The sequence below is a fragment of the Callorhinchus milii genome, unplaced genomic scaffold (genome assembly GCF_018977255.1).
Source record: "Callorhinchus milii isolate IMCB2004 unplaced genomic scaffold, IMCB_Cmil_1.0 Scaffold11, whole genome shotgun sequence".
Classification (NCBI taxonomy): Eukaryota; Metazoa; Chordata; class Chondrichthyes; order Chimaeriformes; family Callorhinchidae; genus Callorhinchus; species Callorhinchus milii.
This window is the reverse complement of record NW_024704752.1, coordinates 9137823-9209911: the sequence shown is the minus strand read 5'-3', so window position 1 is coordinate 9209911 and position 72089 is coordinate 9137823. Positions and strand designations below refer to the sequence as shown.

At 39.4% G+C, this 72089-nt stretch overlaps 2 protein-coding genes and 1 non-coding gene across 3 annotated transcripts; 1 reads left to right on the top strand and 2 right to left on the bottom strand.

Annotated features, from left to right (window-relative positions):
• The first annotated feature begins 30535 nt into the window (after positions 1 to 30535).
• vwa5b2 (von Willebrand factor A domain containing 5B2) lies at positions 30536 to 49216 on the top strand. The gene is made up of 18 exons (XM_007889369.2): positions 30536 to 30634; positions 32366 to 32497; positions 33454 to 33578; positions 33833 to 34009; positions 34551 to 34661; positions 35480 to 35682; positions 37082 to 37196; positions 37933 to 38118; positions 39884 to 40091; positions 40375 to 40661; positions 41437 to 41689; positions 42461 to 42796; positions 43052 to 43189; positions 44437 to 44565; positions 45845 to 45922; positions 46934 to 47003; positions 47634 to 47757; positions 48409 to 49216. Exons 1-18 carry the CDS (start codon positions 30604 to 30606, stop codon positions 49171 to 49173), a joined length of 3468 nt encoding a protein of 1155 aa, XP_007887560.2. The 5' UTR covers positions 30536 to 30603; the 3' UTR covers positions 49174 to 49216.
• An 853-nt stretch (positions 49217 to 50069) lies between these two features.
• alg3 (ALG3 alpha-1,3- mannosyltransferase) lies at positions 50070 to 59975 on the bottom strand. The gene is made up of 8 exons (XM_007900098.2): positions 59589 to 59975; positions 58171 to 58318; positions 57627 to 57787; positions 56709 to 56829; positions 54284 to 54489; positions 53421 to 53497; positions 52988 to 53132; positions 50070 to 52648 (listed from the first exon to the last, which is right to left on the bottom strand). Exons 1-8 carry the CDS (start codon positions 59717 to 59719, stop codon positions 52471 to 52473), a joined length of 1167 nt encoding a protein of 388 aa, XP_007898289.2. The 5' UTR covers positions 59720 to 59975; the 3' UTR covers positions 50070 to 52470.
• A 2697-nt stretch (positions 59976 to 62672) lies between these two features.
• trnat-ugu lies at positions 62673 to 62744 on the bottom strand. The gene has a single exon. It is a non-coding gene; the product is annotated as a tRNA-Thr (tRNA).
• Between the last annotated feature and the right edge of the window lie 9345 nt (positions 62745 to 72089).

Genomic DNA, 72089 nt, shown 5'->3' with positions numbered 1-72089 from the left:
GTAACCAAAAGAGAATATTTCATGAGGTAGAACTGCATATTTTATCGGGATTGAACACTATGTGTTGACGTGTGTAGGAGTGAGATTTCTGTGGTATTCAAATAACCTGCATATATACTCAAAGTTGAGTAAATCATATTGATCAGATTATGTCCACGTTCCACTTAATGTAGGAATGTGAATCCACAGTGCTGTGACTCAGAAGCCATTCTTCAATATGTGAGACGTGTCAGTAAATGTCAGCAGATTCATTGATTGTTGAATCTTGACATTCAAGTTTGCTCCAACACATTACTTATTTGAATACATTGCAGGAGGGGCTCACCGACTCATGGCAATTTCAGCACCGGAAGAAGTCGTTAAACGGGCCTTTTGATTTCCTCATGACATTAAATAGTTGGGTGGATTTTCTTCTTTGCTGTTCCGTCTAAAACCTACATGCAATATATCTCCACATGATCACAAATGTAGAGTTAGGAACCAATGAACAGAGTTGCCGTCTAGCTCTTTCAGGCTGTTCTGCCAGTTTATCAGATTACAGGAGGCCTTTTAATCCCATGTGCCTGATTTTTGTCTCAATCCCTTCATACTTGTAACTTCCCAGGGTAATGTGTAGCAAGACTTAATAATCCTTACATTTGATATAGTGCCTTTTATGCCAGGAGGATGTCTCACAAGATACACTGTAGAGTCTAGTGCCTGTGTATTTGGTAAGCAAATTTATTTTGTATCATGGGGTGTTTGCTGTTATCATTCATATTTATCAGAGGCTGTAGAAATCTTGCAGTGTAAGTGTATGCAGTAAAGATGTCAGTCTTTTGTACTAAGCCCACTTGAATGATTAAAAATAGCTGAGGTACACTTATAGATTCTACTAAATGTCACTTGTGACCAAAGCATTTTGAGCTATATATAGGTGAATTACTGGTGTGGTTAATTTGAGATGATGAATAAAGAATATCATACAAAGCAGCTTCTTCAATGATCTATTTGGAAATAAAAACCCGGTCTGCTCAACTACATCACCTATAATAATTCTCCTTGCATTTGATATAGTGCCTTATCACATTGTTGAGACATCTCAAAGAGCTTCACAGGATATATTGTAAATTGTCGTGACTGCATATTCTGTGGGCGAAACGTGGCAGCCAATTGTGCAAAGCAGTGACCTACAAACATTCATTGATTGAGTGACCAAATTATTAATATGTTTTTTGGAGGCATTATTAACCCCCGGAAAGCGATCCACCAATTGACTAACAACTGGGTTCCTACTTACTGCTATATGAAGCAGAAAATCATAGAGTTGAATCTGCTCAGGACTGAGTTATTTCAACTTAACATGGCAATAGTTGGGAGTTTACAATTTGCTAGAGTGTTTTCTGGGCTAAGAAGAGGGAAAGGATTTGAAATGGAAAACTGCTGCTGGTGATTTTCTCATGGCCACATCACAAGACACAACACTGCAGACTATTTCAAAATGTCCTACCGGAGCCAAGGATTTTATCCACTAATCTCTGGTATTGAAGTGAACACTGTGATGATAGCTTTACAGCTTCAAACTGGTTCAAATGGTAAAGTACAATTCAAGACTAATACAGTTGTATTATATGCAACACAAAAAAGAACACAGGGCACATTTTACATTTGATAACTCATTTTAAAAATGAATCATCATTTAGCTTGTAGTAGTAGCAATATGATTCAAATGTCGATAGTACACCAGACAGTGAAATAACCTGCTGAAAATATAATTAAAATAACCAACTTAAGATTGTTACAACCAATTTTTATCATTTTATTTTCTTTACTTTATTTTTTCTATTTTTCTCACCTCCTCTTTTGAAATTTTACAGTTCCATGAGGATCAGCAGATCATCTGCCTCTATATCCTCAATAGTGAACATTAAGACTCCTTACATAATTCTTTCTCCAGGACTACTGGCATCCTGCCTGACTGCCTGTCTGACATCAAGTCCTGTACGAGGGACAACTTTCTCCATCTCGTCCTCATTTTCATGGCCATCCATGGCCTTGCCCCTCCTACCTCTCTGGCCTGCTGACTTCCTACAAACCTGCCTGCTCCCTCCGTTCGGTGGGCTCTGGCCTGCTCCATGTCTCCCGCCTGACCCGCCCTAGCATCGGTGGCTGGGTTTTCAGCCTCTCTGCTCCCACACTCTGGAACTCCATCCCATGGTCCCTTCGCCTCGCTTCCTCCCTCGCCTCCTTTAAGGCCGGTCCAAGATCCTTCTCTTCGATCGTGCCTTCAGTCGCCTCCCACCTCTCTGCCTTCCCTCACCCTTACACCACCCCTCCCCCATGCTCGGGCCCCAACACCTGACTGTTCAGCGCTTTGGGACATCCTCCCGACGTGAAAGGTGCTCTGTAAATGTGATATTGTTGTTATTGTTTCACAGGGCCTTAAGATTTTGCATTGCTTTCAGTTTTCTCTACCTCCTATAATCCAGTATATTGAATTGACAAACGATTCAACAATAGAGGCATCATAGCCAAATTGAATTGGTTCTTGAAAACCGTATTTAGATTGAGGGTCTATGTTGTTATAGCATTATACTCACTACCCAGAGAAAACAATAAAGAGTGGAAATCCTCCCTGATTACTTATCTCCATTATCCAGAAGTTGCTAAATCCCAGTGTCCTACCCCTATCAATCACTGTGGAGTCCTGTAGCTCAGTGGTTAGAGCACTCGCTTTGCAATTCCAGGCAGAGGGCGAAACCTTGAGCAAGTTTCCTTACTCCACACAGAGCCTAATAATAATCCCTCCAAAACCAAAAACAATAATAAATTGGTCATTTTCAATCTACGACTGTTTGTGGGACATTGCTGTGCGCAATTGGCTGCTGCTTTCGCCCACAAATATGCAGTCAATTCACTTTACAGTGTGTTCTGTGAAGCGCTTTGGGACATCCTCCCGACGTGAAAAGCGCTATATCAAATGCAAGGATTATTATTATTATTATTATTACTACAGATCAGTTAACAGTTCAGGGATTAAACTTTTGATCTTCAAGTTTGTATGGCTCAGTCCCATACCCGACAGCGTATTGATCCTCTAAGCCATCAAGAAATATTTTAACTTTACATGGCAACTAAATTACTGAGCTTATTGTGGAGCCCAGAGTAGCATTAGGATTGTTGAGACAATGGCACAGTTTTCGTGAATAGGTTTCAGAAAAGACCAAAGAGCCTCTGGTCCCAGGTCTCCTGAACAACCCAGAGTCACATTTGACTAGTAATGTTTTGATCAGGTAAGTCTTGTTCAGGTTTCTTTGCTATTCATACTATGAATATGGTTCATACAATAAAATACTCTGAGATGCTAATATGAAATGTTCTACTAACAATGCTTTGTGGCAATTATTATAAGGGGATTGATAGCATTCATAGCATATCCTTAAAGCTGAACATCAAGACTCCTCACAGTGTATTCAATCTTTCACTGGGTTTAAGATTTTGCAGCTCCCTCAGTTTTCTCTATCTCCTATAATTTGCAGACTTCTAAACCCCAGGATGGGTATCACCAAAACATTACTTCTTGATTTAACTCATCCTCCCTCCTACTCAGTTCAGTCTCAGTGGGTATGTAATTGGACAGTGTGAACCTTTACATCCAATGGTAGTGGATTGTATACTGAAAAAACACTCCATCCCTTGAGAACAAGACTGCATAGACGCAAGTGACCTGTGTACGAGACAAAATAAAACGAAGTTGGCGGCATGTCTGAAAGCAAGAAACAATCTTTGCATTCATTAAAGCTCCACCACACACAGACGACCTTGTGCTATTAATACAGTAACTTACACAGTTATTGCAAAGTTTCATGGGGGAGGGGAGGAGATTTATACTGAGCCACACAAAATTTAAACAGAAGCTTTCACCAGTGATCCTAGGCTATCTGAGTTTCATATCCCGTCATGGGACTTGAACCTACAACCTTCTGATTCAGAGCCGACAATGCTACAACTGAACCAAGTTGACCCACAATAAGGTGCGATTGGAGACTGTTCCACTTAATGGGCACAGGCATTATCTGCTGTGAAGTAGTCACAGAAACAGAATGAAACACTACTTCTCATCATCCAGCAACATTTCTTATGTGAAAATGACAAAACCAAATATTTTGCAAAATGCACAGCCTGATTGAAAATACGTCAATGCATTATACTATAACTTTGGATTTTATGCATTAGCACATCAAACAGTCTCAGAAACGTTAGTATAGTTACACATATTATGTGGGAAAACAAGGCAGTTAATCTGTGCCAGCAACATCCCACAAACAGAAAGAACGACAGTCTCCAAGTTGTCAACCTCCAAGTTGACATACAAAACAAAATGTGTCCTTCTCTACCTCCCTTTAGAGTGGGGTTTGGCATCTCCCAACTCCTTCCCTCCTCCAACAGTAGCACAGCATAGACTCAGAGGAACGTTGTATGAGCCTGGAGTTTCTCAATGTGCTACTATCAAGAAAATTCCTCCTTTCGTTAAGCTTTTCATAGTTATTCATTTTTCCACAGTTTTAACTAAGCTTCTTCTGAATGGCTTCCAGACTCCAATAAAAACCCAAGTCAAATAGTCACTAAATCTGGGCTTTATTTTGTGGTCATACTTCTGCCATCCTCAGGTAGAAGTGCGTAAACATCCTCTTCCGTGTCGGTGAGCTCACAATGAGGTCTATTGAATATTCCTAGCCTAGAACTGCCAACATAAACAAGTTTAGTTCCTTTTGAAACTGTCCACACTAACTGTATCCATTAACTGCTCTAAATGTTCACCACTGTCTGCATAAAATTAATTAAAGTCAGTTCACCTAAACACAGCCAGAGTTACTGTATCTGATCATTATCCAGTGAGATATCCCTAATCCATGGATCCAAGAAGCACAAATAAATAGTGCATTATTAATAATATGTAATCCAACTTTGCTATTATTATAAGGTTTGTTCCATATTTCCCCACTGAAGATATCTACTATATCCTAATTTCTCTGTTCAATTTAACATTATTTTTGTTCAAGTATTTATACAGTTGTTTTTCAATTGTCATGTACTCAGCTTCAACAATCATTTGTGGTAAAGCATGTTCATGTTGTGCAATTAATAAAATATTCCAATCCATTTTTTTTTCTCCAGATGATTATCCTCAATCAATGCCCTCCTGATGCTGACTCGCCCGATAATTAGGAATAATGTGGATTGCTGAGTGGTTTAGAAGCAGTACCATTAAGGGTAATCGGAAATGGGAACAGGAAGGAAATGGCTTGATATTTTGTTGAGATTATAAAAATCTCTTACATTTGATACAGCACCTTTCACATCGAGATGACTCAAAGCGCTTCGTAGTATTTACTTTAAAGTTAGTAATTGCATTTTGCAGGTGAACTCAGCAGCCAATTTACACCCAGGAATATCCCACCAACAGCTATGAAGTGAGTGACCAATTTTAGATAGAATATTATTGGCCAGGAAACCAGAAGAATCTCCCTTCTCTTTTTGAATATTGCCATGAGATCTTTAAAGTCCACCTGAGTGGGATTGCAGATCAACGTATTATCCCAAAGTTTAGAGTTTCATTAAAGGTTAAAATAGTATCTAGTTTCCAAGCCAATAGAAAACAAAAAAAGGGAAATCTACACGTACACTTGTAATAATCCTTGCATTTGATACAGCACTTTTCACGTGTTTTTTGTTTCAAAGCGCTTCACAGAATAGACTGTAAAGTGAATTGACTGTATATTTGTGGACGAAACGCGGCAGCCAATTGCGCACAGCAGTGTCCCACAAACAGTCGTAGATTGAAGTGACCAATTTATTATTATTTCTTTTTCTTGAGGGATTATATATCAGGTGTGTGGAGTAAGGAAAGTTGCCCAAGGTTTCGCCCTGCCGGGAATCAAATGAAGTCTCGCTTGAGAGGCGAGTGCTCTAACCACTGAGCTACAGGACTCTACAGGACATTATAGAATGACTACATACTTGTATTCATTCTGCTCTAAACAGGAATGCTTCTGAGAATTCCCACAGTTTCTTGTCAGTCCATATTAAGAAATCAGGCTGAATCCTTAGAGGAATTGATCAGAGTGATATTTTAAAAGATCAAATGCTGTCCCGGTTGTGATCCTTTAAGGCTAATTCTGCTCATGTATTCAACATCACTCACACCAACTCAGATTGTTCCTTTACCATATTCAAAATGGATGTTCGGTGGACGTTGTTCTACTTAAACTGGTTGCCATGTTCACTTACAAATACAAAGTCATGACACTTTACAGTAAATCCCATGAAGTGCTTTGAGTTGCGCTCCTGACATAAACAGAGCCATACAAATGTAAGGTTATTTATTATTTTATATAAAATCATCTGGGTTTTGAATTCCTTTTGTCACTAGAATTTGCCAAAAAGTTGCTGTCAAACCAATGCTGTGTGCTCCTGATAGTGTAGTCAGTGCCGAGTTAGCTTATCTCACCTTAGTCAGGCCTCCCTCATCTGCTGCACGTGATCGATATCAGTCAGTGCCCTTCGGCAAACAGACAGCTCTAGTAGACGAGCATGAACAGCAACAGAGTGGGCTGAATGTTTTCTCTCTGGGCTATAAATGTTCTAGAAATACTGTAATAATAGCAAAACCCAAGTCCAATTGACACCAGCAATCTTAGGGTGAGAAAAGACAAACTTCATTAAGACTGATTGATCTCATTTTTATTTGCATTGCTAGACCGACTGCCAAAGTATTGAAAGATATCAAGTAATATGGCCAAATTAAGTATTTAAAAGAAATGATCATAATACAACAGAAACAGAGAAGAGCATTTGATGGAATGTTCTTACAGACTACTCAGATGTAGCCCCCCAAAATTATATCGTTTTTCATTGTCTTGTGATGCATTTAAATATCTAACTGAAAAGACGAGAGCAAGGCAGAAAAGGATATAATTTCTCCAGAAGGAAGTAAAAACTCTTTTCTATTCGCAATAATCTCTAAGGGTTCAAAATAATTTGTACCAATTTTTGTTTTTTCTTCTTCAAAGGTTCGTTCTGCCTCATTCACACACACCTCAACTCAAGACAAAAACACACAAAAAGGGAGGCATGTTCTTCCATAGCTCACTGCAATGATGGCAGGTGGAAGGGTAGCAGTGCACAAATGCAAAGCGAGGAGAGTCCAGCCAACAGTCTGCTTTCATACCTCAAAAGATAAATGTTTTCAAATCCAGAGTTTTATTTGCTGGAGCCTTTTGATCAGTTCTTTTGGCTTTTAGCACCAAGGTATTGAGGCCTGCTGCGCCTTTATCTGAAGTTGTCATCTAAGAGATAAAAAAGAATGAGTAAAACAATGATTTCAGAGCTTGGGGGATCATTAAGTGCTAATGAAATCTGCCTCACCTTGCATTTCCATTGTAGCAAGGTGCTTATTAATTTTCATTCGATTCTCATTCTTCAATTCAGCCTGTAAATGATCAGAAGAGAATCACAGCCCTCTTCACTTCCATTAAAAAAAGAACAATGATTAACTAATGGCATTTATATTATAAAGCCGTATCGAGATAAACATGCATGTGTACATGCGTTTGTGAGAGAGAATGTGTGTATATAATAAATATATATTATATATATATGTGTGTGGAGTGTTTCCACCAACCTGCTCCACAGCTATCTTCCTGATTGCCTGCTCTGCTTTCATTTGCTCGAGTGACCTAAAGTACCTGCAAGACGAGACCAAACAATGACTAGAGTGATATTGGGAAAGATAGAGGAGCTGGTAGTGCCCGCTTGCCCTCTTAAATCAGGGAATCCAGTGGGATGACAAATGACACTCCACCTTGACAAGCTCACCTTGGAACAATGGGACCACACAACATAACGTAGAAGTTTCTCTTCCACCCACGTGTGAAAGGACTACAGTATTCTTCTGGGAACTGTGAAGAGAAGAAACAAGCTTTATCGTTTGTAGGGTAGAAGGGATTAATGATAGAGTTCAATGGGGACGTGTAATATGTCTGGGTTGGACCAAAGATAAATTTTACTACCATTGCGCCAAGTGTTCTAACTGGTTTATTCCAGCAATCTCCATTACTTAATGAACAATTTAATAAATGACCATCCCCATTTATCTGCCGTTTGAGGTCTCAATGCCTCCTGAGCTTATATCACATTCTGATCTCCACCTTCCCCTTTGTAACCCATACACCCCCACCAGGCAAGCTCACCTCTCACAGGACCACAGATTAGTGAGTGGAACATAAATGCAAGAAGGGTCTTCTACATATGGAAGTCAGTTACTGATTTTAGCGGGTACTGCGTAGATCAGAGATGCCAGCTATCCCTTTCTGCCTCACTGAGTAAATCTACTGCTCGGTCTGGCACATGTTTTTCAGACAAAAGTTCAGTTCAGTGAAAATAGGACTTTTTAAAAATAAATCTCACAATAGTTCTAAATATACTGCTCATTTGGAACTGAAACTTGATCTAAAAGATCTCAGATTTAATCCAAAATTGCTGATTTAGTTTTTTTGAAACAAGGCAGTTGTGGGGTGCTACAATCAACCTCAAAGCTCCTTGGACTAAGGAGGGGAAGATCAGTCAAGCTTTGTGATCTTTAAAACTGGACCATGCTGTGATCCTTGCTGGGAATTGTGCAAATGTGGATGCTGGGTGAAGGCAGAATGGGTTTGACAGATTTCCCCTCCATGTTAACACTCACGCTCTGAGCTGAAGTGAAAAATAACTATTTAAGAGATGTACCAGAGGCAACCTGACTGTTTGGAACCTCAACATAAGTCAATGCTTCAGGGGGAAAAAACAATCAGGAAAACAAGGCTATCAGATGTTTCCTCAAAGGGACAGTGGAAATCGGAACAAAATTGAGTCCAGCTATCACTGTTTTGCTGACTGATTGCTTATCCCTCTTTGGGCTTTCTGTGTCAGTTCCTTATAAAATTCATTAGGTCATATTGGTGGGAGCAACAAAGAGGAAATGGAAAGAGAGAAATCGAGATCATAAAAGAAGCAGAAGAGAGATATGATGAAAGGGCAACAACATTTTATGCATGGCATGTTATGGGAGGAACCTATCATCATGGGAGATTCTGTTTGGGAGAAAATGATTGCAGGTTTGGGGAGGTGGAGGGGGGTGAATTTGACAAACAATATAACAAGGGTTGAAGCAGAGAAAGGTAAGAGACTTGTATCAAAGCATTGCTGTGCTTTGTGTCTTGTTTACAGTGTCTGTGCCACTTGTTTTCTATAACCCTTCCTGCATGTTTTACCTCCTCAGCCATGGTCTCTCCAAGCGCTACAAGTTCAATATGAGCTCCAAACAGGAAGAGCACTGGGAAAAGGAAAAATGTAACGGGCACCATAACAGTATAGCTGGAGACAATTATTAAGGAAAGCTCATCTTGTAAAGCAGTGGGAAATGTATTACTATGTTTCTGATTCATTGCCCTAAATCCATAATGTTATTTATTATAACTTTCAGGGATATGTCTCACAGACCCTGCCCTAAATGTGTTGGCTAAAATTCTGGAAAGTGTTACATGCAGCACTTTTGGCAATGCTAATTATAATGGGAAAATCCCATTAGCCAAAGTATTGCGAGTCACGCCAACCGGAATTTCAGCCCATGTTAGTTCATAAAGGATTCCTCTTTGGTGCTAATAGGCCAATTGCAGGAATAACCCCTTGTATTGTCCAGGTTTAAGCAGAAAGGATACGTGACACTCTTCTCCACTGACATAGACTTATGGTGGTTCAGAACCAAGTATGTGATGCAAGAACCCAACAGCGTCAGCTTATAAAGGGTGAGGAAGAGGACAAAGAGGAAGAAGAAGCGGTAATTCCTCCTCCCCACGCAGTTGTTCACCCACTTACAGTGATGGTCAAAATCCTGTAAAGGAAAAACACATATTTTCATAACCATTTACCTCTAATTCTCATTAAGATTATATTGCCAAATATCTCAGCACGCTTAAACCTAATGTTGAACCAGGAGACTGTGAGTTCAAATCCTTGTGAGTCCTCACAGCTCTTTATTCTTTCAAAGTTGATAAAATGAGTGCTGAATCTACCATACCTATCACACATGTGTGACAATTATTTAGACATACTATGCGATAAAGTTTGTTCTATCATATGTACAACATGTGGTATCCTCAGCTTTGACTGCTCCGCGTCCATCGTAATTAACACAGAGAGAGTCCTGTTGAGGAGCGAGGGCAGACATGTAATAATAATCATCCTTGGATTTGAGAAATGCCTGATCATATCATTGAGACATCTCAAAGCGCTTCACAGGATTTTCTTGTAAAATGTAGTAATTGTGTATTTGTAGGCTAACATAGCAGCCGGTTTCTGCACAATAATTTACACACACACAAAAACACACATGCAACGAATGACCAATTTCAATTGGGGGATTGCTGGCCAGGATACCGGGAGAAACTCCCTTTTTATGAAATATAAATGGAGAGAAGCATAAAGGAAAAGAATGTGATTAGTATCTGAAGGTGAATGTTAGATTAACATTAACATTTTAGGTGCGAACTTTTATTGTGGTTCTCTTTTACACACTGATCGACCTCCAATGTTCTCCTGCCATTTCTGGCTTTAAAGCCTCTTACCTCAATGCAGACATTGCACACTCGGCAGTGTGAGCATCGGGGAGGCCGATAAAACTGGCACGCACGGCACCACTTCAGGTGAAACAGTATCCCATTGACTTTTACAATCTTCGGGTCAAGGTTATCATGCATCGCCTCCTGAGAGCCTGCCGTTGGACAGAGGGCAGTAAGAATCACAATGGTTTTGAAGACATAAACGTTAAGTAAAGGTAATAATACATGGAAGGGTTGACTGACATCCAGGTTCACCAGCCCTCACAGGCCAAGGTCATTGGTTGGCTGGAGAATCCCATCAAGGGTTGTTTGTATCAAGGCTTGTAGAACAATGAACAATAAGATGTAGAACTCTTGTTGATGAGTGCACCATTTAACCTTAGTACGTGTGCACATTGATTATAATTAATGGCTAGTTAAAAGCCTAAATACTAAATATTGTAGCAAGACATAAAAAGTGTGTATGTAAATCCAGAGACTCCTGTTACAGCCTGCAGACAATTTAACTGCTGCCCCCAGTGTCTCTTGGTCAGACTTGCTGCTCCATGTGTCTCCAACTTTCTCTTCCTGGGCTGTCTGGCTGTGGGACGGTGCCTGATCAGGGATCAAATTTTCTCCTTTTCTTGCATTGCAGCAATAATAATAATAATAATAAAAAACGGAAGGGAAGAGGATTGCTGTAAGTGAAGAAACCTGACACTATGCTCCTGGCAAAATCAGAATCACATCCCATTACTCCGTAGTGTAGACTGTACCCAACATTCCTGAGGGAGACCTTCCATAAAGACACTGCTTGGGACTGTGACCGTCGACACCAAGGCAATGAGCAATACTATTGCAAAACAATACTTTAAGAATTTTAGTAAGAGGCCAATGTCCTCGGTTGAATCAAGATTATTAGCCTTCATGGCCAAATAGCTGGAGGTTCTGTATCATTGTCATGGGATTTTACGATAGTGGCTAAGAGGAAATAGCTTTACACTCTGCAGCAAATGCAATGAAGCTGTTTCATTGTATTTGCTGCCTTAGCTTCTTGGAGCGATGCTACTGATCGGATGAATGTTCATCTCTGTCTGCTGACTAGAACCATCATGTGCGAATAGTTAGGAGGAGCCCCACCCTAGTTTCCAATGTGTTCAATGGATTAAACTGCTCTGAATCAGCAATAAAATTAAAATCTAATTCATAGAAGTCATGGTGCGGGTCTGCGAGAAATGGAAAATGCCACATTGATACATTAGAAGAAGCTTTACTTTACATCTACCCCATGCTGCACCCTGACCTGTTAGTGGTTGATGGGGCAAGTGTGGCAATACACTCCTTACTGTGCCACACACAGTTTACGTCCCTTAATGCTCCCTTTTAAGGATCTATATTAACAAGACATTGTTTAGAAAATGAGGTTCAATTACTTCAAATATCTGTCAATAAGCGAGTCTGTTAAAATCGGATTCAGTGTAATTCCTCGTGGTTTCTCCCTGATCTACTGAAGGCTTTGACGTGTGCTAAGATATTGTTCCATTGGTGCAGAGTGTCCTCTGCTACCACATTTGCCATTCTTCATGTTCAGTGATAGACAGTGAGTATCAGGAGACTGAATGACAGTCAAAGCCAAGCACTATTCAGCCCTCATCTGACATCCACACACACACACACACATACACCCACATCTTCCAGCAGACATCAGAGGGGAGAAATTTCACCTGGGTCTAAATGTACACTATTTTCTTAGTATTTCAGAATATGCGAACTTTGGCAAATTCTTAATTGTAACTTAATTTTGAAGCTACTTTTCTGTGGGTCTTCTAATGATTTTTTTCTCTCATGAGCAGGAGACCTAACTGATCCAATCCCAGAATCGCTGAAAACCAATTGTTGCCCAACAAGGAATAGACCAGAATAGACCAGAAACCAAACTCGTCACCGTCCTGGACTGTAAATTAAATTTGATATACATATTCTATTTCCACTGAAGTGAGTCTCATTCAAGCAAAATAACTTGGGTTTGATTCCTGGGCACGTAATCCATGACTATTTGTGGGACACTGCTGTGCACAATTGGCTGCCGTGTTTCGCCAACAAAATATACAATCAATTCACTTTACAGCATATTCTGAGAAGCGCTTTGAGACGTCTCGAAGACATGATAAGGCCCTATATCAAAATGTAAGGATTATTATTAGTATTATCATGTTCACTTCTGCCTTTCCCACAAAAATTCAGCAACATCGTGTTATTGGAGCTTTACCTCTGTGGAGAATGCCTGGGTCCATGAAGCTGGTGATGAGGAAAGTAGTGAAGCAGAGGATGAACAGGATTCCAGCTACTATCGGGAATGCTATAGAAACATTGACAGCTAGGAAAGCACACCTGAGAGAGGAGGTGACATAGGAAAATGTGCATTTTTGTTTACAGTAACCAGAATCTGTGCAGCTGGGCGCAAAAGCTCATGCTGCAGTATGTTTACTCTCCCATCATGATATAGAATCATAGAATTATACAGCACACAAGGAGGCCATTCAGCCCATCGTATCTTTGGAAGAGCTGTTCAAATTAGTCCCACTCCTCCGCATAGCCCTGCTAATTCGTCCTCCCCAAATATCTATCTATTTCTCTCTTGAAAGTTGTTATTGGATTGGCTTCCACCAACTTTCAGGCAACACATTCCAGATCCGAACAACTTGTATCTAATGGTATTTTGTATAATCCCATTGTATTTGCCTTTTATACATTGCCTGGTAGATTATTCCAAACATGGACTACTCTGAGTAAAAATAACTCATATAAAAACTAATATCTTTCACTAAATTGCATTGTTTCATCTGTTCCTTCATTCTTGTCTTATTTTGAAGTTATTAGTCTGGTTTTATCCTTCCCATAGCAATACATATTTTATATTCTCAATGTTTTATATTCTTAATCATTGACTTTCTCGTTATTAACACCTTAATCTTTCTTCATAACGTATTCCCTTTACACCACTTATAACCAATGCTTACATTTGATTGATGGACACATTATATCCCTCAGTATTTCCTTCCTCCTACCATCTACAGGCTTTTGAAACCTAATCTACCGTTTTTCAATAAAGTGGCATGAATTTATCTGAGCATTTGATTCCTTACGGAAAAGCAAAAAACAAGCAGCTGCAGCCTAGAATCATGCAGGTGGTAAAACATGCCATCAGACTCTTGCAGAAGGAGGCACTCTGCCATTTTCCTTCATCCATTTCCCATTTGTAATAGTGCTTTTGAAGCCATAGATGACAGTGACAGCCAACTCTCTCGTTCTCTCACATTCACTGTTTTGCACCCATGGAACCCACAAGGATTCAAGTAACTATGTCTATGTCACTGCAGAATTACAATCACCTATTGTCACAGGGGGAATATCACAATCACCCCCTACCATGGAAACATGTCACAATCATTAATTACCATGGAAATGTGTAACAATCATGTGTTACTGTGGGGATGCTCTAAAAGCAATTGAGTCTGAATTAATAATTCCTTCAGCTGGATCAATATCTGGTTGGGATTGAGGATAGGTACAAACTGGAGTGAACACACACTCAATAGGGTACAATGCACTGGGCTTGTGTATGGGGGAAAAGAGCTGTATGTTGTCTGAGAAGGGAAAGAGCCCAGGTTTGATGGATGCCAACATATAGGAATAAGTTCTGTCTGAGAAAAGGGATCAGGAATAAATCTGTCAATACTTTGTAGCTGTTTAATAATAATAATCCATTCATTTGATATAGCACCTTATCACATCTACGAGACGTCTCGAAGCACTTCACAAATGATATTGAATTTATTCCCTGTAGATGTTGCTATCTTTATGATGGCCATAAGATGGCAATGTTATACAGTTACTTGAACCAAAAAGCAGAAATACATGCAGGCCAGGGAACCTGTAGTGCCTCACTTTAAAGACTCGTTTGGGTTTGTAAAATGCATACGAGGTATTTAGACAATAAATGGGGCGTAGGTATCCACATTACCAACCAGATGCAAGCACTGTACTGGTGAACATTCACTTGATTTGTACATCATGTTAAAAAAAAGGAACAACAACAACAACTTGCATTTATAAAGCGCCTTTCACACAGGGCAGCGTCTCAAATCGCTTGAATGAGAAAAAGCCATTCAGCTCTGAAAGCCATTCCTTGGAGAGGCACACAACATCCATCTTACCTACCCTGGAAGAAGAGTATGGTAGACAGACACCTTGAACCTCCAATGATAATCCAGTAAAAACTCCTGTGTATTTATTACAAGTACACACCAGTTACGATAAGACAAGTTTTCGTCATTGGGAACACTCCCTCCCCATCCCCGGAATCTTCTCCACCAACACCTTTTTTTGAGCTGGATCATGTTTAGGAACTTGCCCAGTTTGTATAACCAATTGTTAGGAGACCATGGAACATGAGAATATTGCAACACCCCCTGAGTAATGTATAACTGAAGTCTTGCCTGAACATGCAGCTCTGGAGGAGTGCCTGTAGCTAGATTCTTTTCTCCTCAGGACTCACTGAAAGCAAACAGGCAGTTCAACTTGAAGGATCTTCTTCATTCTTTATGCATCACAGAGACTGAATAAACTGCGTTCGACGTAACGGAGTGAATGAAATAAGGCTAAATCGGTAGGATTCTTCTGATTTTTCTCTGATATTGCTGTTTCTTGTTGTTTACGTTGAATTGAAGAAGGGAAAGGTTTTATTCAGGAAATTCAAACAGCTAAAACTTTGCTGGAAGTCTTATGAAACTTCCTGGAAGAAAATAAATAGTCTTCTGATACCAGCTTGGATTTTGTTTCTTTTTCTGTTTGTGATTTGTGAAAACAATTTTTTGAGCTCTGAATACTGTCTGCATTCCGAGCTCGTGGGCACAATTGTTCATAGGAACATATATAGGAACATAGAAACCGGAGTAGGCCATTCAGTCCCTGGAGTAATAGTAGTTTGTTCTGCCATTCTGTTACAGTATATTCTGTGAAGTGTTTTGCGATATCTTGAAGATGTGATGAGGTGCGAGGTCACATGCAAGGATCATTATGATTATTATTAGGTTATGGCTGATCTACACCTCAACATCAATTATCCATCTTTGCTTCATATCCTTTGTTATGAAGGGGGGCTAACAATTAGCTGCAGCACTGCTGAGCTAGGAGGGGGAAATGCCATGATTCCTGCTCCTGATTGCTATCTGGTGGGAAATGCAAGAGTAATTCATGTATACCTCAACTCTGGATGAAAAGCAATACATTGGAGGCAATAGCATATTACCAGTACAATGAAAAGAATAAACTCACAATATCTATGATTGATAAATGCAATCATTCATTGCCCCAAGTTTGAGCCTCTATCAACTTTGTTGAATTATTGATGCTTTAAAGAAACATAACTGTGCTTTGGTAATACATGAATCCTGGAAGATCCCAAGTGTGATCCTGGTCTGTGTTCAGTTTACAAACGAACCGTGCAATCCGAGCTAAAAGAAGCTTGGAGCTCCAACCCAGATATCAAGAGAACAGACATGTCACATTACTGGAGGTAATGTTCAGCCTCAGTGATGACCACTTGCCCCTCTCTCTTGTTCAAATACCTATGGACACCCATTATCTATGTTCACAGATAATGAATGGTAAAGCTTGGGTGAGGTGTCTTGACCCAGCACAATTCAGGGCTGGAGGCGAAGTGGAGGAGAACAAAATAATTCTTTGACACAGACTAAAAAAAAGCCACTAGTATGTCTGAGCCACCACACCTTTGCCTGAGGCTAAGCATAATCAAAGGGGCGATATCTGTGGTTATTTTAGCTGGGTTATAATGATTCATTTCAACACCCAGTAGTAACTCAACAGATTTCAAATTACTCTAATTTAAAGGGTGAACTGTCTTGTGCTGCTGAAGCTGCAGATTAGATAGTCGCTGACGGGTGGAACCATATTCGTCCACAAAAAACAGTCACTCTACATTACATCCTGTGAAGTGCTTTGAGACACCCTCCCAATGTGAAAAGCACAATAGCACATGTAGGAATTATTATTATTTGATACTTTTGTCCTCATGAGTTTAACAATTCCTGGTAACACAAACAGCTTGCCCTTGCACAGTGGCTTGCACGTAGGATACATGTTTCAAAGAGCTTAAAGGATATAATAGTAAGCAGAAAAATGTGACTATGAGAGAGAAAAAAAATACAGATTGCAATAAACTTTTGAATAAACTTTCAGAGTGAGGAATGTCACTCGGAACTCCAACCGAGTTCCTAACACTTGCAATGTAATGGTCCTGGAAAAACCAATGAGGGAAATCAAAATATGAATTCTTCTTTAAGTTCAGCAAATGTCTGCGTGTGAGCCAACAGACATGTAAGCACAAAAAAGCAAGCTGGAGTAAAAGAATGTTATCAGTGACTTGGAGGTATGATCATGGTATCAACAGGAACAATCTCGTTTTAAAGTCAAGCACTTTAAAAGGATCATGCTGTGCTCCGAGATCATGCCTTCACTTGCCATGATTTAGGAAGCAGCATTCTAACCAAGAAGGAGCTGTAAAAATGACCAGTAGCCCTGTGAAGGAGGCATATGAAGAGCTGCTAATATGAAGGGGAAAGGTGTTAAGAGGAAAGGGATAAGTGAAGATTGCCATTAAGTTTTGATGATTTGGGTATTTTTATTATTAGTGAATATTGATCCTGTTGCTCAGACCAGTTTCTGACTCTCTGAGTTTGGTACTGATTAGGGGAGGTTTAACTCTGTATCTGATCGCGGATCTACTGATACTGACACTGAGCGTCCAAAATGGGAATTGGCAATTTTCTCAGCATGAACATCACTTATCTTAAAAAGAACAATACTCTGCGAAAATATATAAATTTGAAACACGCTCCGGAAGCTCACAACGAACATGACATGCAATACAGTAAGGTTTCTTTTCAATTCATTCATGTTCCTTGTCCCTGTTCTGCACTGCTGTTGGCAGTGTTATTATGTGAGCATCTCAGAAAGGTCAGTGTGCCTGAGCACCCAATGTGCATGCAAATGTCATCAACGTATGCAATAGCTCGTGAACACAATGTAACCTGACTGAACCTTCTGAGTAATCATTTGACTGTATTATATTAACAATTAATCTGGATGCTTTGCAAGTGCTTTATAAACACAACCGGCCTCCTGTTTCACTCAGATAATCTGGAGAAACACTATTATTAATATATGTAAGTAGGCATTCCGTAGTTAACCTTGGCAGTCCAGGATCACCATAACGATTTCTATTGATCTGAAGGTAAAATCAAGGCTAGGTGGTCTAGTCTGTAGAAACATTGCTTGGGAACCAGGCAACAGGATGTGTGTTCATAGCTAAGGGAGCACTAGATGTTTTCTTGTTAAAGAATAAAATACTGTATTAAATTATTGTCAATCTGATGATATTGTGCTTTGATATATGAATACACTATTGCACCAAGAGCACCTTCACAACTCTTCACACAAAATTGACCAACACCATATATTTCTGCCACCTCTTGAGAACTACATTGACAGACAATCATATGAAGCTCAAGTCCATCCAAGAGTTGACCACTGTTCCATGCTTGGAGACTCACCAAGCACCTCCTCTTACTTCAAGAAAAGTTCTGAAGAATGATCGTTCTGTCACCTCAGCCCTCAAACTCTTTTACTTTATGGTTACAGTAACACTGTTCTAAATGAATTTCCTTCTGGGCAGGGAGCAGACCTCTTATGGGTCAGTGTGGTGAACATCTAATTACCAGCAAAATTCAATAATTATGCCTAATTATGAATCATTTTTTAAACCATTTTGTGTGTCTTTATTTAAAATATGACCCATGGATGATGTCCTCCAACAAAATCCCAGGGCATTGAGGTCAGGACAGTAGACTCATTTAAAAACATACAGCTATTGCTGTAGTAGGAAGAGAGTAGGTTGTATTAAAGGTGTATGAATGTGCTAAAGGCCCTCTTCATCCAAACCGTTTATAATCTTGAAAATCAATTTCCTATTCAGAGCCATTGGTATTCTAACTCAAGCAGTGCCCTCCACCTTCACTGTACCTTTAACAGCTCTCATTATATGTGAACACAATAAAATATAGTAATGATAGCAATCCTTGCATTCAATATAGTGCCTATAATGTTGAAACATCTCAAAGCACTTCACAGGTAAAGTGCAGTAACTGTATTTTATAGGTGAATGCAACAACCAATTTGCAAACAGCAGAATCCCACAAACAGCCATGAGGTAAATCACTAATTCATCTGAAGGATTATTGACCTGGACACAGGGAGAAACTCCATTCTCATTTCAAACGAAGTCATGACAGATTCAACATCTACATGTATAGGCAGACAGAACTTTTTTTGACATCTCACCTGTAGAAGAATAAATAACTTAGCACCAGCTTCCCCCACGCCAAAAAGAAGACTGATTCAACTAAACTTAATGTCACTGCCACGGCCTCAGGCAAAGTAAAGAATAATTAATTCATAAAAAACAGTCGAGAGGACACCATTCATTATATTGAAAGATTTATCAAACCTGTGCTTTTGCAGCCACTCTCAAAATCACAAAATTGAATTACATTTTCCATTTTAGTCTACACTGTGTATATATGCATGAATGTATTCTAAATCTAAATAATAACAAGCACTACTTTCAGGCAAATTATTTTAATATTTTTATCTCTCATTGTCTCGCTTCTTCATTGAAGCCATTCCTTAAGTGTGAGCAGTGACACTAAATGGGTAGAAATTCCACCTGGTCTAGATTTACTCTATTAACATACCATTTCAGAGCGCCTACAACTTGTCAAAATCTTAAATACAGTCTTTCATTTTGAAGCTGGTTGTCTGTAATTTCTTCATGAACACAAAGATAAAAGTACAGTTTTTTTTAATGAGTATATAAAATGAGCAGCGGTGTGGTATATAAAGAGTGGGATTACTAACTAAGCTACTAACATGGGGAAACTGTTTAGAATTGTACGAAATTTAGCTACTTCCCTGTTTACTCTCAGGTTTTTAAGGTCTGTTATTTAATCTGAAGGAAACTGATTTGAAAAGCAGCCAAGAGTTTCAATTTGCAGTAGCTTTCTACAATTTATGGTGCTACAATTTATAGCCTATAAATCAGGGCAAACACATAAATAATTCCCACTACAAAAGAGTGACTGGGTGATGCAGTAGGCTGGTACATCATCCTTTCGACTCTGAGACCTGAGTAAATCCTGCTAGACTGGGGTGATAAAAATCCAGATGGAATGAAGGAGATATTGGCCAGACCATTCCCAGACAGACTTATGGTTCAGAATAGCTGATGCCCCAACTCCCCTTCCCTGATATATGAAGAAAATATGTTGGCAGTCTGCGAATGTGGTGCGCCTAAGATGGTAAAATAGGGAAATGAGAAGTTTTAATGATGTTGGATGCAATCTTGAAGATTAAAAGGAATGACTTTTGGAAACCATGATAAAATGATGGCACTATGATCGTTGCTCCTCATTAACCTCCCTTTGTACCTCCCGAACTGTATATCATCTTCTCTTTTTGCAACCTTATTGTGCTGAAATAAAAAATCAAAGTAGTGCTTCATACTGTGTCTAACTCATTCCTTCCCAGAATATCAAAACTGTGGAAGTTCTCACATCTCTCAATCTTTCCCATCTCCTACAAGCGTGTACTTCCAAGCTTAGCATCAAATAACAACAACGACCATCTAACATGTATTCTCATCTTCCCTCCTATTCTTTTCATCCATTCACTGTTAAACTTGACCCTTCGCTTTGGTTCAATGTTTAAAAGAAATCACAATTCTAAATAAACAAAATCAAACCAAAACCAATGAAAAGAAAAAAAATTAGAGATACGAGGATAGAGCGGCAGAGTGGGACTAATTGGACAGCTAGTTCAAAGTGCCAGCACAGGTATGATGGGCCGAATGGCCTCCTTCTGTGCTGTAGGATTCTATGATTCATTAGAAACAAAAAGTAGTTTGCTGAGTAGTGACTGTTTGCAGTGTTAAATTAATTTTCATGACAGAATGTATAAGGCCAAGATCTTTTTCCATTGTCTGCTCAGGTTGGACCTTCTGAACATTGGTCCTTTTATTTGTGGATTAGAAGCTCTTTGTAAATGATTACCTCTACCTTTACAGCGAGCGGAGGCACAGATTGCTGCTATGGAAACTCAATCTAAATCAAAACAGCCCATGCTTGATCAAAAACAAAGCTTGCCACTGGCATTATAGTACATGTAAAGATTACTTAAATTAACACTGGACCTCTTCCAGTCCAAATTCCATATTAACATATGTTATGCGCAAACCACAGGGCATGTTAGGACACGATGAAACATAACTAACCCTCCGCACATCCAAACATTAACATCTTCAAATACTACAAACGATTGGATAAAACACAAAAAGAGGAATAAGCAAAATTGTTGGATGAATATGTAAGAAATGCAGCACAAGGACAAGGTTAACATGAAGTTCTCAAGCATAATTTTTGTTGTTCTGTTTTACGTAATATTAACACCACATAAACCCAGTGTGATAGGTCCCTATGAGGGTGCTTTTCCATTGATGAAACAGTGATTCTCTAACAAGAAGACATTATCAATTACTCTTCAGAATTTCCTTCTTTTGGGGGGGGGGGGGGGGAGAGATTAAAAGTTATATGATTTTGTATTGAACTACATCTCTGCCCACAATGTTAGCTCAATCAGAAATATGAACCACATCCAAATTAGAGATCAAATTCGGATATCAGCTTGGCTCAGTTGGTAGCTCTCAACACTGAGTCAGAAGGTTGTTGGTTCAAGGCTCCACATCAAAACTTTGAGCTCACAGCTTAGGTTGACACTCGAATGGTGTCTCTCCAGTTAGAGGAGTTAGTTATATGCTTTGGTATTATTTTTAGTTAGAGGAACTGTACTCTGGTATTACAGTGAGTTGCCCATCAGGTACCTGACAGTGAAATAGCTATAATAAATATTGCCCTAATTTCCTGAAGGTAGAGTATTGACTAGTACTGGGGTGGTATTGGCAACTCTCCTGTACCGTATGGGCAGCTTTTGCAGCTAATCCTCCATCCGTGGAGTCCTGTAGCTCAGTGGTTAGAGCATTCGCTTTGAAACAGAGAGCCCTGAGTTCAATTCCAGGCAGAGGGCGAAACCTTGGGCAAGTTTCCTTACTCCACACAGAGCCTAATAATAATCCCTCCAAAACCAAAAACAATAATAAATTGGTCACTTTCAATCTACGACTGTTTGTGGGACATTGCTGTGCGCAACTGTCTGCCGCGTTCTCCCACAAACATACAATTGACTTTACAGTGTGTTCTGTGAAGCGCTTTGGGACGTCCTCCCGACGTGAAGAGCGCTATATCAAATGCAAGGATTATTATTATTATTATGTTGATGTGATGTCCACCCACCAGCAGATTTGCAGACTGGGTGGTTATCATTATCAGGAACCCCAGCAAATTCCCCCCTCGCCCCACACACACCCCCCCCCCCCCCCCCCCACATCCCCACCCACACTCTGAGACATTGACCCAGACGGGGTGGGTGGGATGGACATGTGTGTTTGTCTGCCTCGGTGGCTTTAAGCTGCGCTCTGGGAAGTAGATATCTCTTTCAGTGTAGCTTTGCTGCCTTTGGAGTCCAACTCGCACTCCTGTGCTGAGACCAACTCTGCATCTCACCGCCAGGCTCCTAATGTGTGGGATCACACACACACACACACACATACAGTGTCACCACCAAGTGTGAGTGGGGAGGGGAGGGGAGGGAGTGGGGAGGGAGTGGGGGACAAGGTGAGCAGATAAAGCGAGGAGAGCAAAGCAGAGCAACCACAGGAGCTCCAACCTCTCCATCAGAGACAGACAGCACCCAAAACCTCTCTGCAGTGGATCAGACCAGAACGACCCAGGATATTGTGTGGACTTTTAAGGTAAACCCAATCCTTTGGTGCCTGGACTTTTGTGCATCTTGGTAATGATTTGCTGAACTTTCCCCTAGTTTTTTTTTTCTTTGATTGCTTTTAATTTAATAGTGCAATGGCAGGAATTCTGCACACTCCCCCCCCCCTCCCCTTTCAGTTCACAACCGTTTTAATCCGATCAAGGACTTGGGAGGAAGGTTTTTAACTCCTGTGATGTGTTTTCCCATCACCAGGTTCAATTTATTTATTTGCAGGCGATGTGCAAAAGCTGCTGCAAAATAAACCGTGTGCTATTCTACAGTGCATTTCCCTTTTTTTTTGTTGCATTCTTCGTGGTTTAACTGAGAATGAAATCCCTAAATTTTTCATTGTGAACTTTGTCACTCCCATCAATATTTCTCTGCACTCGGTTGAGAGACCGTCGCCAGGTTTCAAGCTGGAGAAAAGTTCTTCTTATTTTATTCTTATTAAATAATCTTATTTTCGTGACCATTTCTTTCACTTGAAAAGTTTGAATGGTTTTCCTTTGTGACGAGGTGGAAAAATTCACCCCCTTTCGAGCAAATAGACCTGTGTGCGCTCTTATATCAAATGCAAGGATTATTATTATTATTAAGCAAGAAAACATATATTTTTTTATACACACACACATACACAGACTTCACACCTAAACGTGTCCCGTTAGTTCAAGTTTTCTACTCCAGTTAATACCCTACTGTTCTCTAATCTCAATTCAGTATTACTCCAACGTTTACTTCCGAGTGAATCCTTTCAAGACGAATCACTTTTCAAGTCATTTGTCATTGCATAGTGAAGCGACAATGCTTACATTTTGCATGGCACCTTATCACGTCACAACATCTTAAAAGCACCTAAAAGAATGAGTTGCGGGTACTTTAAACTGTTAGCAACTGTTGTTCTGTAGGCAAACGGTGAAAACAATCTGCCACGGCAATGAGATAAATAGCAGGTCAATTTGTTGTTTTGGTGAATTTGGCTACGGAAAAATATCGATTAGGAGGTTGTGGATTCAAGCCGCAAGTGGGAATTTTTAACTCATAGAGTCTCGGTTGACACTCCAATGCAGTGCTGGGGGGGGGGTTCCGTATTGTTGGAAGCGCCGCCTTTGGATGAGATGTTAAACCGAAGTCCCTTCTGCCTGTTCAGGCGAACGTTAAAGACCCCATAGCATTAATTGATGAGAGAAAATTGTTTTGAAAAGTGTCTCCTGGTGTCCTGGCAAATAATCAAAACTATTGATTAATACTGAATAAGTAATTCATTTGTTTATGGGACAATGCTGTGCACAAGTAAACTGCCACATTTGCCTTCAAAATAAAATCAATACACTTCACAGTATATTTCGTGAAGCATTTTGTGAAGCACTTGAAGGCGTCCTCCCAACATGAAAGGCTCTAAATCAAATGTAAGGATTATTATTAGTTAAGAACAAAGTAAGGTACAGAAAGAGAAAAGGGCATGAAGCCCATTCCTTCTGTAGACAACACAAATCAACCTTATCGACATCATCAGCTTTTCAATATGATCTCCCAGGGAAGAGAACTTTGCCACCTCAAAAACAGTCAAGGCAAAATCTATTCCCACATTACTATCTATGCAACTATGAGAATGATACCAAATATTTAGTGCCATATTTCCTGGCGTGCTTACAAATAGCAAATTTTTAATTTCCAAATAGGGTAGAAGCATCAAAAACCAAACCATTCCCAGAATCTAAGTCTTGAATCTTATGAAGTCAGCAGCCAGAAAAGTGAGTTAAAGCTTCCTTTTCTGAGCCTCGATCTAAAAACTGTCAAAGCATGGTTTAGAGTGAATTTCAGGGGTTGTAGCAAGTACCAGATAACATAAATATGTTTTACCATCTTGTGCCCATACACAGACAGACACACACAAACTACTCGCTACTTCTCATCCCTAAATCCTGCCTTTTGCCTTGGGGGGGACTGGGCAACCAAAGACAGGAGAGAAACATATTTAGAGAGTTGGGTGGAAGGAGGAATAGGGAAATATCTCAGGATAGACTTGATGGGGCTCTGGGCCTTTCTATGCAATATTTTGCTACCATCTTCTATTCTGATTCATTCTTTGGTTATAGAACTCCCTCCTTCCTTCAGTCTTCCCTTCCTCCTACAAGGCTTGTGAAAGCCAAACTTGGAGTCACCTAAATGTACTTGTTTGACTCTCTTAATCACCTGCTGCTGTGAGGATGCAGGGAGGAGCAAGAGTGTGTAGGTGATATATTTGGATCTTAAGAGGGACAAGCACAGAAAGGTCAGAGGGACATTGATCATAGTAATACCAATAAAATAGAGAAAGGCAATAAAGGAATAGAAAGATTAGAAGCTAGAGGAGATGTAATTGAATTGTAGTGGTGCATAATTGTTTTTCGCAATAAAAATGATTGTAAATCAGCAGAATTTTTTTTAAATGCATACTGAAGCAATTTCTAAATAGAGAGACATCCCTGCATATGCAAGAAGTCTGACAAATCTGTTACAGAAAAGGAGAACATAGGACAATGAATATGGAGCTTGAGAGGAACAAATGAGTTTCTGGAAGTTCTTAGAAGCAATGTTTAAAGAATATGAAGTTCTGAATATTACAAATAAAGTCCTATCTTTTTCACTATCTCCTCTCATTTTTATTAAGAAAAGTGTTTATTCTACACAGAGCCTCTGCAAGCCTTCAACAAAAGCTGCTCTGAATATAGTTCAATCGTTCTATTAGCCAATTGTATGTATAAGCCTATCCTTACTCATCTTTCAAATATGATGGTGGAAGAAAGGTGAGATTAACTGTACTTGGAGCAGTATGTACTGCATTCCCCCTATCTGAACGGTAATCAGGGATGATGTTTAATATTACTTTAATTACGCACAAGCGCTAGATTTAAATTAGATGTGGTTCACTTAATCTGGCATGATGCCAGGTGATAGTATTTTATCTAGGGTGTCAAAGAGGAAAACAATAATTAAAAGGCAGGTGACATAAACACAAAAAAGGCATGAAAGGACTCTGAGATTTGGAGTGAAGTGTTGGATAGGGACATGGGTACATTACAGAAGTACCTCCTCTTAAACCTTGTTTTTGTTTATTCAAGGGGAATGAGACAAACGACTGAGCTTAGGGGTTTATTTGTTTAGTTCAAACTGATCACAACTTTTTCTGCTTCACTGTACAGTGAGGTTTTAATGAATTAACCCCAAAGCGTTGACAATTTTTCTATGTCAGATGTTGATTGACAGGCTGAGCATTTTATTACTTTGCAGGATGCTGAATAAATTTACGTATTTCCTCTATCACTTCTCGATAGTTAAAACTTATGATATAATCATGTCCTGAAAATTCTGATCCCACTGCCTTGCAAGTAGTGCCTAATTTTAGTTGCATTCTTTGTTACAAGTTCAGATCCTGATGGCACAGTTCGTGAAGACACTACCTGGAATGGTATTGAATGGGAAGGTCTCACGTTTGATCTCTCAGTTAGCTCATCTCAGTTACATGAACAATTGGGGAGCTGCTGTTAGCTTTATCCTTTCCACTCAGGTTAGGGAGGGGGGAAATTCTCCATTATTTCCAATCTTAAGGGTTACACATTGCTGTCTGTAAACAAATGTGTATGTATATAGTGAGGATAGGATCAGGCTTTGCTGTGAAGCTCCCCAGTGTCCAATACATTGTTGACACACACTATCTAAGTCCATGTATAAAGAATTACATATTGGGTGAGATACCAAAGGATTGCTGGTGTTGATGGAACACCTCCCCATTTTGAGCTGCCCAGCTTCGAGACAGCAGTGGAAATGATCTAGACCTGTGATCTGACATTTCCTTTCTGATTAGGACTTCAACACCAGACACAGGAGGCTTGTTAGACATGTATGGGTGGTTAAAACTCAAAATATTAGAAATAAAAAAACATTGTATTAGCATCTCTTCAACAACAACAACTTGCATTTATATAGCATGCCTCACATAGGATAATGTCCCAGAGCAGTTGGATAGAGGAAGAGTGTTCCAGAGTTTCGGGGCATAGAGCCAGTCGAGCAGAGGCAGACGGCAGTTGGTTGGGAAGTAAGCAGGTCAGAGAGGTACTTACTCTTCATCAGAGAAGGGAGGCCTTCAATCTATGTAACTATACCAATCAATCTTAGTCAGAGTGTGGAAGAAGAACGCAAACCCAAATGGAAATCTCCATCCCACTCAGTGTTCACAGAGGAGGCCTTCAACTGTCCAATATACACCATCATTTGAACATATGTTGCCTGAAATCAAACCCAGGATATTAAACAGTAAAGCATACAACCCATGCGATGATAGGAACTTAAGTTTGATGTCCAAAGCATTAACAGGTCTGGTTGTTACAGTGCAAGTCAAGGGATTGCTTCAAATTCAATGTTAGTGTTACTGTTAATTATTGCCAGATGTTTAAACAATGTGGTTCCGCTCAAGCTGTTATAGCCTGTTTGGGAGCTTTGGAAATATCTGTATTTATTGTGTAGATGGGTTCACTGGTAGATTTATACTAGGCAAATATTTGAGACATGGAATTGAAGGAAACTTTTGGAACATTGGTCATTTTGATTTGTCTAAGAAATGTTCTCACTTTTGCAATCTAATGAAGTCCGACTCTCAATTGCTTCCATTTATACACTTAACTCCATTCTAGGAAGGTTTCCAAATATAACATGGCCTCCACGTTTATATATTACCGATCATATGTACAGAGTCGTAGGCTAATTCACACTGTAGAACTTCTGCTGCAATAACGCTAAACAAGGGTCCATTTCTCACAGTTTTGGTGTTTCATCATAATTTCTGATGGCATGAAAACCTCTATCTTGTCCAATCTTTCCCGATAGCTATATTCACTCATTCCTAGTAACATCTAAGAATCATTCCACTATAAGGCTAGTGTAAGGCTAATCATCACAGCAGAAGGATTTCTAGGATTAATTTGTGTTTCAGGATTGTCACCTCCAGACTTTAAAGATCGTGTCTGAACACAATGCCAGGCTTGTTAAACCAGAATACTTGGGAAGGTCTTCCCCTCACAGCTTCCTGGATCAAAGCCTGTACCAATGGTTATTCTCTCCGAGTGTCTACAAGTCTCACCTACATCAACCCTGAAACCGAGCCAGTACGAGGTAAGTACATTATATTTCTGCTGTCGATGGCCCTTTTATGTGCCTGGCTTCCGCTTGTTTGATAGTTGACCATAAGAACGAACTGCATTGAGGCTTATCAAGGAGCAATGAATGCAATAATATTGATAAAACAGAACAAGTTAAGAAAAAGTGTACTGAAGCCCACCTGTCAAGTGATAAGGCTTTGTGGAGTGCAGGTGTAAAGTGCATTGATTGGGATTAATGCCAACTGTCAGAAAACATATTGGACTTTACCAGAATGCTATTTTCACTTCAATTATTCGTTCATGCTATTCAGAATGGTTGCAAAGTTCTCAACGTTGATTTATGCTGTTAGAATATTTACTACATGATTTTCCTTTTTACTTTAAATATTTCTGGTTGTAACGCCTTGTCTCACAGGTGTTTTTGTGTACCTGCTGGAGGAGTCAGAGGCAGTGGTTGGATTTGAAGCCTCAACAGCAGGAAAGCTGGTGACTATTCAGATGAAGAACCGGAGCAAAGCAGAAGACTGCTGTGTTAGCTGTTATAACAACTCAAATGTGGCTCTGGAATGTAGCAATGGTAAGTCAAAAATAGAAGATCATGGTAAGGTAAATGAAGAGAGCATGGAATGAGAAAAACTTCACGAGGAGAGGCTTTGCACTGAACATGCAAAACCAACCCTAAACCGTACAACATCCTTCACAACAAAAACAATAATTTGCATTTATATAGCACCCTTCACACAGGGTAATATCACACAATTACTTTTGACCTCTTTTCCCATTCAAATGAATTGTGGAGTCCTGTAGCTCAGTGGTTAGAGAACTCGCCTCGCAAGCAAGAGACCTGGGTTCGATTCCCAGCCATGCGAAACCTTGGGCAAGTTTCCTTACTCCACACGCCTGATAATAATCCCTCAAGCAAAAAAAAAAATAAATTGGTCACTTCAATTCACGACTGTTTGTGGGACACTGCTGTGTGCAATTGGCTGCCGCATTTCACCCACAAATATAGTCAATTCACTTGGCAGTACATTTTGTGAAGCGCTTTGAGACATCTGGAAGTGAAAAGTGCTAAATAAAATGCAAGGAAGGAAGGAATAAACAAAGCTACAGGTTCATATCAATATCATGAATGCTATTTTTTTTTAACCTGTTGACCAGAATTCAGCTTGAGATTTCTCAAGTTTGCTAATTTGTGTGTCACTTCCAATTATCTTGTTTCAAGTGTTTTGCTTCTTATTTTCAAATGTTGTGTTTGTGATCACTATTTGTTGAGTTCCTGACAAACTGTTAAACTCTGATTATGTGAGTGGAATGCACATGAGCAGAAAAGGTCTTTTGAAAAAGAGCAAGTCATTATCAATCAGTGGATTATTTGTTGTTATGTCACTCAATACAACATGTTTTACTCTCTTAATCATCCCTGTTGGGAGGTACCTTTCAGTTCCTCTAAGGAGTGATTCCGTGTCCTCTCCTTGACACAGGTCACTTGATTCTGGATGAAGACATGGACCGAAGAACTTTCATCGTTAGCACTGGAGAGATTGGCTCTCAGGAAACCATGACAATAGCACTCAGCACCACTCTGGAACTGCAAACACAACATAATGGTACTGTTCAGGTGGTGTTCTCCTCTGTGTTCATGCCTCTCGTGCTCACTAGTGAAAGAAGCAGCGATTTTTCAATCAGAAATAATGAACGACGGTAAGCATTAATAGGTTAGTCTTCTATAGACCTTTTGGGCAAACTGTAAAATTTAGCTTTTGGAACCTACTGCAGCAGAAGAGCACTATTAATCAAGCGTTCTTGATTTCTCTCAGTAATGTTGCCCCATGCTATACCACTGGGACATCCATCTATCATGTCACTCGGAACAATTGCCAATGTCAGGATTTTGCCACGAGAAAGAGGAGGTTTAAAAAAAAACATAGAGAACACTGGTAACCTCATTTAAATAGTATATCACCTTCAAATCATGTAGGCCTCAGATTACTTGCTGACCATCAACAATAAAGTCCCACTGACCATTGTTAGTACATTGTTAGTTTTTCCTCTGCTTCCAAGGTGTAATGTTGCACTATGAGGAGATATTCTAGGTATAATCTTGGCTCAACTGGGATAAGTTATTCAGCTTTGGGAGGCCAAAAACATGGCATCAATAAAATAGCACACTGATTGAGAAACCAAAGCCTGTGCAAAAGTCAACCCGACTGTTTCCATTCTGTCCTATCATCTAATGACCAGACAGTATTAAGGATCATGAATACCTGCACATGTCCCAAGGCAAAAGTTGTTTTGTACCACACTTGAGTAAGTAGACACATTTATCAGCCATCCACGGGTACATTTTCATGTAATTAATGGCTTCTGAAATACCCAATGCAAGACTAAGAGTGTCATGTCTACTGTTTAGCTACCTATATATGAATGTGAACACAGTATTTGTATCACACAGAGAAGGACAATGACAATTCCCTTATTTAAGTCCTACACCCATTTCCCACTCTCTCAGTTTGATAACATTTGCTTATTTACCACTGTACCACTTGAGTAATGGATTCATGCCAGAATGTTAGAAAATACACGTAAACATTAGAAGATAACATGGTAGTATGCCTTTGCTGTGCTTTTTATTTTTCATAAATTTATCATAACAAATCTGGTCTAAATCTGCATCTGTCTTTTTCCCCACTTTATGTGAATCCAGTTTCAGTTCTACCAGTTGTTTCAGAACAGGTGGACTGAAACCAGAGAAGTCCTTAACTATTGGACATCGGTGTCTGCCAGAGATTTTCAACATACAAGCGTTCAATCCAGTGCCATATGAGTTTCACTTTGAGATGCTGGTTCGAGGTCCCTGTCTGTTAGCTGGTAAGGGAATTCACAACATGGAACCATTTAAAGTCTTTGCCTAGAGATAATCTAGGCACAACAGGCCTTGTGCTTCGGTATTTTAATCATCTTAGTCAGTTTTTCCATTCTTTTTAATACCAACTATGATACTGTGGGCACTCTGTTTCCTCCATACTGTGAATCATCTTAGTCATTTTCCCCATTTTTTCTAAAACCAACTATGATACTGTGGGCACTCTGTTTTCTCTTATTGTTGAAATTAAGATTAGTGGCATTGTCTCCAACTCTCTCATTCATTACCATGACTAAGTGTCTCCAAATCTATCTCATTCTTTGACTTGACTCCTTACCTCTCTAATCTTTTTCTTTGTTCAACAATCTGCAGATTTTAAAAACCAAAGTTTGATGCCATTGGTGAAAAAGAAACTCTTAATGAAAATATTCATGGGAGGGGGGGGTGAGCAAACTAAAAGGTTAATGTTCTGTAACGGGTAGCAATCTAAACTACATATGGAGGTACTTGGAAGAAAAGCTGCTTTATTTCCAAACCGTGTAATTATTCATGATCTTCATAAAATATTCAAAGACATCTGGATGTAAAAATAATCAATAGGTTAAGTCAATCTAGTAAATTGATTTCTGTGGTTCTAGTATTAAATACAATTACATCTGACAGAAGAAATACAAAGAGTTTGCATGCTGTATGGACATTAATGCAGTAAGTAGATCACTCAGTACAAGTACAATGCCACAGGATTCTGAATTACAATTTGGGTGAATGCTTTTTTAGTCAATAAATTAAAGAATTGGACAGTTAAAATGCAGATGTAATTGAATTGAATATCTTACAGTGAAAATGCATTTATTTTAACTCGGGGGCGAGGGGGGAGAGACGCAATACAACTGAGAGAAATGCATACTGTTTGAAAGATGTCAAGGAGCCTCTTGGTGTCTAGCAGTGGGTGAGAATATGGGTGTGGGTTTGAATGTAAAACTCTTTACCACCCCAGATCTAAAATAAATTTAATTCTAGATAGAACACGAGTTAGAATAACATATATGCTATGGTTTGTCCAACACAAACAATGGCTTGTGTTTATATAGCACCTTTCATGTCAGCTGATCATCAGATGAAGAGTGGCCCAAAATGAAGTAAATATTATATTGGCAAAAATATCAGAAAAACAATGAGATTCATAGCCAATTATCAACATCCACCTGAATCATAAAACAGATTGGATCTCGGTTTACTGACTCATTGAATTGCTCTCGCACTGAAACATTAAAGCATTTACACAAAAATAGTTATTTTGCACATATATGTTTATACTTTAATTCAAGCCAAGGCAGAATATTTACACATCATGTTCCAAAAACACCAATTTACACACTCCTCCTTGCATCCTGGGTTGAAATAAAAAGTTATACATTGTACATCGTTATTCATTCATCATTTGCTTTGTTGTTAACTTGACTCCCTTTTCAAAATGCAACATTTGCTGTCTTCTTTGTCTAGCTTATTTTTTTGCTACAAACATAAATAAATGATACATATGAAACTGAACCCTGATGATTTTCCTTTCTCTTGAAGCTCCTATTAAAAGAGCAAAGTAAAAAGTGTTAGATAGGTCTCACGTTTTAATCTTACACAGAAAGAGCACCACTCGGTGCAGAGGAAATACTATTTATTGCTGCGATTGTGAGCAATGAAATGTGGTCTCCTAATGTTTGAATGCAACTATTTTATAGGAGTGGAGAGTCCTACTCACGCATTGAGGGCTGATGCGGATCCTGGTGCTAGATCTGCCTCTACAACATACATCACCCTGGCAGAATCACATCAGTATGATAGGAACCTCGAAATTATTTTACACCCAAGCGGTAAGCTACCTTTGATGAAAGGAGTCACTGTTATATGTGTATAACCAAATATCTGCGAGTATAATCTCTGCATTTCCACCTGAACATGACTGAGTATTAAATAATACTTCTAAGCAAAAAAAAATTAACATTGGTGCACAGATGCAAAGCAGGAAGCTCTGAAATCCAATGCTTCTTTTCCTACTTTTCTAAAATTTATTTTTGTCTTACTGTTAATGACTCTACTCTTAGCTCTTCATCTATTGATATTCTTGTCCTCTACATCTCTTCTGATCTGAATGAAATTCCTNAAAAAAAAAAATTCTCTCTTTCTCCCTTTCGTGTCAAGCACTTCTTTTTCCCCGAATAATTCTGAAATCTGTTCCACAATGAATAGTTGTTCAAACAGTTTTCTCTTGCCTACAGCACAAGATATATAAATAAAAGACTTGTCATTTTATAATTAGTTCATTTTTCATTGATGATAAAGTTTGATACATCAAGCATTTATTTTGTGTAAAAGACAAATCGGTCTTTTCACCGCAAAACTCTATCTCCATTGCAAACTTTTTCGCCTTTAATTAGTCCTATTGTGAATATCTTTCTGAGCTTTCCTTTCTTGTCCCACGCTACCTCCAAGTAAGCCATTTTACTCCCTCTTCTGTACTCTGTTGAAACCAAAACTCATTACCCTAACTTAACTCATTCCTTCCCAGGATCTCAAAACTACAGAATTCCTGATCTCCCTTTCTTTCTATTATTTCAAGGATTATAAGCATCAAGTTTATCCAATTATTATTTCTTAATTTATTTAATTCCTCTCCTTTTCAGTGTTGCTATTTCCTGCATCTTGGACTCCGGCTGTTCAGCTGTTTTTTTTTAGCAGGGGATGAAAGATGCATTAATATGATAGAGATCTGATAATCTCCCATACATCATAGGTAACACCATTTTACTCCTTGTTTCTGTTCCACAAGAGCCTCATGTACCACATGTTATACTGGAGGAAGGCAGTATGAGTTTCAAGGAGTATGAACAGCAGATTAGAAGCAGACGGGACTTCAGTAGAGTAGTGAAGAAGGATTCCAGCTTTGACAAGAAGGTAAGATACAGACATTCAACAGAATAGCAGCCCAACAAGTAAACTGGAATCATGGCAAATGAAGAAATTGCAAGCACTAACTGTAACTAGTTTATATGGGGAAAGGGCAGGTAAATTGGACTGAAAGAATTGCTCTTAAAAGAGCTAGGATAGACATGATGGGCCGAATGCCTTCTTAAGTGCTGTAAATTTCAATGGTTCTATAATAATGAGCTTGCAGCCAACGAAGCCATTATGACACTTTCTTCTTACAGGTTGAATTTGTCCGGAAGCGCTTTCACAAAGATATTGCATTCAATCCTGTGCTGATGCTCAACTTCTGCCCTGATCTCCAAAGTATTGCAACAGAGTTTGGACACGTTACCAGAGAAATCATATTCCTCATTGACAGAAGTGGCAGTATGAGCGGCATTCATATCGAAAAAATAAAAGTGAGTTGCAGTGAAATAGTTATGTAAATTCTTTAGATACATAAATTATCCATTAAACGTTGTATTCCATGGTCAATATTGTAAGTACCACTGATGCCAAGTTGAATTGGGAATAATGATATAATAATTATAATAATACTTGCATTTGATGTAGTGCCTTATCACATCATTGAGATATCTCAAAGGGATTCACAGAATATACTGTAAAGTGGATTGATTTTGTATTTCGTGGGCAAAACGTAGCAGTCAATTGCGTACAGTAGTGTCCCACAAACCGTTAAGGATTATTATTATAATATGATTATATTATTATTATGATGATATTATTGATCATATAGGACATCAATGTATCTGGAATCATATGACTTACACCAGTTTTTTGCTATTTTGTGATAGCTATGCAAACCAAATTATAAAACATGCTAATCATTAAAATATTTATCCAGGTACTCACAGGTCATCCATTATGTGTATAATAGAGATGAAAATGATCATTTAGTGATTCAAGAATAGTATTGCTATTTTCATACTTCTTTTGTAGGAAGCAATGCTAGTTGCTGTTAAAAGTTTACCGCCTGGGACATTACTGAACATAATTGGTTTTGGCTCCAATGTGAAGACTCTCTTTTCATCCAGTCGAATATGCAATGATGTGAGTAATTCTGGCAGTAAAACATTCTAACATGATGCTCCAATTGCTTCCCTGACTGAGACTCTTCACTAAGATTGCCAAGTGATTTACTAACTGAGAATCACACACTCAAACACTTGAGCACCACATATTTGCAGAATTCACACATGAAATTCTGGAACCTCTGGTTAACAATTACAGTAAATTCCTGATATAGTCACTCCAAGCAAAAAGAGCTCAGTGACTATACCATATATCCAGGTGACTATGTCATGAGTCCCCTGGGGTTGCGAGCTGCAACCAGGAGGTCTTCTACCAACATAACTGCGCAGTGTTTTATGCTGTAATCAGTTGTCATGTACCAACTCAATAAGTAGCACATGCAATGAATATTTAACACTTGCCATTTCACGTTATGTTTGTCACTGATTTAGATTTTCTGTCACTTCCTTCTGACAAGTTATGACACATTCTACGCAACTGACAGCAGAATCTGAGGCTCTGTACGAAAAGGATTTTTCTCACTTTTCCAGATGCTTAAGAATGATATAATTTCTGCAAATAGCGCTTTGGGCTTAGTTTAACCTTCTGAGGACAATTACAAATTTCCAGCTTTCTTGATTTTCACATTTCCCTGCGCTAGCCTGCTCACTGCAGTATAGGATTCACTTTGATGATGTATCCGACATTTTACTCACAGAGATGTGTGGAACGTGGCATTATATGCTATAAGCGGAGTGATGGTATTCAAATTTTATATGGGAAGCAGCAGGGATATTGACAACATGTTGATAAGCCGGTGTTTTATTATCAGTTCACTGTACTTTGTCTTTTTAAAGGACACCCTCTCACTGGCCTGTGAATATATCCAAAGGATGAGGGCAGACATGGGGGGCACCAACATCCTTGGGGCTTTGTCTTGGATCTTCAACCAGACAGTGCAACGTGGCTACCCTCGCCAGCTCTTCATTTTAACCGATGGTTCTATGGGCAACACTGCAAAAATCATCGAGTTAGTCCGAAAAAATGCAAGTTCTATAAGGTATTTTGCAACTTATTGGAGCATTTGTGCACACAATAAAAACATCTATTTTGTCGAAAATATAGAGTTTATCTGTTGCTCTTATTGAGCTCTGCAGCAAGAGTTTATCGTTTTGACACTGGGATGTTTCATCTAATATTCAGAGAAATGGAGGGAGAGGAAAGACATTTCTCAAAAGATTAAACACGCTGACCTCAATTCTAATAATTCTAATATCAGAGTTTAAATAGTTTGTGAGCAGTTATATTTTGAGCAGTTGTAACACCTTAGGTGCGCAAAGCTGCCTCCTTTAGTTTATGAAGCACTAATGGCATTGGTGCAACATGCAAACCGCTTCCAATATACAAGGTTTAGGATTTGCGGTTCACAATTGTTTAAATAGTTTTCAAGTAGAACACTCAATGTAGAATTGTACCACTCTACTGCTCATTTTGAAGAAATGTAGGAATAAAAGGTTTGACCCAGAGCACTCCACTCTTTCAGCAAAAGGAAGAAGCTTGTTTATTGGAAGAGACAGTTTGGGAGAGGGGATGGAGAGGACGAGGCATTCAGAAGTCTTGGAAAATTTTTTTTTTCTACTGAGAATCTTTGATGAAGGACCAGTGACAATTAAATTAAATAAGAAATTGAAAAGAGCAGAAGAGCATGTAGATTGTAAGAGGAAGGGAAGACTGAGTTTAGTTGCGAACCCATGTTATTAACTAATAAATGCAAAAAGGGTGACCAAGAAAGCAATTAGACTAAGTGCCTTTCTCAAAAGCAACTAGAATTTTCTTTATGACTCTCGCAAGCTAGCCTCATTCTTTTTAATTAAATTTTACTAAAACACAACTACACTGGGGAGTCTGAAACCTTTATATTAATAATATGCCGTGAACTGTACATGTTCAGTCTCTCTGTCCAAGTGTAGCTTTAACACTATAACTGCAGGAAAGATATTAGACAAGATGGTAAGCAATGATTATAGTGAAAAATAATTTGCTTTCTACCTACAAAACAATAATAATACTACTGAATAATCCTTGCATTTGATATTGCGCCTTATCACTTCTTCGAGACTTCTCCCAGTGCTTCCCAGAATATACTGTTAAATTAATTGACTGTATATTTTATAGCCAAAACGCAGCAGCCAATTGTGCTCAGCAGTTTTCCCACAAATAGTTCGTTGATTGAGTGACTAAATTATTATTATTTTTTACAATTTTTTTTTGAAAGGATTATTCCCACGGAAAGCAATCCGCCAATCAGCTAACAACTGGGGTCCTACTTACTGCTAGATAAACATAGGTGTGTGGAGTAAGGAAACTTGCCTAATGTTTTGCCCTGTCCAGGAGTTATTACAGTTAAAATAAGCTGCAGAGGATATATCATGATGTTAACAGTGACAGCTTTCCATTAGGTGTTTCAGCTATGGTCTGGGTCCCAATGCCTGTAAACGCTTGCTGCATGGAGTTGCAAAGGTCACTGGTGGAACGGTCGAATTTTTCAAAGAAGGGGAGAGACTGCAGCCAAAGGTAAGTGGCCTTATGTCATAAAGGTAAAAATGTGCAATATACATTTCTGCACAGAGGGCTAATATACAACCCAAAACTCCAGAATGTTTCTGCATAATTCAATCCCTCCACAGACGTTGCCTCCTTAAAAGCTACAGCACCGCAGGAACCTGCAATATTTGCTCATCCGATTTGTAACTACAAATAGACAATATGTAGACTACAAATAGTCACCTCAGCAAAAAGATTGAATTTGGCTCCTTAGTACTGACTTACCCACACACATGCACAGATTGTAGAACAGTGTGTAGATTTGTTTAACATATTTACACAAATCTAGAACCCTAATTCCATTCCTTCACTGTAAATCTCTATCTCAAGGACGAGACTAATCTTCCTTCAAAGCAAGACTTCTTGTATCAGTTTGGGGTCATTTTTTTAGTTAAAAAAAATGTACTTTGTAATATCTACATAATTGAGTTTACAGAGTAATTTCCAAGTAACTCAATTACTATGATTGCATTTGTGTGGATATTATGGGGTTAAATTCTGATGTTCAGGAAAGCTACCGACCCTGCTGACATCCACTTATAATGAGGGAATCCCATTTATAAGCACACATTGCGAAGGTTGGTGACTTTACTGACTGATGGATGTGTGTTCCCACACAAATTTTGCATCCCTGTATGTGTTAGTAGAGTATGGTACTACTTTATTGTAAATGCTAATAATGTATATTTCTTAATTTCTTAAACAGTTAATAAAATCATTAAAGAAGGCAATTGAGCCAGTAATGAGTGATATCACCATCGAATGGTATCTTCCTGATACTTTAGAAGTTCTTCTTTCTCCAACTGAGATTGGACCTCTATACCCAGGGGAACATCTGATTAGCTATGGAGTGCTTTTTGACCTCTCTGGGTTCCAGAGGAAAAAGAATACGGTATGTCCACCCGTGATTATGAGTGTATCTTGGTCCAATGTGTTTTGAATGGTTTATCATAAGGTAATCTGTTGCCAGAGAACAACAGGTAGCAAAAACAGTAGAGCAGGTTATTTTTTAGAAGGGAGAGATTGGAATGTGTTAGTGTCCAGAGGGACTTGGGTGTCCTTGTACACCAATCACAGAAAGTTAGTCTGCAGGTGCAGCAGCAATTAGGAAGGCGAACGGTATGTTAGCATTCATTATGAAAGGATTAGAGTATACGAGTAGGGAAGTCTTGCTGCAACTGTATAGGGCCCTGGTGAGACCACACCTGGAATACTGGTCCAGTTTTGGTCTCCTCATTTAAGGAAGGATATACTTGCCTTGGAGGGGGTGCAACGTAGATTTACTAGGTTAGTTCCAGGGATGAAGGGGTTGAGTTACGAGGATAGGGTGACCAATTTGGGCCTATATTCTCTAGAATGTAGAAGAATTAGAGGGGATCTTATAGAAACCTATAAGATCATCAAAGGGCATGATAGATAGATAGATAGTGGGAGATTGTTTCCCCTGGTTGGAGAAATTAAAACCAGGGGTCACAACCTTAAAATCAGAGGCAGCTCTTTCGCACTGAGTTGAGGAAGAACTTCTTCACTCAAAGGGTGGTGAATGTATGGAACTCAAAGGGCTGTTGATGCTCAGTTCTTGAACATATTCAAGACTGAGATAGATAGATTTCTTATTGCAAAAGGGATTAAGGGATATGGGGATTAGGCAGGGTCAGGTTATTAGCTGGAGTTAGATTAGAAGATCAGCCATGATTGAATGGCGGGGCAGGCTCGAAGGGCCGAATGGCCTACTCCTGATCCTATATGTTATGTTAACATCGTGTGGTTAATTAGTGCCTTTCTCGTAGACTAACATTCCAAACAATAACAATTTGATTCACAGAATAGTTTGTCATACTATACGACGTCATGTGAGGTCCCATACATGTGACGCAGGGTCATAAATCACGGTATTTATTTACGGAGTGGACTATAGTTTGATCCATTATAACACCATGATTAGGTCCATAAAATCACGCTGCATTATAATGGGTATTCTATTAAAATGGCCACCAATCAGAATTTCGAGGTCATCAGATCACCACTGATGTCACTTTCCTGCACATTGCACAATGAGCAGAAAGCATTTCCAGCAGTTGCTGAAACACGACTGAACATCGGGAAGCCTTCTGCATGCTGTGTGCAGAAAGGTACCCAGTTAGTGCAAGAAGTACTTCCACTATATAATGTACCTGCAGTATAAGTGGATTCGTGCTTTACTGAAATATGTTATAAGTGGTTCCAACTTATTTTGTTGACATTTGATGAAAGAATGCACCACAAATACTTTACTTTTACCAATCAGGACAAATCCTCTGACTCCTGTTGCTGCACTCATACTGGCAAAAGCTTTATGGCTTTATGTTGTGACATCATGATATCATTATTCTAGACTGATATTATTTAGCCTGGAGCCAGTAACAGTGAAAAATACTCAAAAGAGTGAGGTTTGGCAGCTCTATACTATGATTTTTGCTGGTGACAGAGGGGTAGAGTGATGGCGTTCCAGAGGCAATTCCACAGAAAAATCTTATGATATCCTGGTTTAAGATGACTTCCAACTACCTTATGAATAATATATGTTCTGAGAATGAAAGATATTATAAAATTCTACCGGAATTCTTTAAACTTGAAAAATAACAAGTGAACCTCTGGGTTGTTTCCTTTCACTTCAGGTCAAGCCACACAGTCCCAAAGCTCCATCCAGGGGGTCTACGAGCTCTGTTTTTCAAACTCAAGAGGACCCTCCAACACCAACCACTTCCGATAGCATCAAATCACCTCTCCTTAAAGAAAATAATGGCATTGAGGAGGCACTGAAAGAGATTTCACGGGAAATTTCTTTGGAATTTTCAGGTGGAAACGCTGAAGAAAATGAAAAATGTAAGCATGGAGTGAGAGTGAAATCGGCAGAGCTCATGAACTCTGTTGAAGTGCAATTGTGTTGACGTCAGACGAGGATAGCATCGGGTTTGGCAGTGACGCTCCCTTTCAACTGAATTGTTTGCTGGGACTCTAGGCATAAACATAAAAATAGCCACTTGGGTAGACTACAGTTCAGTGCCTTCCAGAAAAGGGGTAAAAATTGGTGGGAGTAATATGTCAATTTAAAAGATTAGTCACTGCTATCACCAATGTGATTCTTTAGATTGTTATTTTATTCCAGATTTTGAGACTGATCCGCTCCATAACATACGAAAGCGTATCTATCATCCTTCATATATCCATGAGCAGTACACACTGACTCACTGCTCTGTCAGCAGTGAGCGTGGAATCCCCACAACTACCCATGGCTCAAACAGCAGTGACTCCACAGAACCTCATGACATGGAATCTGCATCACTCCCGCATGGTTTGGAAAGCATCACTGAGCAGGGACAGAAGAGTTTGCTGCGGTGGGAATTGACAAGGAAACCATTCTCATTGCCTACCTCTGAAATGGTTATTAGTAAAGTAAGTAACTGCCCTGGTTTGTCACGATTTACCAACATAAATAAAGCAGCGAAAACAAATTGTTACCAAATGAAGGTTGCGTCTATGCTTAATTTGCAATGGTGCTACAGATGAAGGAAGAAAACACAGCATGAAATGAGGAAAGCCTCTTTCTCTTTTTCATAATTTCAATGAAGATTGAGGCAATAATAATAATCCTTGCATTTTGTATAGCGCCATATCACCTCGTTGAAACATCTCAAAGTGCTTCACAGAATATATTGTGAAGTGAATTGACTATATTTTGTGGGCAAAACACGGCAGCCAATCATGCACAGTAGTGTCCCACAAAAAGTCGTGGATTGAGTGACCAAACCTATTTTTGGAGGGGAGCGATTATTTCCCCCAGATAGCGATCTGCCAATCGACTAACAGCTGGGTTCCTACTTACTGCTAGATAAACAGAGGTGTTTGGAGTAAGGAAACTTGCTCATAGATAACATCCATAAATTAACTAACAACTACAAACAAAACAACTCAGTCAGAACAGAAATTTCTTCAGATCATCAACATTCTGGCTTCACAAATTCTCTAGAACATTGCAACCAAAGAGTTCTGCAGTTGTTTGCAATAAAAACATCACCTTGTATTAATACACGAAAGGCACCTCCAAATACCTGGCGTAGACTGTATGAATATGATACAGTGAGATCACGATTGCTTACCTTACAATTCCTTTTTGCATTTGCAACATTTAACTGTCAACACTGAAAAAAACATTCTGCGTTATTTTCAGAACTTTGCTGGAATTGATCCTTCTGCAGACGAGTCAAGGAAAAAGAGAAAAGTGATGGCACAAGCTGCTCTGTCCAATCGGAGCTTCTCCTCTCCAAACGGCCAATTGGACATGCATCACCTACACCGGGCTTTGGAAAAGGTATCTACTGACCGGGAGAATCTGAATCAGTCTCTTGGAGGAAGAATCAACGAATGTGGATCCCAGCAATTTCAGACCAACAGTTTATCAAGGAAGAGCCTCACCGATTCTAGTAAGCGATCAAACCTTTCACCCAGTCTCTAAGAACAGATAAAATAAGCTTTTATTTTTGTCATGTTTGTCATTATGTTCAACTCTCTGACAGGCTCAGTAAAGGCACAAAAAACTTAGAATAAAATTTGGAATAGGAAAATGCCAACGATGCAAAAAAAATCCTTTTGATTTACAACTCGCCATCGATCTTTTCTTTCTCCAGAAACAGATCCATTTAATTGTTGAGCATATTTACATTGTCTGCCACAATGGCCTTCCCAGGTAACTTATATCATGAGTTCTTTGTGCTAAATCATCCTGATTCCTTTTTTATTTCTGACTTGCCTATTTTCAATTCATATCTGTTTGTGTTTGACCCTTCACTGCAGTGAACAATTTGGTCCCATCTTCATCGATGTCCAGACACTTGCACTTGTAGTGATCTGGCACCCTTGCTGATTTTTCTCCTGAATCTATAATACCAACTTGCATTTATACAGTGCCCTTCTAATCCTGAGACCAATTGGTGCTATGGTTGAAATTACCTACGTTAACAAAAAAAATCAGAGAATAATGGGAGACCTGTATTACTCAGCAACTTGCTGAACAAACTCCCACTGCCATTTTTGTCACAATTTAACCAGTATTCATAAGTTTAGTATCAAAGCAACAGCAATGCTTATCCGTCATCTTTAAATGGACTGGGAGAGCTAAAAAGATTTACTGAAACATTAACTGTAAGGGTCCTACTCTTGGTTCCCGAGTGTGTTTTAACTGTTCATCCCTATAGGCAGTCTATCATTCCAAGCATCCACTCCAGATTGGGACACGTTCTTTGATCCTGAGAGCCTATTCTCCCCAGTGATCTCTGAGGAGCTAAGTGTGACTGAAACCGACAGTGTACCTGCAATGCACTGTAAATCAGTGATCTACGGCTTAATTTGTGGAAAGCCGGTCACCTGGGATGTAACTACCAGCCTTACTTCTCTCTACGGTGCATCAATTCAGGAAGAACCAATGCAGAATGAAGAGAATGTATGGAAAGAGATTCTTCATCAGTTAGCTGCTCAATCAGTCATCAAAGACTTTGAAAACATGGCAGAAAAAGAAAGTGAGATTGAATATGGTAAATACATTTCTATAATTGGTGTCTAAATAATGTTTAACCAACTTTTTCTTGCTTTTTTTTAAACTTCTGAAAAATGGCAGGGAATTTAAATTAATATAAGCCGCACTTATTTAGAACCACCATTTGCTGATTCATCTCATCTTCTCCACAACTGCTTTCAGCCTCAATAGTGTCTCCAAAACTGTGGCCTTAGCCATTCAGTGGTTACTCACAGAAAAAAGGAGCTAAACAACTCTCTCTTTCTCTCTGGAGGATCATCCAAAATATATCGTTTGAAAGCCATTCAAACCAGCAAAGCATGTAATTGTGTGTCCACATACACGACTACCATCCCAGTGGACACCAGCACACAAGATTGTTTATCATCGTTTGTGGAAGTGCGAAACACAGGTAAGATTAATATTAATTTATTTTCTTTTACTGTTGGCTAAAAAGATGAATCATCTCACATGAGAAAATGGTTTTCAAAGAGATGCATCATTGTGCAAAAGGACAAGTCCACTGAACTCAGAGCAAAACCTTTTATGCAAACCTTCACATAGCAAACAACGCTGTCTATTTTAATCTGTATCAATCTCAAATAAGTCAAATAATTTTGTCAGGTTTGATCTAATTGATAAAAAGCTTGGAAAAGGCACTTGTGGCAGGATTGGTAGAAAAATGGATGACAGAATAGAAAAACGAATATATATTTTAAAAATGATCTGTACATAGGCATAAGACCATACCAAATCTCCATGATTCCACATTAATGGCATAATAACCTGTAAGAACTACAGGAGATTACAAGAGGACATAACAGTTTAACAGAGTAGCAAATGGAATTCAATGTAAACAAAAATGCAAGCGTGCCTTGGGAGAAAGAATGAAGCAAGCAAAACGATTGTAATATTCTTCATGGTTGTCGGAACAGAGAAATCCTAGGGGTTATAGAATCAACTAAAAGATTCAGCCTGTTTTCAGTGGAACAGGTAAGATTGAAAGGGGATGTGAGAAGATAGTGAAAACGTATTCCTGCTGGGTAGCATAGATGATGATGTGAGTGGAAGAGTGAAGGAAGAAGTTATAAGAAACTCATCAGGAGGGAGCAAGAAATTGGGATTAGCTCTGGTATAGTAATAATCCTTGCATTTGATCACCCACAAAATATACAGTCAATTCACTTTACAGTATATTCTGTGAAGCGCTTTGAGATGTCTTTTAAGTGATAAAGCGCTATATAGCAAATGCAAGGATTATTATTATATAACTCCTAATCATCATTGAGATGTTTCAAAGCATTTCACAGAATATATTGTAAAGGTGATGGTTTGTATTTTGTAGGCAAAACGTAGTAGAACAATTGGTACAAGCAAATGGTGAATAGGTCAATTAAATTCCTATGTCAACATTGTGCATTACTTACCAATTGAGTTTCAAATTCTACATGATACAGTGCATACTGTGCTTTTATGTTACAGTTGCTTTTGATATCTCCAGTGAGTCATCTAGAATACTAATTTTATACTTGGACAGTCCACAGAAATCCTTTAGGTGGTTATTTAATTACCTTAAAAAAACAATAATAGTCCTGCATAAAATTATCAAATACAGGAACATTTCACTGTCGTAAGCAACTTTTGTTACCTCCATTCAAGGAGTTAAATTGAACCAGAAACGAGGTTCAGGCTCAGGAAGCAGACGCCAGAGAAGTTATTCCATGGGTCTGGGTCGAAGGTGTTCCAGCCATGACTCTGAGGGCCTGGATGATTCTTACATTTCCACAGGTAGTATTATAGTTAAGATTAAAGCTGTATTCATAAAATGTCTTAGAACAACACTAACAAAACTAAAAATGTTAAATTAGTAAAGGTATTATGATAAAAAAAACTAACTAGTTTTGTTTGCCCCCTTCAATGTGTTTCCCTCATCTCTTGAAAGAATTGACTTGTCTTGGTATCTGTTCATCAGGAGCTGGGCACTCTCCAGTACCTCACCCCTGCAGGCATTCCTCATGTATGAACCTTGCGCTCCAAGACGCTATTCCTTCCACAGACCACATACAACACCTGAGGTCATAGTCTATCATGGACTTCCCTTTATCTGATAGCTTGTTCTGGGAATGTGCTTTTTAATATAAAAGATAATCAAGCAAAAACAATTATTGAAATTGATTTCAAGATCCTCATCCTCACCTACAAGGCCATTCACGGCCTTGCTCCCTCCTACCTCTCCAACCTACTATCCCCCTACCTACCTGCCCGTACCCTCCGTTCCTCTGGCTCCGGTCTGCTCCACGTCCCCCGCCCCAACCGCCCTACTATCGGTGGTCGGGCCTTCAGCCTCTCAGCCCCGAGGCTCTGGAACTCCATCCCCCAGTGCCTTCGCCTTGCTTCCTCCCTTTCCTCCTTCAAGGCCGGTCTCAAAACCTTTCTCTTTGACCGAGCCTTCAGCTCCCCTCTCGACTCTCTTCCTCCTCCTCGCTCCCTCCCTTCCCTCCCCTCACCCTGACCATTTCCCCCCTCCTCTCTCCCTCCCTCCCCTCACCCTGACCATTTCCCCCCTGCTCGGGTCATGACCCAGCTGTGCAGCGCCTTGGGACGTCCTCCTGACGTGAAAGGCGCTCTATAAATGGAATCTTGTTGTTGTTGTTGTTGTTGTTGTCCGTTTCTCTCTGCAAACAACATATTCCTGACCCCAAGAGCATAGTGTCACGTGGACATATTCCTGTACCCTTCAATAATGTTCTTAAGTACATATTTACTGAATGAATCAACCTAGCATTAACTTATTTGGAAGGTTCTTACATACGCAACTCAGATCATCTTACAGTGATAACAGGTTATGAACACCAGGGAGATCTACTCTATATAACTGTATGAGCTAGCTCTGCTGAATTCTGTTCTATAACTGTACAAGGTTACTTATACTCTTCAACTGTACAGAGTTATTTTTGCTCTGTAACTATACCAGGTTACTTCTGCTCAAACTCTAGTGCGTTTTGACCCTTACTGTTCAAGACTATTTATGCTCAAACTATATGAAGACCTTTCTGCTCCTTTTCAGGAAAGGAAGATAGTGCAACTTCACCGACCAGCATTGGCTCATCTTCTTCTGGATGGGAACGTCAGAGTGCACTAGATGGTAAATAAGTTCATTTCAGAATAAATGGTTGCGTTAAAACACCTCACCCTTTTCAGATTTGAGGCTCCAAAACCTTCACCTACTGAAATGAAAACTGTTGCTTTCATTGGTAACGATATGAATGGAATAATAGTCATCACAGGGAAGCACCCTGGAATTCTGACCAACATGATATTCAAACATTTTTATTTATTAACATTTAGTGTTTTCCACTACTAATTTTTTTTATGCTCTATAGTGCATTTTTACCCTCTTACCGAGCCTGAACAGAATGATTTAGGTATTAGCTATGCATTTTATGACATTAGAGGTATTCTATAATCAACCAATAGAACAGTCATCTCACTGAGATTCCATTCTGCGCTGAGTTACTTGATCTCAGTTGGGCATCAATCAAGTGATTACAATTTGCCTCTGAGGACTACGGAGGGGAAAATTAGCACCTTCAGCACTGCATTGGAGTGTCGGCCTAGACCAGCAGTGGCTAATCTTTATGATTGGCCACCAAAATAAATTGTTTGGTTGAATATTTCTTGATTAAGGCCATAAATCTTGAAATATCTCATCAAAAAACCCTAAAAATACACTACCAATCGATCATGGACTTACCTAGACTTGTGAGAAAATTCGGGGAGTGGAAAGGGACGCTTCTTCACGGCTCCATGGGCCACAGGTTGGCCACCATATTTTCACCGATAAAATACACAATCAATCCACTTTGCAGTATGTCCTTGGAAGAGCCACTGACGCCTCGACGACATGATAAGTTGTTACATCAAATTCAAGGGTTATTATTGTACTGTGTTAAAATAAAAACTCAATAGATTCCCACTTTATCATTATTTCCCAGCACCTCAGCATTGTGACATAGAACTTCATAGAATATATAATCTACCATCAATGAAAGAAATAGAAAATTCTCATATAAAACATTCATATTTGATGTTTTGCACATAAATAGCTTTTAGCATTTAACTTCATGGAGTTACTGCATTCTCCATGTTCTTTCAGGAAGTGCAAGGAGCTCATCTATAGTATTTCCTCGGTCACAGAAAGCAGTGGAAAATCTCTTTCGATCCAGGTACCTTGATCAATTTACTTTTCATTACTTCAAGTGTTGATTCAAAGTAAATTATATTGGTGGAAAACTGAATGTATTCCATATATACATTATTTGTATGAGATAATATCTGAACACATTGACTTTCTATTGGGCTATTGGGAATTGACTGTCTCAGACTGCTACAAAATACACAATGAATCCAGTGAAAATTCCTGTCTCACATTAGTAAACATAATGTGATCCTGAAAACATTACAGTAAGTTTCTTAAGCATCATTAATAACTATTTAAACTTCTAAAATAAATATTACAATATTTTAAATTCAAATGTGCAAAGATATGCATGTTACTTGGGCTAACCTCATTCTTTCTCTGTCCTTTAAACTGGAATTGTTTTGAATTCAATCTGATTTTTTCTTTATTTTCAGTGTTAATCAATTACTGTAGTTCCACTTATTCTTCAGCCCCTCTGATTCATGAGCAATACGAGAAGCTTTGAATTAAGTGCAATTTGATTGGCTACAATCCAGCTCCAAAGGCTTTTTCAGTCAATTAAATGACATCTCAAGATTTACCTATGAAAGCCTTTGTCCTCTGGGTGCACAATGTTGTTAGCATGTTATTTAACTCTGCTCCATTCCCCACTCAGGATTAATCTGGGTTGGTCGAAAATTCTCAACCACACAGGAAAATCGATACTACTAAAACCCACTTGTCTGTCGAGCAAGCTTGACACCTCACCTACAGAAGAGATCGCAGACTATCTGCCATTGGTAAGAGAAACTGCTGATATTGTTTACTTTGTGGCTTGGTCAAAACAGCATAGCTGATTAATAATGGGTAGATATGTTGTAAGGTCAAAATTCCTGTCAATAATCACATTGCATTCTTTCTAATGTAACAGCATGCTTAATAACAGGCCAGTGATTTTACTCTAAACATTTGATATATCAATATCGTCTTTACAAACTTTTCAGAGGTTGTGTTAATAAATTGTTTAAAGTTGAGAAATTCGTAGCAGACACTGATATCAGTTACTGGATATGCACTAACAAAGACCTTGCAATAAGGACATAAGTAGGGAAGAAAAAAACATTACTTGGCATCCAACCTGCTTATTTCAACAGGACATAAATTGCACTGATAGGGACTTTACCACAACTTGTTTCATATTCTAAGGAGGTGCCCCTTAAATCAACCCCACTAGGGTTTAACCAGCTGTTTTCTACTAGTTTTTGTTCTGCAGATTTACCATTACAGCAAAGAACTTGGGCTTTACTGAAAGCTGTTAGTGAGAAACTCAGCTCGGTTCCCCAACTGTCCAGTGCCTTTGACGTCCTCTCTACCTGAAAGGCGCTATACAAATGTAATTTGTTGTTGTATGGCACAGATGCAGCTCTTCACTTTGTGCTTTCCAATTGCAGGTGCAGCTTCAGTTGGCATCTGGAGCTTTTGTTTTGAACAAAGCCTTTTCTGAAGCTCTTAAGATCCCACTTGATCGAATAAAGAGGGCCTCGCCATTCTCATCTCATCGAGTGAGCATCAGCCTACTCTCACGCTGCGTGTCACTGCAAACAGGGGGTAGCAAACCAGAACCGCTCCTTATGAGAGGCATCTCAGCCCCTAGTGGAAGCGAGTTGCAGTTTCAAGGTAGTAAGGGGAATGTTCAGTCAGTGCATCGAAAAAAACAAAGATATCTTGAAGAAAGCACAAAGGGTTCTAAAAAGATGGCATGGCCACTGTTGGAGAGTGACTTTGATGGTACTGATGTAACGTCACATGACATAGCCACGAGCAGCCCCGAGAATCTGAGTATTACCTTTCAACAAACTGATAGCGGGAGGGGCTCAGAGACCGACCTGTGCGAAAACTCTCCAGTCTCCTCTGAAGCCAGCAATGCCTTCTGTGAGCCAGCGAATGACCTGGACCCTCAGGATGAGGACTTAGAAGGGATGGGCTGGGCGACTGCAGTGGCACTGGGCTGGTTGGAGCATCAGTGCGCCAGTTATTTTGTGGAGTGGGAGCTCATTGCTGCCAAGGCAGATTCATGGCTCCAGGCACAACACCTTCCTGAAGGAGTAAATATGGGTGGATTGAAAGTTGCAGCTAGACAGCTCTTCTTGTTGCTACGTCATTGGAATGAGAATATTAAACTCAACATGTTGTGTTATAACCCAAATAATATGTAAATACAGGAAAATTTATGTACTTTATGATATAAGCTAGATTTTACCACTTGATTAAATAGCAATAAATATATTACTCCATATTTTGAACTGCTATTTTCTTATTTTGGTATTCTGAGGTCATGAATGAAAGAACTGCTGATATTGGGATATTATGGAGTCCTGAGCTCAGTGGTTGGAGCACTTACCTTGCAAGCGAGAGACTTGGGTTCAATTCCCAGCAGGGCAAAACATTGGGCAAGTTTCCTTACTCTGCACGCCTGTTTACCTAGCAGTAAGCAGGAACTCTGTTAGTCGATTCGCAGATCGTTTTTGCAGGGGTAATAATCCCTTCAAAAAAATGAATAAAAAATGTCACTCAATCCATGACCGTTTGTGGGACACTGCTGTGCGTTTCACCCACAAAAATATAGTCAATTCACTTTCCAGTATATTCCGTGAAGCACTTTGAGATATCTCAAAGGCACTATATCAAAATGCGAGTATTATTATTACTGAGCACAAAAGACCAATTTGCCAAGGTATATGATCACAGCAAAGGCAGCAGTTGGGGTGCTGCGATTGGGGTTAATTAGTCAGGTAACATTTTATTTCAGACACAGCTGTTAAAATGCTGCAGTGCGTCTGTATACGGCTTCCATTTTATCAATGCTTGCATATGATCAGCAACTATTAAAGGAATGAGTTTAAAATATATTTTTTCTGCATCCAGCAAGAAGTAACCACGTAGTACAGGGACTGTGGTGCTTCTGGAACTTATTGCAAAGACTATGTTCTAAGTGGATAGGTTGATACTTAACATGCCATTTCTGTCATCTCGAACAGTTACTCAATGAACACAAGTAGAGTTGTTAGCTTGGTTCGAGGGTAGGCAAGGATTAACTTTCTTAGAAATCAAATTGGTTGAAGTCATTTATTTTCTGTAATCCAATGTCCTATAGCTGTGGCTGTTTACACATGACAGTGAGTGCTACATAGACATTTGCATCATTGCTGAAGGTTCATATAGAAATAATTTCCAATTGATCACAAAGAAATTCAGTGTTCAATATGCATTATAAAACTATTCAGCAAATCCCAGTAAAAGCACACCATGTACAACAGTGGACAACCCCACTTATGTAAAGTTAAGACATAATTCGGAATTTAAGAGTTAGAACTGAGGTGAAGAAGCATTTCTTCAAAGGGGATTGTGCAGGTGTGGAATGCTGACTCCAGAAGGACGTAGAGGTGGTAGAATCAATAAAGATATATAAAATAGAGAGAGACAGATACCTGAGTATTAAAGGGTATGGTGACAGGGCAGAACGTTTGGATTAAAAAATCTACCAAGATTTAGTAACCGCGTGGAACAGGCTCATTGGGCTGAGTGGCCGCTTCCTGTTTTATGCTCTATAAATGTAATGTTGTTATTGTTCCTCTGTTCAAAAGGATAACATTTTGTACGTTGTAGATTTAAAAAGTCATTCAAGTCTCCTCCATCATTTAATTGGATCATACTGCTGCCTACCAAATATCCATCTGCCGCCTTCTTAAATATTTCAATTGACCCAGCATCTAAAATCTTTTGTGGAAGTGAATTCATCATTTCCACAAACCTTTGTGAGAAAAAAAAATGTTGTTCTGAATTTTTATATCTAACTTTAAGATTGTCCACTCATTCCTGATTTACCTCCAAACCAGTATATTTTTCCTGATGAATGACACAAACTGAACACAATATCCCAGATGAGGTCTAATCAGGGCTCTGTACAACTGTAGCATTCCTTCCTTGCTTTTTTATTTCAATCCTATTGAGATCAAGGCCAATATTCCGTGAACCTTTTGGATTACATTTTGTACCTGTGAACCTGGTCACCTGAATCCCTTTGCTCATCCACTACTCCATAGTATTTTGCCTCCTTCCTCCCAATTAAGAATTTATTCCAATTTGTCTTCCTTAATCCAAAATGGACGGGGCCAGGTCAACTAATCTGCCTGTATGCCTTTGCAATCTCCTACTTTCATCTTCACAATTTACTACATTTCCTTGTTTAGCATTCCCTGCAGAATTGGATATACTGTCCTCTACTCCTTTATCCAGGTCATTTACAAGGAGCAAAGCTGAAGCCCCAGTACAGAACACTGGGAAACATTTTTGACTCTAGAACATTAGAAAATTATAACTAATATGCATCTGTAAATTCTTTACTTTAATATCTTGGTGATAGATTTGTCTACTTTGATTCCCATTAGTTTATCTATTGCCATGTTTTCTGTTCATAATAAATCCTGAAGGTTCCTCCCTTAGTTTAGCTCCATGTAGTATTTTATCCTTCGTCTCCTTAACTCCTTAAACCAGCCACTAAGTTTGAAACAGGTGTGCATTGCTGTAGATATGGCACTGTTAGTTAAGATTTTCAATGAATTTTCACTGAAGTCACCCCATAGTAACCTCAGAATGCAAGTCCCAATCTCAGCACTCTGCTCAGTTTTATCCTTTTGACAAAGTGGCAAACATATCTGGAACAAAATGCACGGTTACTTGATGTCAAAACTGTACAAATTGTCCTTTGGCCAGATGTATATGTAACTCACCCAGCATGCAATATTATGGTATTAGGTCCGAGAAGGAGTGAATTACAAGATGTTGCACTAGTGTGCCCCAATTCTGGAGATTAACTGCAAACTCTTTACCACAGTCACACACTTGTGGTGTACAAGACCTGTTTAAAATTCTCTTTTATACAGTCATTTGTGTCACAAGATGGTATACTCTAAAAACAGAAATAGAATATTTGATCTGAACAAAAAAAGGTAATAAAACACAACTTTTATGAAATTAAAGTTCAGAATTCGACCTATTAGCTACACTATTCCAAACCTTCGAAAAGCCCACATTCATTTTCCTTGGATACAGAAATAAGGCGAGTTGAAATAAAATGCTGGCATGGCCCAAGTGATAACAACAGAGGACACAGGCAAACTACTGCTAACCAGAATTATTCCACCCTAAGCACAAAGCTAATACTTTGATCTAGGTTCTTTCTTGGAACGTGGCTCCATCTCGGGTATGGAAGTTCACAGTAAAACTTAAGGGGAGAATATAACTGCAAACCTGCATGCAAAAAAAAAGCTGAGCATGACATCAAAGTTCCTGTTTCCATGCAGTCAGTCCAGCTTGCTAGTTTCCCCCCTTCTCCCAATTATTTAATTTGGAAATGCCCAGCCAATCACCCTGAATTCAGGAGAATTTATTTCTCCCCAAATAAGTTAAAACCAAGGCTGCCATGTTGCAGGACCAGCTACAAGTCCAGCAAATTACTTCCTCTTCTTCAGTGTTTCCAGCTCAGTTGCTGATGAGCTCTTCTCAGGATCAGAGTAACTGTACCACAGAGACAGGAGAATGATCAGGTGGCAGGTGTGGAGAGCCAGCGAGCTGTACACAGTTGACGGATAGGTATTCCATGCCAACTCAATTAATCCCAGAATCAGTACCCTGGGAGGTGGAAAAAGAAATGGACGTCAATTCAGAACAGAATATTTTGAAACAATTTTGACTTTTAAAGAGGAAATAAAGTCCAGCTTTTTTCCCCCCCCAAATACTTCCACAAGGAAGAGAAAAAATAATAAAACTATGTTTTATTTAAGAATAAGAAATCCTCGCTTAGATGCATCGCTTCCTGCTCTGGTCTACTGAATTGTCAAATATTAGGGGGAACAATCAGAATGGCTACATCCAGTTTCAGGATGCTTTGGATTTGTATCTTAGTCAATCCAGTCCCCTGACCCCAGAATCAGGGAATACTGATTATTATCAATTATTATTGTTACTTACTTGAACAGGTGAGCAACGTTTTTCACATGGGTACTCCACAGGAGGTATGGCAAAGTATGGAAGTACCAGACATAGAACTGATAGTGTAATGACCTGCTGAAACACACACCAATGAAATTCGAAGTGAAGAGGACAAAGATGATCTGTACTCAGCAGTCAAGGAAAAAAGTGGCTGCGCAACTAAGAGATTGGAGAAAACTACATAATTCAATATTCGACAACACACTCTTCTGCCTTTGAACACAAGAATTCCAGAATTTCTCACCACTCATATTGTGCACTGAACATGACACCAAAGAATCTGTGGTAGTCACAGATTGTGTGAACCCATTGAGACTCTGAATATTATATTATAAGATTTCGATTCATTGCCTTACACAAGATTCTCACATCATCAATAACTAAAGGTACCGCATCACTGATGGAAGGATATGATTTGCTGTCAGGGTCTGGCACTGAAATTTTCTTTGTTTTGGATTCTTCAAAAGGGACAAAATTCCCTCCTCGGTTCTGCAGCACATAAACCAAAGATTTGGATTAGTAAAATATTTGCTTACACAACAAAATTACAGGATTAGGTTATACAGCATTTGAAATACAGTTTGACAGATGTTTCCATTAATGGTATAAAATGTTTCCCACTGAATGTAAACTATATTAAATCATTTTATCACTCCTGTTCTATAAAGAACCGACTGCGGCCAGGTAGTCAAAGCTCTAATGTTAATTTGGTGTCAGTGAAAATACGTATCAAAGCCTGTAGAATTAATTTGATGTATCTACCTAGCTCAGCACCAGAATACATTACATAAGGTCCTGGCACTTCTTTGTGATCCAGCTCAGACTAGCTTATCTTGTCTGACAAGTACCTGCAAGTGATGAGTTTCGACGATTCTCAACCAACTTCTCAGTACCGACATACAGCACAAACTGTCCTCAGTTTGACATTAAACGTGCTCTCATAACTCTTTGGCATAGAAGATGTTATACAAGTTCACTCTGGGTTTTCATTTGAAGTTAAGTCATATTAGGAGCTTTACTCTGCACCCAACCTATGCTATATCTGACCTGGCAGTGCTTGATTGATGCTGACACTCAGTGCTTAAAATGGAAAAGTGTTCCAGTACAACACTAAAATCTCTTACCAAAAACAAACAAAAGAAAAAAAATAAATACACACCAAAACAGGGTAGAACTGGATTCATTGAACCTTTTCTAGTAGGTGTCATGCACTCTGCATCCGGAGCCCACAAGTTCTATACTATCTACACACAAACTTCATGTAAACACACCTACTTGTTCCACCTATACAGCAAGAAGAGAAGCAGTGCACTGAGGTGAGCAACCAGCAGCAACATATGGAAATAGCGGTTCAGGAAGATTTCCTCAGGCAGAAAACGCCAGTTTACCGTCCATTTAAAAAGAAACTGCCGTCTGAGATCAAATGCTCGGGCCACATAGCCAACTGGATTCTCCATGAGGAAGGGCAGGCCCAGTATTACCTAAACATGAATCAAAAATACCAAGAACTAAAGATATATTTCTTCAACCAAACAAAGATATACAATGCAAATAACTTTTTTTTAACACAAGAGAATCAAAAATCAATTTCATTATGTTTGGCACATCCTCATACTTCTATATTAATCTTTCACTACCGGTAATCACTTTTGAATGTCAAGCTCACATTCAGCTCAAAATCAATACTCGCAGGTGAAGTAACTATTGATCTCCTGGGACCATAACTATTAACCCCAGCACATTACTCCTATTTCAATTTGCATGTTGACCTGAAAGATAGTTTAATTTTCTAATGTCACATAGAAAGTTTTAAAGAATGGATAAAAAGGAGGAATGTCAGATGAGAGGTGGAATTAGAGAATTGGAATCGCTGCAGCACAAGTGTGAATATCATTGGGAAATTAAAAGGAAAGTGGAAGCATTTTTATAGCGGGTACAACTTCAAAACATCACAACGTGCAACACATTAACTATTGTCACATGTAGTGAATGTTTTACAGGGATATAATGCGAGCACAAAGAGTCATACAACAATGTAATACTTATACAAAAGTCTACTTGAAAATTACAGTCATTCTTAATCAAGTTCTATTTTGAGTTCTTGCAAATTCAAATTCTGAAGTATGCAGCCTATAATCTCTGTGTATAACAAGAAAGTGATGCTAATCACTTTTGACTGGACCACTCCAGGGAATACCAAGTCCTAAAAGGGATTTTTATTCAAGGTGTCAGGAAGGCAACAAATCCTGGATTTTGAGACCATAGAATTATAATTGAATAAAAGTGCCTAAATAATGGACAATAAATTCTACCACTATATATACATTCAGTGAGTTCAGTGGATTTCAGCCATTCATTTTGGAAATGTTCAGGGGTTTCCAATAAGTGGTCTTTGCTAAAAACAGGTCTAAACTTCACGTGAATTACAGCAGAACACGAGTGAATGTTGTCACTTGAAAGAGAATTTAAAACAAGAGAATCCAGGTCTAATTTATAATACAAAATTATCAGTTAAAAAAGAGAAAAAATATAAATCAATAAGATTTGAACTAATAATTAAGAGTAGTTTATTACATGTACCAAACCTCAAGTGATTTATGCATTTGTACACATTCTACATACATATTTGAGAACCTTTTGTTTAGCTACAGGTAGAAACATCCTGCAAAAAATGAGTTCATAAACACAAAAGAAATTTTCAATAGAGCTGACTTGCCAAAGAAAATCGTGGTAATCAAGAGTTAACAGCAAAGCATTAAGTTCAGGCAAAAAACAGATTCAGTTTGCCTGTAAACTAGACTAACATCTTCCACCTGTTCTTGTAGATAAAGGGATTTAGATAGTCATCAATTGTTTATTCTGAAAGAGCAGCCAGGCACTGAGTCACTGGTTAATGGTGATTGAAAGGTTTAGCAACTTATAAACATTGAGACAGGTTTGTCCTAGATTAAAACCTATCTGAAAGCAAGCTCAAATATCTATTTAAACATGCATTAATAATGCTGTCATGCATTTCAGAATGAAGGCGCATTAGCAACCAGAGTTATAATGAACTTTTTTTTGCTTCAAAATGTCAGACACAGCAGGAGTGAAACTCTGAGCTGGCAGAATAAGAACTGCAGGATACAAGAACAAGACGGGGAGGGGGCAATAATTGGTTTTAGTGCTTTAATTCATTTGAAGCAAGCAACAATCTAGGGCTTCATTACTACATGCTTTCAAAGGTCTCTTTGAAATGCGCATGTGCTTCTATGCCCATTTATTTGAAGGATGGCAATGATGGGAATAGAATATTTTTCCACTGTGGATTAAGCTTTCATGTCAAGTATGGCACAGGTCAGATTTATCCATAAGGACAATCAGTCACAAACACCGAACCTCATCAACTGTACTGTATTGACAATTGCATTTCCCACAGTCTAATTGAATAATAGGATTAACAGAACTAGAACTTCAAAATACAAACAGGAAATTAAGGGACATTTCACGGTTATCTGTTTAAGCACTGTAAACACCTTTTATATTGTAGGATTTATAACCTTATAATAAATGCAAATATCACAGAGGGAATCCTTAATCTCTAGTCTACACCTAAACCCCCAAACCAAAGACAACATGCTCAAAGCACTATAACCCCTCCTTCCCATTATAGGCAGAATGTTCTGGTTTTAGAAAGTGCATCCCCTGAAGTTTCAAATACCTGCAGCCCAGCACAAATTCCAAGCTTCGGGAGGGTTTGCACAAATCCAAACTCAAAGAGGAGAAGGAAGAGCAATCCAGGAGCAAAGAGCAAGATGTTCATCTTTACCGAAACTGCTAAACTGCCCAGGGTAGAAAAGGTAATAAAATTAAAATCTTCAGGTCCAACAGAAAGAGTTTAACAAAAAAGTACATTTATAAAACAGAAGAATCTATATACACCCTGTTGCTCTTCAGAACTACTGGTATTATAGTAAATGGTGCTCATCTCCCCCTTCATTTCTGTTTTCTGCTTTGTGTGAATGCACAATTTTATTACAATTGACAGACCTGAATGTATTAGTCTCACAATTAAGATTGGTGGCAGAACACTTTTCTACTGTTTCAAGTGCCAATATCTTTGTCCTAGAATGTGTCTCAGAATCAATGCAAACATCATCCCATTGCTTAGCCATTTGATCTTTAATCTCGGAAGAACTCTTAATTGTGTCTTTATTTCCATATGGTCTATTCTTATTAGGCATCTGTGTTATTAATCAATCAGTATTAACATTTGTCAAATTATAGAAGGTTACTGTCCATGTTCCCGAGATCCAGATCAAGAATTCCCTGACTGGTTCAATTTAGGACCCTGCCACACTTCAAAGATAAACAATCATTATTTGATCTGTTTATTGATCATCTTTGGTACAGAACTTATCTTCAATTAGTACGCTGCTGATCAGAACCCAGAGAATGTGCATGTATTCCTTCCGCCCGGGCTGAATTTGATCTCAGAAACAGCTGACAATATAACACAAAGCCATGACATTTTTTCTCAACTCCCAAATACGGTGGATTCATTTCCTGACGCATTGGTATCACTAGACTCTTTCTACACTGAAATCAAGACACAAAACAAATCCAATTTGTTACTTGCCTGAAGAAGAAACAGCCGAGATTCCAGTGGCCATCGAGAAACAGATTCACGGCCAGGTAAAATATAAGCATAGCCACAGGGTCGTTGAAGAGACGCAGAATGAAGATGGAGTGGATCCGATAGGAGGCACAGCACATAAAGAAAAATACAAAAGGTGGAACCTGCAAACATTAACCACAAACTAAGTTAATCCAAAGAACTTTTTTTTGAAAGCATGCTTTAAAAAAGTAAATATTGGCCTTCATGGGAAATAGAATCATATTATGATATCGAGCCATTAGTTGAGGAAAACATTAAAGGAAAAAAGCATGAACAATAAATCCAGAGCAGATAGCCCCAATGAGGGAAGTGGTAACAATACAAAATCAATAAGTAGAATGTTTTCTGTGATGTAAACTGTCTATGATTGTAAGTCAAGTATCCTATTTCCCACCAGTCTCTATCATCTATATCGCACCATTTGTTTTACTAACGAGAACAAGATCAGTTCTGCAAATCTCTATTCATAATCTAGAGCTCCATGTCACCACAATGTCATCATCACCTTTTTTGTGCGATTGTAGATCCTGAAGACCAGCAGCAGGGTAACGAGGTAGAAGATGGCAAAGATATATTGACCGAGGCGGATATTCACTCCATGATCCGTGATATAGTACAGCATTGTGAAGATATAGACAAAGCCGGCAGGGTAACTGCAGTGAACAAAATTAAAACTTTTTTCCCCCCACAAGATACAGTCAAACCACTTTACATCATTGAAGCGCTTTAAGATGTCTTGATGATGTGATAAGAGGCTTATATCAAATTCAATTATTATTATTATTGGTAGGTAAAATACACACAGAGATCCTTAAATGCGCAACAAGAGACAACAGTAGCAGAAGACACTTATACTGTACAAATTTTCTGCATTCAACATATATGTACAAAAAAAAGCACATCACAAGCAATAACACAATCCCATCCTCCTCTCCTTAAGCAGCCAGCTTGTGCAGTAAAGCTCCACATGTGTTAGTGCCACTCTCGTACCTCACACCCAAATAGCTGCTCTTCATATTTGAACCTCAGTAATGAATGCTGGTGGGATATACAACCAAGAGAGATCATTTCTTGTCACTCAATACTATCCTATCCTCACCTGACATTCACAACTTGGGATTGCTAGCAGGGGGCACTGGATTCCCAGGATCAAGATAAGGGTGAATTAAAAGTAAAGCCCTTGTCAGTTTTTGATCAAAACCTTTTGACTATGTAAGACCTAAATCAATCTTATTCCAAATTTCTACATAATTTGTGAAAATTGACTGTCAGTAGTACACAATGCATTTTCAGGCAAATGGGATGAAATTCCTCCCTCTCTTTCTGCTAAATGGGAGGGTTCAATATAAAATGAGCTTAGGCTGGCAATTCCTCTCTTCAATTAGAAAACATGTCTTTCAACAGCTGCTTTCTGACCCTGCAAGAATTCATTCTATATTATGGCACCAGATGGCAGCAACAGCTTTGGAATCACTTACACCCATCTCTCCCTTACTTAACTATACCATAAACTCTTTTCAAGAGTTGCAATACAAAGTAGGGTCTTGTTTTGAGTGCTACTTTTAGGAATGCTGCAACATCCTGCCTTACTTGATGATGCCCCGTAATTAATATTCCACTGATCAGTGATCAACAAGCAGATTCAAGTTGAATAAATTAGAAAATGTAACTTCCCTTCATCATAGACAAAATATTTTAAAATATACACTATTTCCCCCACCAACGTGATAAGCTCTTAGGACACAGGGTTTAAGTTGGATAAATCAGAAAACGCAACTTCATTTCATCCTGGTTAAAACATTAAGAATCATTTTCTACATCAAAAGAATTTTCTACATCAAAAGAGTGCTGATACATCAGGGGGTTTCTGCCCATTGGAGAGCTAGCTACTATCCATTGTACAAGCTCCATAATGATACTTACACCAGAGGTCCTGTCTCCCCTTTCAGCTGGGTATAATCGTATGTTCCATTGATTACACCTTCTACCTCATCCATGTAGGCTCTCCAATCAATTTCTGTATCTGAAAGGATATAAATTATAATTTGACACATCTTATTTAAGTCTGCAATTGTTTTGCGAATGTCCTCTTCAGGCAAGGGATGCTAGTTCTGATAATTTATGTTCTTTCCCACTTGTCAATGTCAGGATCAAGCACTCTGAGGTCAGGTCAAATACATACTGGAGTAAAATGCCTTCTGAACTATTTCATCAAGGGTATCCAAGTCTGATAACAGCATGTGTCAGACTCAGGATAAAGTTATACAATATTTGTAACCCTTACCAGGCACATCAGAGGATTAGATACAGAAGAGTAATTCTTGCATTTGATACAGTGCCTTATCAAGTCATGTAGCATCTCAAAGCACTGAACAAGACTTTTACTGTAAATGTAGCGACTTATGTATTTTGTAGGCAAATGAATAAGGCTCTGACTGCACTGTCCATTCAAGCAATTCAAGGAAAGTTACAGTAGATCTTAGATGCTATGTAACACTCCAATCCAACAGTCTGAGAAGAGCGCTCCTTGCTGTACGAGCGTGAGATATCAGTTCACACACTAGTCATCCTGATGCTCTTCGAGATCTTCAGTATTTTGCTGAATGAAGTTTTGTGCTGGAAGTTGACAGCACCTGGAGCCTAACTATCATTCCAGTTCCAAATGACCCCGGACATTCTACAACACTTTAACCCGGGAACGGGGCAAGTCTCAACTGCCATTAGAAATTACCGCCGTCGACCGCAAAACATTCGCTCCAAGACGTTTGTCGTCATTTCAAGAAAAAAAAAGCACAAACGTCGCAACCGCGCGGTTAAAACTAAACGAACCGGTCCGGCTTGTCGCCGCGAGTTGGAGAGGAGTAACATAGTGCACGCGTGGCCCGTAGAGCCACTGGACACTGGCCCACAAAACCGCACCGACCCTCAATAACTTACTCCTCGCTCAAGAGAAGTTCAGTCGCTGCTGAGGGCGGTCAAGGGGAGGGCGAGACGGGGGCCGCGGAAGGAAATTAATAACAATAGTGACCAGCGCCTCCCTCCGGTGAGAAGGAACAAACAAACAAACCAACAGATAAATAAATGCTCGTTTGGGTCTCAGGCGCCTCGAGTCGCACTGTTTAGTGGCTACAAATCACTGGGACCGGAGACCTGGGGACTTAACAGCACATTCAGCAAAGGGGGGAGGAGGGGAGAGTAGGGGGGGAGGGGAGAGAGGGGGGGGAGGGGAGAGAGGGAGGGGGGGAGGGGAGAGTAGGGGGGGAGGGGAGAGAGGGGGGGGAGGGGAGAGTAGGGGGGGAGGGGAGAGAGGGGGGGAGGGGAGAGAGGGGGGGAGGGAGAGTAGGGGGGAGGGAGAGTAGGGGGAGGGAGAGTGGGGGAGAGGGGGGAGTGAACGTGAACCATTAATTACAGAGAACGAGGGGCTCCGGTTACTCACAGGCCACCCGGTGGATGACCCACAGGCTGACCCAGGCCTCCGCCGCCCACAGACAGGAGGCCACCAACACCGTGTGTTCGGCTTCCCACAGGACCCGGTCCTTCGCGCGCCATAGCTTCTTGGCGTAATCAAACCCCCGGCTCCGGCCGCAGGACCAGGCCGCCCCGCCGCCCTGTGCCTCGGCCTCCCAGGCGCCTTCCCCGCCGCTGTTGCTCTCTCCATGCACCGGAGACACCTGCCCGAGCAGCACCGGGAGGGGGTGTGGGCGGGATCGAGAGGAGCGGTTGTACGGCGGAGTTGTGCGGCGCCTCAACGTGGGAATGTGTTTCGGTGACGTGAGGGTAGCGCCGCCTGACCGGAAGCAGTTGCGGCGGCACGTGGGGGCGGTTTAAAAAAAAACGTTCAACGGAAAATGCGCGAGCGTGTGGGCGGCGCGTGGGGCGTGGGCGGGCGACGTGGCCAGATTGGGCGGGTTTCTGCCCCGATTGGGCGGGTTTCTGCCCCGATTGGGCGGTTTTTGCTTCCGCGCGTGTAAAATCCCTTTCCCGGCGGCTGCTTCATTTTTTAAAAAAAAAATGTCGTTTGGATTTAAAACCCGCAAAACGCGCGTGGGCGCCCCTGTCCTGACGCGGTCTCTGAAGCACAGGCCCTTACGTCGGCCACTCTGCTCCCCCCTCCCCCCCCCCCTTCGCAAGTGTGGGCCCCACTGGAGTCCATCCCACCAACCACGACGACGACGACGACAACAACGACGACGACAAGAAGCTTCTGGAACTCCATCCCGCAGTCCCTCTCCCCACCCCCCACACACACACACACCGCCTCGCACCCCCTCCCTCGCCTGCTTCGAGACCCACCGCAAGACCCTCCTCTTCGACCGTGCCTTCGGTCTCGCTGCTTTTTCCTGATTTTTCCATAGTTTTCCTCGTTTCTTCCTCGATCGAATTTCGGACCCGTGAATCGATGCGCGGGTTCCTCACACGTCCCCTGTTTGACCTGATTTCAACCCCCCCCACTTCGACTTAAAAGTCGATAGCTCCGGTCTTCGTCGTCGTCGTCTTCTTCTTCTTCTTGCCGCCGACCGCAAGCTCCTCTGCAGCTTCTGTCTTCGTGGGCGCGCCGGCAAACGTTTCGCTCGATGGCTTCCAAGCCGTCCCGCGCCGAGCGAGCGAAGCGAAGCCGGTGGCAAGGCGCAAAAAGGGCGACGTGTTTCGGGGCGTCCTCCCGACGCGAAAGGCGCTCTCCGAGTGTAACTTTGTATTGCGTTGATCTTGGCGCCTGCGGACACCTCTCGCAATGCAGAAAGCATACCTTATCTACAATAATAATAACAATAATAATCCTTGCATTTGATAGAGAGCGCTTTTCACGCCTTCTCGAGTCTCGAAGCGCTTCGCGGAATACGCTGCAAAGTGAATTGACCGTACATTTGTGGGCGAAACGCGGCAGCCAATTGCGCACGGCAGTGTCCCACAAACGGTCCTGGGTTGAAAATGACCAATTTGTTATTGTTTTTGTTTTTTGGAGGGATTATTATAAGGCGTGTGGAGTAAGGAAACTTGCCCAAGGTTTCACCCGGCCGGGAATCGAACCCAGGTCTCTCGCTTACAAGGTGAGTGCTCTCACCACTGAGCTACAGGGTGGCTGGGCTATGTGCACACATGCCAGTCCGTGAATTGTTCTCACGGGGCTGGTGAGACAGTTGGAAACCCGAGTGAGTGCGGAGAGGTAAAGTGTGAGGTTGGGTGACGAGTGTCACGAACAAGTCCTTCAAGAAATGGAAGCTGAAGTTCCCGCAAATGGTGAAAATTTTCCCCCGGTGTGAACCAGCTTCCAGAATGAAAGAAAAAGATGCACAATCAGACGCAACCAACTTGGGTCTTGGGTCGAGGTACGTGGTTCACAGGGAAGAAACAGTGTCAATGGGATCTTTAACATCTACCCGAACATCTCATCTGAAGGACACACCTCTACCACACCGCCCCACGCTGGCATGTCTGCCAGACTCTAGTTTCAAAGTCCTAGTGCGGGGCTTCAACCTATAACCTGACTAATAGGCGAGAGTGCTCTCAACTGAACCAAGCCTATGCTTAAATACCTGGTCTACTATTTTAAATGTTTTTAAATATGTTGATAAAAGTGAAACTGTAGCAACTTTTACAGGTTTTACACTAGAGGGCACTCTTGGAATTTATAGTAAAAAGTATTTCTTAATTCTTCCCTCTGCAAATGGTAGATTTTGTTTGTTGCTGTATTTGTTCCCTCAGCTTTCTCTATTTTTCACCCCTTTGAGGCTACAGTCTGCATATACAGTATTTCATTCCATCTGGAGATCAGAATAGACTGGCCTAAGGGCATTGCTGAAACTGTCTTGATGGTCTTGCATGAACTGAAGTTCACTTCAAACATGTCATATTTTAGACATGAGTTTTCTCCTTTTCTCTCCTCTTTCCTTCCCTTCCCCACAAGGGAATGAAGCTGTCAATATCCTTATATCTGATCTACAAAATTGGAATATCTGCAAAATTTCTCATAAATTATTCCCATTTAAGAACATAATCCCAGGCATGGCTGTTCCTATGGGAAGACATTACTTGATTTACTGGCTGACCAAAGAAAATGTAATTTGAAAATAAAATCGTACTGGTTTAAACAAATAAAAGTGACTTCACAAATTAGAATGTTTCCACTAGAAGGTGCTGTTGCAGTTCAGACAATTCACGCTCAGGTTTGTTTCACTGCAGTATCAGTTTTCTCCCTCTTATTAATAATTTTGTTTACAAATTTGTGTGGGGGATAAATGTAGGGTCATTATTTTGTCTACTGAAACAGCTCTGCTGAAGTTACGGCAAGAAAACCTTAATCATGCATTCCAGCTCTGGTATTCAGAGATTGGCATGAAATATTTTACATTCCAATGGCAATTACATGTTATTTCAGAGGTTCATATTCCCTGGATGTTGTACTAAATGCTCATGGGTAGGTGAATATGGATCCCAAGTAGCTGATGTATAGATAATAATAATAATAATAATAATCTTGCATTCGATATAGCGCTTTTCACGTCGGGAGGACGTCCCAAAGCGCTTCACAGAACACAATGTCAAAGGGGTCTCCTTGTTTCCCAAATATGTGTACCGCATTCCATTCTATTAATAACAAATCAAACAAATGTTCATTCCTATGTTATGTGCTTGCACTGTTATGTTATGGTCTTTTATTTTGATATTTCTCCAGTCTTAAGGCTAATTTGCTAAAGACAATCTTATATTCCAAATAAAAGGTTTTAAATCCTGAATGCATATCTTTCAGTTTCATTTCATTAAGTCTGTTGTTTCTCCCACCATGGACTGTTCATCAATAATTTCATAAATTACAACTTATCCATCCTTCTACTGCTTACTGGTGAAATATTATACAAGTTATTACAATAAATTGATTTAACTGTTAATAACATAGCCAACGTTCAAGACACAAATGGCGTCTCACCCCCCTCCACCCACCACCATCCAAATGGGCCACCCAGTTTTTGTTAAAGAAGAAATTAATACAAATGTTTTGCAACAATCTAATATGTGTTATTTCCCCATATTTAGTTTTTATCAATAAAATGAAAAAATGTAGGTTGGCAGTAAAATGCACCTCAATAGCACCAATCAACCCCCCACAATTTTCTACAAAATCCGGGCCCCGCAATTCTCTGCAAAATTGTCAAACCACCCTGCAATTTTAGGGAAATATTTCCGCACTTTTCTATTGGCCCGGCTTTAGGGGAATGTGGATAAGAGTGCAGGTCTATTGTCTCTTGTTTGGACAGTTCCAATTCTTTATAGAGACATCTGGTTGCAGTGAAGAGGTATTGCATCACACGAGCAGATTCTTGCACAAACAAAACACTTTCCTGGTATTTGCAAACCTTGACTAAATGCCAGAATCTACAAAACCTGCTTTTAGCACCGTGGTTCACTGGATTCTACAAAGTGAAACAGCATTCCAGAAGGCAAATATTGGCTGGTAACACATTAAAATGGCAAGAATGCCAACCCCTCATGGTTAAAGATCCAAGCAGCAAGTGTTTGTGTGGCCGGGTTCCCTAGAACCGCAGTGTACTTCTGCTCCCCCTGCCTGTGGCAGCTGTTTGGATTTTGCCTGGATCAGTGTGTTTTCTGAATGGAGATTCCATTTGATTGCATCCATTTGAATGAGCAAATGGAAACCCCCTCCACATGAAAATCCAGCTACATCAGATAAGCCTCACCTACTACTTAAGCTTGCATTTAAAAAATATTTTTAAGAACTGTGTTTTTTTTAATCTTGCTGCTAGTCGCTCTGTTATACAATTTGATTGGCAGCAAAGGTTAGATGTTGAGGCTGATGAAAATCCCACAAGGATGGAAAACCACTTTCAGATTTTGATTTCTTACGTAATATCTTCGCCGAGGAACAGCCACATACAAAAGATGGAGATGTAATACTTGAGATAGCTGTTTTTCTGTGCATCACATAAATGTCACCAGCAATGATATACTGCCACAAATCAGCTGTTGTATTTGGCTCCATAACGAAAATCACTTCCATTTCTGATAAATCTTATTCTGTGAAGCACTTTGTGAAGATGCTACATAAATGTAAGCTGCTACTGGCATTTGCAAACCTTAATCAAGGTTTGCAAATGCCAGGAAAGTGTTTGTGAATTTTGTTGTGCCTAAGTGGAGAAATATTATGCAATTCCAGTGCTAATAATTGGGATATAGAAATTATAAGTTTTCTTTTAAAGGAAATGTCTTTAAACAGCTAGACATTGTTACTGATTCAGTTGACCTGAGAAGGAATGGGAAGTCATTTATATAACTTGGTTGAATCGGGAGGGGCATAAAATTGACAAAGTTCAATCAAGGCTGTTCAATTCCTAGGTAGTGAGATGAAGATTTCACTGATGAACACGTAGAATAAGTCCTGCTATAACATATAAGTTATATATAATATATTATTTATTTTTAATATATAAAAATAAATTATATATTATTCCGCTATATAATTATATAACTATTTAACGGAACAATCTCCATTCTACACTGGAGTGTCTAGATTTTGAGCTTATCCCCCGCCCCCGAAACTCTAGTTCTGGACTATATTAAAAGTGCATCTGTACCATCAGTCAGAACTACGAAGGGTCGTGGACCCGAAACGTTGATTCACTTTTTTTTCTTCATAGATGCTGCCGGACCTGCTGAGTGTTCCCAATGACTTCTGTTTTTGTTTCAAATGATTCCAGTGTTCTGACCTCAACCAGTTTTCCTGTAAACCTATTCCAGCCGTTGATTACCTTAAGTAAAGAAAAACGTCCTGGCATCTGTTCTATAAATCCATTTCTTATTATGGATTTTATCCTGTTTTAATTTTGCACAGGATCTTTATACCAGAAACCAGCATCTTTTGAGGGCTTTTGGTGGAAAAGGGGGCAATTATTAAGATATAATTCCTATATGCACATTGTAGAAGAGAAAAGTTTAATTTTCTTTACTTCTTCAGTGTAGGTGTCCATTTTCAAAGGGTGTTTTTGATACACACGCTGCTTCACAGTCTCTAACGTGTCTTGCTTTTATTATTTGATTTATTATTGATTTCCTCTTCTGTAGAATCCTATCTTGCAATGCAGACTCCCTTTCTGGAGAAGCATTTGAGGACAGGTCTCTGGATATGGTATGACTCAGATGAGCACAGACCTTTGGCTGGATGGTAGGTCTATCAATAAAATATTTTGAAAAATAAGTAAAACCATATTGATAGGGAATTGATTGTCTCCCTTGAAGGAGGCACCCGATGAAGGAAAATTAAATGTGCTTTAAACAGTTTTAAGCACATTTAAACCAAATAGTACTGATTTTCCTCAGTGCTTCAGAGAAACAGTGTGCAAAGTAAAATAGCATTCTACAGAAGAGGAAATCAGTTGAAAATGAAATAATAAATGGCAGATGTATTAAAAACTGGGGAGCAGGATGTTAGTGAAAAAAATGGAAGACCTCACCAAATAGGTAAGGAAATTGTACTTTTCATATTGTCTTGGGATTATACCAATGTAGTTGCCCATCGCCTCAAAAAGGTGCTGGTTTCTGATTTGATAGGAAACCAAAGATAAGAAACTCGGTGAGAAACTGGTTTTACCATGGCCTATATTTGGTAACTGTGAGCATTATCCTGTATGCTTAAAAAAATCTATAAGTTGCTGACGCAAGGGCGCACAAGTTAGACCACCTGTGGGAAATGGATGACTACTTTTAGCCTTTTTGAAACGATTTACTTCAAAGTTATACCAAAGGTATTGACTGGTTTTCCAGTATAGCGGGCATTATTCTATGCATTCTGTTTATGTGTATGAGTGTGCTACTAGATGCAGCACATTTCCAGAATATGGGCAGAATACAACAATAATCAGAAAGAAATAAGTGCTCTGGGACGCATATAATGCAAGTTGTTGTTGTACATGTATTTCATGGGTGGCATTAGTTTAATTTACTTAATTTATCACCACAGCAATTGACTAATATATTAATTATGGCACTAGGAATGGCTCAATCTTCCTACCTTTGCATTTTAAATCATTGGTGCCTTGGAACCAATAATATAGATTTTGTGTTACACTCTCAGTAACTTTGAGCTGCTGTCCATTGTGGGTAGCAGTCTTGTTTACTGCAGGAGCGACAGTGTTTTGTTTCAGAATGTTTATGCTGTATGATTCATAGGAATTAATGATGAGAAAGAAATTGGAACACATCAGCGCCTGCAGCTGTGGCTGTGCGGAGGTGTTCCAGTTTCTTTCAACGTTCAAGCCCTCAAGACAGATTTGATATTTGTAAATGAATTAAAAGGGGAAATGTACAAAGTCTGTATTTATTGTACAATGGCTAGAAATCGGTGCATCAATTGAACATATTAGCAATATGATGACAACCATTTTATAATGTATATTAGTTTTTTTTATTTTCAACTGTTTTCTGTAACTGATTCAATTGTATTGTAATGATAATATTTGGATTTGATAGCGACTTATTAAGTCAGAACTTTTAAAAGCGTTTCACATAATGAATTACTGAAAAGCGTGATCACTGTTGTATTGTTGGGAAGGGAGTCAACTGAGTCAACAACAGCAATAAAATGAACTACTTACATTTTTGTATCATGTCAGAAGTTGGCAATCAAAGAACCTCATAGATAATAGCTGTCAAGTGTAGTGACTATTTTTGTTAGCAAAGGTGGCAGGCATTTGGGCCTGCAAGATTTTACAACAGCCATGATGACTGATGAATCTAGAAGATTGTTGGTCAGGACACAGTGACAAATTCCCTTCTCTTTTGAAAAAGTCATTCAACTGCACTCCAAGCTGATATCTATTGACCAGTTAATTTCTTGTTAATTCGGATGATTTCCAGTTAATTTCCATTTTCTTGAAGTAATTTACATACCACTAATTATTCAGCAGGAGCCACATTACTAACTAGACAAAAATATTTTGCATTAAATTTTCAGCTGTACTTTTTTCCCCCTCCTTTCATCACCTACCACTACTAAATGAAAACTCCAAATATCACAACTTAAAAACACGTATGAAATTACGTCACTGCTCAATGCTGAATTTAATTGACGTTGTGAGTATGTTGGTACTTAGAGGCTGATCAGATTTTTTTATTTAAAGTATGAGCAACTTTCAAATAAGGCAAACAAACTGCCTCATTAATAACCTCAAAATTAGAAAAACATCATAAATATACATGTGGTAAACTTATTAAACAAGTAACAACTTCTAGCTTCGTTTCAGCAAAATTGTGCCATTAGGGTGTTCACATAAGACTACATCCTGGTTGGAATTATGCAAATAAATCAGAAAAGATGATTTTCTGGGTTAATTTGTTTACAACCAGAAATGACTTTGGTTCTCCTGAGAAAAAACAGCGGAGCCTGGTGAGGGTGTGCATGATGGGCTCAGTGAGCTTTCAGCAGGAGAGGATGGAGCTGGATAATCTGGAGTTTGTGGAGGGTAGAGTTGGGGGAGGCTGGTGAGCAGGGTAGAGAATATCAGCTCTGTAAGTGACACAGGCGAGGATGAGTATTTTGGCTATGCTGTGGTCAGGTAGTGGCTTATAATAAATTATCACACAAGGATATCTCTGTGAGATGCTCTTTACAATTAACATCTTCCATATTTGTTAATTGCACAGTAACTCATCAGACTGAGTGATTTTTTTGACTCATTAGTAATAATCAGCATATACGTAGCATCTTCACATGTACCAGTCTATGCATTTAAGGCTAATTCACTGTTCAATTATTCATCAGTATCCTTTTATAAGAAAGAATGGAATTTTTATATCTCATAGCATTTACAGTAATTATTGTCAAGTGCAGCTATTAAGTTTTGTAGTCAAATGCGGCAGCCATTTTGGCACATCAAGGTCTGGAAGAGGCAAGAGATGAAAGAGTGATTTAATCTTCTCTTCAAAGAATTTATGCTAATTAATGTACGCTAGTGCTGTCTGCCTGAATCTTGAAATTTATCAAACATGGTGTAAAACGTAATGGAAAGAAAAAACTATAGTATTTTAACTTAGGCTATCTTTGGTGAAGATACAGTACTTTGGAAGCTTTCTGTGTCTACTTGGTGGAAGCTTACATGCTCTGTTGACCTTTGGAGACAATCCATTGAGAGCCAATCAGTTCTGGAATCGTGGCTCTAAGTAATTCTAAAGTTCTGATTGTAAATCATATCAAACTTGATTTTATTCTCAGTACCCGCAGCACCAAATGGACAGACATGTGTTTCTGAGCAGTGCAGTGCCAGGTTCAAGATTGTCTCGGTTAGTAAACATAGTCAGTCGCCTGATAACTGGGTTTGTTGAAGAGCTACTTCTCCGTGCAGGATCACTTCAGTGTTGACTTAGTTGTTTGAAGCTGGTCAAATGCTTCTTCTGGGGATGACACAAGTGGACCCCCCGACAGGGTCAGCTCCTACACCGCAGTGTTTCCCCGCTGACCTCAAAAGCCACCTCTTGAATTTTGAAGAGCCTTCACTGCAGAACAACTCTTGTGTCACCACTTCACAAGCTTCACATTGCTGATGGGTAACACTCTAAGCAGCTGACAAACGTAAATAAAAGTCTTTGAAGCTGAAAGCACTAAATAATTTAAAAATAAATTCCTGTCTCCTGAGAGAAATAATGATTGGTTTGCACTCTCACCCAGTGTTCTGTTTATGCCCTGAAAGTGAATCCATGAATCAAATGATATAAGAGAACACAGAGTTACTGCACATCAATTGCGTTTGTCGGAGTCGGTTATCTGCCAGGATTTGACACTCGAGTACCATTTCATCTCAGTGATAGCAAGTACCTAGTTTAAAAAAAAGTGAAATAAGTGGTGCGATGGGCTGGCATTAACATAACAATATCAAAGCTGTTTCAGGAATGCTTATTGGGAAGAGAACTGCTGCATCATTGGTGAATAGATCTCAAAACTTTGATTTTTACCTTCAGAGTAGTGATCATGTTCACTGTTATCAGTTGTAATGAAAACCAGTGGCTTGTAATTCAGTCTAGTTACATTAACAGAAGCCTGAAAGTTGGTTGCCAATAACCAAGACTGATAGCTTCCATTGCTGAAATGGTGCCTTATTTTATCAATCTAATTTCTTTCATTGTTTTGTTTTGAATGGTTTATATTTTGATATTACAGTGTAGTTACTGCTGAATGTTGATTGATTCCATACAAGCACCATTAACAACAGCCTTTGACAACAACAAAGCATTTCTATATCATTGGGAGGATGTCTCAAGACAATCGAGGGTTTGAACCTGAGTTGGGGATTGGATTCGGAAGTGGTGGAGCCAAAGGTGGAGGAAAGATGATTATGGTCAAAGAGAAAGGTTTTGAGACGTACTTTGAAAGAGGTAAGAGAAGAGGTGAGGCAATGGGACTTTGGGATGGAGTTCCAAAATGGACATATATTCTAGAAATGCAATACATATTGCTTCCTTTTCCCCCCAGAATTTGTTGCGTACTTCTTATATATTTTTGACTATTTCTCAGTCGATGTCTACAATTTTACCCATAAACTGGTTTCTGGGTTTTCCTAATTAAGAAATTTACTGCGCTTTGAAATACTTTCCCAATTACGTTTTGAAGTAACTGTGGCTGCTTCTCATCCCTCAATCTTTCTCAAATGCTGATACCAACTATCATGCTCCCAGCTGATAACTCAGCAATGAATCTGTTATCATCCAAATGTATGTTTCAGTACTATGCACCACCTCATGTAATAGATTTGCCCAGTGAGTCATTGGGGGTAACTTGAACCTCTCATAATTACTTTAAAGAACTTATTCATTTGGAGAATAACATAAAAAATGTGTCTCTCTTTAGATATCCCATGATTCCGGCAGAATATTTTCCCTCTCCTCCCCTCTTATTAACAATTATTGGAAAAATTCCAGATTGCTGCAATTTTTCAGATTAGTTTGTGAATCCTCGCTCTGAGGTACCGTGCAGCTGAAGAGCAGTGATTTTAGAAGCTGTTTGTTTTTCTGATCTCACAGAGAAGTTTAATCCCAAACTGTAGACATTTTTGGCCGATTTCCCTGCTATGGGATTAATTGTTCCATTGCTGTCTATTCACGTGTTCTGCCTCTATGGAATACCACGTGCTTCTGTGTGAAACTTCGTGCATCAAGGAATGCCCTAGAGTAACCCATTGGTCTGTGTTTCCGCCCTAACCTCAGAGTCACTGCCAGCTGATCGCCTACTAATGATGGCACAGCATTAAATCTAGCAACATTTCTCTGAATTAAGGCTATTGAATCTCTGTTAATATGCGACCAGAAAATAATTTGGTTGAAGCTCCATTTAGTTAATGAGAACTCATTAGTAATTTTGTATTGAGGATAAAACCTACAAAAATGAATAATATTTCACTTTGTAGTAAAATTCTGTAAAGCACT

Coding starts and splice junctions, on each gene's coding strand:
- alg3 (XM_007900098.2), bottom strand. CDS start 59,719: ATGTGTCAAATTATAATTTATATCCTTTCAGATACAGAAATTGATTGG. Junction 53,133..53,420: donor CCAGACCCTGACAGCAAATC/ATATCCTTCCAT, acceptor ACTGCTGAGTAC/AGATCATCTTTGTCCTCTTC. Junction 52,649..52,987: donor AACGTTGCTCACCTGTTCAA/GTAAGTAACAAT, acceptor TCCACCTCCCAG/GGTACTGATTCTGGGATTAA.
- vwa5b2 (XM_007889369.2), top strand. CDS start 30,604: ATGCTGGTTCGAGGTCCCTGTCTGTTAGCTG. Junction 38,119..39,883: donor TCCAGAGGAAAAAGAATACG/GTATGTCCACCC, acceptor CTTTCACTTCAG/GTCAAGCCACACAGTCCCAA. Junction 45,923..46,933: donor ACGTCAGAGTGCACTAGATG/GTAAATAAGTTC, acceptor ATGTTCTTTCAG/GAAGTGCAAGGAGCTCATCT.